The sequence below is a fragment of the Glandiceps talaboti genome, chromosome 11 (genome assembly GCF_964340395.1).
Source record: "Glandiceps talaboti chromosome 11, keGlaTala1.1, whole genome shotgun sequence".
NCBI classification, from domain to species: Eukaryota; Metazoa; Hemichordata; class Enteropneusta; family Spengelidae; genus Glandiceps; species Glandiceps talaboti.
The window spans coordinates 1,040,552-1,112,640 of record NC_135559.1 but is presented as its reverse complement, the minus strand read 5'-3'; the positions used below and the strand labels follow the sequence as shown (position 1 = coordinate 1,112,640).

The 72,089-nt window shown below is 35.9% G+C and overlaps 4 protein-coding genes and 1 long non-coding RNA gene across 5 annotated transcripts in view; 3 read left to right on the top strand and 2 right to left on the bottom strand.

Moving 5' to 3' along the window:
• The window catches only part of LOC144442628 (nuclear receptor subfamily 2 group F member 1-B-like), a 9,768-nt gene extending 2,659 nt beyond the window's left edge, over positions 1-7,109 (top strand). The window contains exons 2-6 of the mRNA XM_078132007.1: positions 565-798; positions 4,082-4,498; positions 5,416-5,741; positions 6,322-6,454; positions 6,877-7,109. Coding sequence (XP_077988133.1) covers positions 565-798; positions 4,082-4,498; positions 5,416-5,741; positions 6,322-6,454; positions 6,877-7,109 — 1,343 coding nt within the window. The remainder of the gene's footprint in view (positions 1-564; positions 799-4,081; positions 4,499-5,415; positions 5,742-6,321; positions 6,455-6,876) is intronic.
• A 15,579-nt stretch (positions 7,110-22,688) lies between these two features.
• Positions 22,689-36,312, top strand: LOC144441903 (elongation factor G, mitochondrial-like). Its single transcript, XM_078131157.1, has 19 exons — positions 22,689-22,827; positions 23,586-23,657; positions 24,423-24,536; positions 25,150-25,282; positions 26,083-26,248; positions 26,392-26,547; positions 26,944-27,017; positions 27,623-27,699; positions 28,065-28,225; positions 28,565-28,640; positions 28,878-29,015; positions 29,691-29,792; positions 30,348-30,404; positions 30,759-30,848; positions 31,030-31,160; positions 32,059-32,128; positions 32,429-32,666; positions 33,321-33,481; positions 34,960-36,312. The coding sequence occupies exons 1-19, from the start codon at positions 22,759-22,761 to the stop codon at positions 35,143-35,145; spliced, it is 2,271 nt and encodes a 756-aa protein (XP_077987283.1). The 5' UTR covers positions 22,689-22,758; the 3' UTR covers positions 35,146-36,312.
• A 570-nt stretch (positions 36,313-36,882) lies between these two features.
• Positions 36,883-48,888, bottom strand: LOC144442535 (uncharacterized). The gene is made up of 7 exons (XM_078131906.1): positions 48,842-48,888; positions 40,304-41,250; positions 39,422-39,540; positions 38,242-38,298; positions 37,652-37,755; positions 37,417-37,501; positions 36,883-37,242 (listed from the first exon to the last, which is right to left on the bottom strand). The coding sequence occupies exons 2-7, from the start codon at positions 41,225-41,227 to the stop codon at positions 37,167-37,169; spliced, it is 1,365 nt and encodes a 454-aa protein (XP_077988032.1). The 5' UTR covers positions 41,228-41,250; positions 48,842-48,888; the 3' UTR covers positions 36,883-37,166.
• Positions 48,889-49,343: 455 nt separating this feature from the next.
• LOC144442303 (mitochondrial intermediate peptidase-like) lies at positions 49,344-61,664 on the top strand. The gene is made up of 17 exons (XM_078131615.1): positions 49,344-49,496; positions 50,235-50,408; positions 50,757-50,845; positions 51,326-51,476; positions 51,884-52,066; positions 52,632-52,837; positions 53,195-53,255; positions 53,700-53,752; positions 54,296-54,449; positions 55,066-55,229; positions 55,970-56,009; positions 56,526-56,568; positions 56,904-57,049; positions 57,224-57,352; positions 58,336-58,401; positions 59,343-59,538; positions 59,847-61,664. The coding sequence occupies exons 1-17, from the start codon at positions 49,350-49,352 to the stop codon at positions 59,915-59,917; spliced, it is 2,073 nt and encodes a 690-aa protein (XP_077987741.1). The 5' UTR covers positions 49,344-49,349; the 3' UTR covers positions 59,918-61,664.
• Positions 61,665-69,434: 7,770 nt separating this feature from the next.
• LOC144441937 (uncharacterized) lies at positions 69,435-70,709 on the bottom strand. The gene is made up of 4 exons (XR_013481592.1): positions 70,619-70,709; positions 70,404-70,487; positions 70,093-70,176; positions 69,435-69,667 (listed from the first exon to the last, which is right to left on the bottom strand). It is a non-coding gene; the product is annotated as an uncharacterized LOC144441937 (long non-coding RNA).
• Between the last annotated feature and the right edge of the window lie 1,380 nt (positions 70,710-72,089).

Genomic DNA, 72,089 nt, shown 5'->3' with positions numbered 1-72,089 from the left:
GAGGTATCGGAATGTAGAATGAAGCAAAGGATATACATTGATTTGATATCAGGATATGTTTGTCGACTTTACTAATTATGCAGAGTCAGACGTTTATTTATACGATAAATAATACATGTAATAGATCTGTTATTTTATACGTTTAGGAATTATTAGAATACTTTGGTCGCTACATACACTTTACGACATCAGTTCAAAGACAGACACACACGTCATATCTGTTGTTATATTATTTAATCTCAGATCAAATTATGTTAGCTTTTAAACACATTTATCAAAAAGAGAAAAGATTTTGACATAGGAAAACAGACCGAAATTTAGAATTCAAAGTGGCTAGTCCAAAGAGAGGTGTACTCGCGAATACAACCTCAACAGGCATAGGAACAAATAGTATATAGTTTTTTATGTTTTACAAAAAAAAATACAATTTCTATTTACGATGTTTTACAAAAAAATACAATTTCTGTTTACGATCGAAAGAGAAAACAAAACTCGCTGAATAAGTGATATTCTGGAAAGATTGGAATAATTCTCATCGAAAATACATTTTTTCTATCATTGAAGGTCGAACATTGCCAAACCCAGTTGCCTGCCAAGTGTGCGGTGATAAAAGTTACGGTAAACACTATGGGGTCTACTGCTGCGACGGTTGCAGTTGTTTCTTTAAGCGAAGCATTCGTCGTAACATGGTATACACGTGTATTGGGAAAGGAAACTGTACAATAGACAAGGCTAGAAGAAACTGGTGTCCATTCTGTCGACTTAATAAGTGTTTTGCCGTCAATATGAACAGAAATGGTGAGTATGTCCACAGTACAAAAAAACCTTTACTATATGGTTTAAAATGTTGAAATACTTGCACGTTTTCACACCACTGACACCGATACTACCAAACCAGAGTGACGATAGAGTAGGCAGCATGATGGTTATTTTTACGTCTTAAACGAGGATTTTGTTACGAATTACATAAAACAAAATCCAGACTCTGATATTGTGCAAGCATATAAAATAAAATTTAAATGATATATTTTATCTCACTGTGAACACAAATGAACACCACTGTCACCTATCATGATCAGTGCCTGTATTTTTATTTGTGGAATTAGTAACCAAAAAACATTTGGTGACCGCCTGACTGAAACTCTATAGTCAATCTGATTTCAGTGTAGTCGACCAAATGTTTCGTCAAAATCGCGAATGTTATAAGGCGCAACTATTCGATGCAAGGTTTAACAGGCGTTTCATTTGTCAAGGGAAGCGACAAAAAAAGGACGCGATTTTTCGCCGATAGTTCATTTTTTTCATCGCCAGTATAGGTTGGGAAATACGGTTACCGGCACCAACACACAGTAACTTTTTATTTCATTTTGGATACGTAGAAATAATTTCTTATTCGAGGCATTGATTTCAGAATATCCTTACTGAAAAGAAAGATGCAGGCAATCCCGTGTGTATGTGCAACATACTAGTATATACGGCTCAACTTAGGGAACCATATGCTTGCCAAAGTATATATCAAATAAGTTAACAACGGGTAAATTATCTAAATTCGTTTTAAATGAGAATTCACTCAGATAATTTGTAATGTTTACTGATCAAGGAATACCATACGTTAGCTGACAGTTCAGTGTAGATTCTTCACACTACATTTGATAGGAAACATAATTCAAAACTTGTCAATGTTGCCAATCTGTAGCCTTATATAAGACAGAAAACTAAATCAACGAGATGTGAATGAAAACGATGTCTCGTCAACAAGCGGCGGAGCTAGCACACAAACGAAAAAATATAATGGTTTGAAGGGGGTAAGTAAAATAAAAAGTGATTCATTGGTCCGCACGCAATAAACACAAGTGTCATGTCTATGTATTTACACATAGAAGCTAGACTTAAAACAGAAATTTAAAGTCGTCTGACTTGACAGTAATCTTACAAACACTGCTTCATTTTATCGTCTGGCAGGACACAAATTTTAAACATTGCTACATTTTATCGTCTGGCAGGACACAAATCTTAAACATTGCTACATTTTATCGTCTGGCGGGACACAAATTATAAGTTTAGTTTTACATTTTAATCCTTTAAGTATGCAGATCACCTTGTAGGTCATGTAAAGAAAATGTAGCACTATTGGGAAAATGAAACAAAGAACATAATCATTTTGGGAAGAATTTTGTCAGGCCAGACAATAAAGTAGACCAGTGCCAGTAAGAGTTTTGTGAAAACAGGTGTCAGTAAAAAAAAATTGCCATGCCAAACAATGTAATGTAACAGTAATAAGTTTTGGAGACAGGGGATAAAATGTAGTAACGTTAGTGAGGTTTGTGATGAGCCAGACGGCTTCTGTTGCTAAAACCTCGGATTGGTCTGTAGTCACGCTATGAATTACTTGCTAATACTATTAGATACATATAACAGTGGGGAAAACTAAATTGAACAAATCAAGATAAATTCATGGAAAATGTTTAAATGTTAATTCGACACAAGATTACTGATGTCATCGAAAATCAATTACTCATAGTTTCGATTACAAAAATCAAATTCCAAAATTTAAAAGAAAAAAATCATTTTGTATGAAGCTGAATGTATTTTGTCTGGTAACAAAAAAAATATAATTCACCGCCAAACTTTAACAGTTCTCAAATTTCAGAAATTCTTATCGTTTGCACGTAAAGCAAGACAGAAAGACCGGAAGGTGTTCCAACATTGCTCGAAGTCACATTTCTCATATGTCCGTGTCTGAGAACACCTGCTCACACATTTAATGGAAAAGGGGTAAAAATCGATTACAGAGGCGACTGTACACTTCACTACTTATCACTCGTTGTATCAATAACTGCAGCTTCGGTGCAAGGCCCTTACGGCGAGAGGAAGATGGGCAATATGAGACGATTGTGATCTCGTGACATCAATTGTGTAGATCTTATCCACAACAAAATGTACCTCAAATTTTGGGCTTGTTTGTCAGCTTGGGTGGCATTATAGTGACATCACGTCTTGGCAATATATTTATATTATCGCAAACTACTGCCCTCTTTACGGCAGGGTTATTAACTAACGTACGCCTCAAGAAGAAGGACGTATTAATTGAATTTGCATTTTTCATTGCATATTCTCTATCTTGGGAAAATATTTATTACATGTAAAACGACAGTCAATCTCTTCTGTTAGAACTCTAACAAGCCGCAATGGTTTCAAAATAATCGTGAAATGGTATATTTAATAGATTTATTCTTTTGTATTCATTTTGTATATTTGTATCATATGTTTCTTTGAAAGTGTAGCTTATTTTTGTTATCTGGTGAAATAAATGTCATTCATTCATTCATTCATTCATTCATTCATTCATTCATTCATTCATTCATTCATTCATTCAGATGTGATGATTTTACAAAACAGTGTCATGTACAATTTTTTTTGTATTACAGCATAATTTTCTACATTCGTCTAAAAGTTACGCTTTGTATACTGAAATGTGCTTTATAGCAAATTGTACAAGTAATATAAGTTATAGGAAAGCTACTATACAACACACCGTACCGTATCACATGGGATGCCTATCAACTTAACTACACTACACCTTTGGGCTGTGTGACCGCTGTATATATCATCGCTTTGTGATAAATTGAATATAAAGTTTATCCACAACTGACACACTTATTTATGAAAGGAGAGTGCAATATTTTGAAAACATGAACAATATATAAATGATCTATGGGACAAAATATAGAAAAATTTAAAACAAAATTTAAAATGTAAAACCTCTATCCTACCAGGTACCCAATTATACAGCTGGGTTGACTGAGGCACAATCATGAATGAAATCGTACCCAAGGACTTTAGAATTCAGAAAAAAACGGCAGCGGCGGGGCTCGAATCTGCGATCTGCAGATTCCAAGCCGGCCACTCTAACCATTCAACCATCATGACTTCAATAACTATGTTAGATTTCATATTAAGCAAATCAAGACAGTGGTACCCTTATCCGAGTGATTATTATCAATATACATATTTCCATTCCTTACAGTGGTACCCTTATCCGCGTGATTATTATCAACATACATATTTCCATTCCTTACAGCTGTGCAAGAAGAACGTGGACCGAGAAAGAGTAAAGATCTGGCAAATGAAAAGAACAAGACAAAGCCAGATTCTACAAGTAGTAACCATGCCAACAGCAGTGATCACCATAGTAACAGTGACAAAACAAGAAGTTGCTCTCCCAAACCCCGGTCTCCGGACACAACGGCGGGTCCCTTGAGTCCCAAACCAAACCACAGTCCATTTCAACCATGGAAAAAGACTAATATCCGAATGAAGACTAAAACTGAGAAAGATTGCAATGAATTTCGAAGCGCTTTCGAGAGTTTTCGACCATCTCGTTACCAACCATATTCTGTACCAAATCCTTCAATTTTATCAAATCTGCCCTCAACGACAGCAACCATACTTCTCGGCCAACAGCTGCCAACAAGACTAATGACGACGTCATCATTAGGTAAAATTATTAACTTTAAGTCTGGACATAAATTTTATGATAAGACACGCATAAAAATACTATTAGTTTAACAATGAGAACTCGTATTTCATCACTAGTTACAGTTCAGTAGCAAAAAAGTGTGAAAAATTAGTTTCACATAGAAAAGATGTTTGTGGTGAATTTTTAATTTATTTTGTAGAAAAACATTCCGCAATCAATTAAGCGTTTACAACAATATCACTTGCTAAGAATTCACTTCATGTAAACTATTTTCCCCAATTCACTTGAGTAGTACTAGTACTGTATCATGTGTTGTCTCCTTTGTTCGTGGCTACTATCTACGTACAAGCAGATATCAAGTATATATGGGTCTCCATCGTGTTACAATAGCTTAGTCATGTCGCTGTTGATGTAAATTACAAATTCATCTCAACTCACGCTACTCAGTCATCAAGGAATGGCGAAATGATTAAGCTACAGTTCGTTTCAAATTACCGTTCGCCGGATCTGTTTGATACAACCATGCAGAAACCAACAAGAAAATGGATATACTACTCTTTAATAGTTGAATGAATACAGTTTCTTGCTACATTTTGTCTGAATGAAATGTACCAAAGTGCCACCATGGAGACAGCTAATGCAGACCTCAAACTATTGGCGCCTGCGTCTAGTTGCAGTAAGTGTCAATGGTTATTTCATAATAAAGATACTATGTAGCAAGAAATTGCGACTTTGCCAGTATACAGCTTCTTATTGGTTCCTGCACAGTTGTATCAAACAGAGACGGTGAACGATAACTTGAAACGGACCGTGTCTGATCCTACAGAGCCCATAGTTCGTACACAGTTGTTCAAAGCCGACATGACTTATCCTTTCATTTCCTATAAAACAATTTTTATCTTTCTACATTTGTCTTCCTGTGAATTTTATTTCAGGATCTACTACTATTTCATCGGATCACAAGGTATCGAAAAGCAGCGGAGCTCCTCCCGTTTTAATACGACCTATAGCTCTCAGTAGAGAAGGATACCTGGAAATGTTACATGAAATCGCAGCACAGATCTTATTCACCACAATAAAACGTGCAAGAAGTGTGCAATCATTCCAGAGTCTCATCTTTCAGGATCAGATCCTACTTCTTGAGGAATGTTGGAGTGAGTTGTTTCTTCTCCACGCAGCCTACTGGCCAGCTGATTTATCGTCACTCATACTTCAATTCCAAGGTGCGGCGTCGTCTGTATCGGGATTTGATAATTTGAAGGTAAATTGTAACATTAGTTGCTCAGAATAATCTTTGCTATCATTCAGCTAAAAGTTTATGGCTAACAGCTTTATTGTAAATTGTAACAGAATCGCTCAAGACAAGTTTGCAACCATATTAATTAAAAGTCTATGACCAACAATTGCTAGACGCATTTAGTTGGCATCAGCTATATATAAAAGGTTTATTGCCAACTTGTGATTTTTACGATAACATCTTCACTATCCTACCTAATGTCAAACCATGTCTTCTATGACATCACAGTTGTATTCTCGCATTTGTTAGAACAGTTGATTGCATAGGGGAGATTTCCGCAATATTTTTGTATACGTATGATAAATCACGTCATCGGTCATTTATATCAATTAATTGCAAGTGGTGGTCAAATATGCTTTAGTAAGTAGAATGCTGCAAGTACCTTTTAGATAATGTAGCAAAGATTTCGTCCCAAAACATACAAACTCATATTGTGTCTCTTTTAGCTATTCATTTCAAACAATAACTTACTTACTTAATACAATTTGTGAAACTAGTTTGATTGTCTAAACATATGACAATGCTTGATTTGAATTGTTTACAGGCGAGGGCTACGTCACAAGTTGAAATGTCAACTGTTCTGACGTCACTACAAGAAACGATAAAGAAATGCAAAGCGTTGGGACTCGACTCAAATGAATTTGCTCTACTGGAGGCTCTAGTCCTTTTCAGAACAGGTAGGAATTTGATCTTGGTGGAATAAATCTTATTTGAAATTGATTGCATGTCACATAACATAATTTTATTAGGTAAAAACCATTGAAAAATGACATATTTCTATTAAAATTCGTTTTTTACTCCATACATTGAACAAGTGGCTAATGTGGATTATATAGATAAAAGTTTGATTAACAATTACACTGTATTTTTCTTGAACAAACCACGCGAAATGACAAAGTCAGTCAATATTTGCAAAATATGAAAACTGTGTAAAAAGCTTGTTATTGTACATACAGGGAGTTATTTGAAAATAAACTGTTTTAATACAATTATTCACTACGTCACATCCAGTCTACGCATGCGTCTGTTACTTCTCCATATATACATGACGTATAAAAAGATCCATAAATTAATAAACTAATTGTCAATTTCTTCGCAGATTTTAAGGAAGGACTTAGTAACACACAACAAGTGGAATTTCTCCAAGACCAGGCACAATTAATTCTCGCACAATACGAGAACAGCAAGAACCCACAAAACCCCGCGAGATTCGGAAAACTTCTTTTAACTCTGGCCTCCCTTCGAACCTACAAGGCTGATGTTGTGGAGGAACTCTTTTTTCGGAAGACTATTGGAAAGGTACCAATCGAGGCAATCTTCAGTAGTGTTTGAATCTGGTCAATCACCAACGAGACAAAAAAGTGATGCAAGCGCCGCGATTTTGACGACAGAAAACTCTTGCGACTAGTTGTGAAATAAACATTTTGACTAGTGTTGTAACTTGAACCGTCTAGACACGAGAAATAGCAGAAAGTGTTCGAGAATCCCATTTTGTATCACGGACAAATAGAATTGTATATCAAATAACAGGAACATTTTATTTGTGAGTTGATAATACGGACAAGGTTACGTTAATCTGTTCTCAAGACATTATTTTGTTTTCTTGGGATCATCGCATAATATCATCTCTGTAATCTTATTGTTGAAAACTAAACAGGACCTTGAGTTGTTTCTATATTTAGTCTTCGTGATCATTTGAATGACGGTCTATCTGTGTATATCTAACCAATATTGAATAACGAAAGGCGATATAAGGCTTTTTCATTCACCTTTTTTAGTCTTGTCCTGTTTTCTAGATCTAGTCTGTCGTCGTTACCATGGTTATGCTCTTCAGCTCATCAAAGCTAAGTTATGTATATACAATGTAAATGTTCATTTGTAGCCAGTAAAACAGAATTTAGACATATCATATATAATGATTATTTTTTCACATTTTAAGTTCCCCTTGAAAGCACTGACATTTTTTTCATAACCAAATAATCGCTTACAACGGTGTCGATTGATTAGTGATATGTCTCAAAATGACCGTAAGCTGAGCTTATACTTTAAAGTAGAAAATATCAGATTGAACTAATATATATAGTAGCTTAAACATATCCATATGAATGTGCGTTGTGATATGGTGTGATATAATGTTATATCCATTTGATAAACGTAAACATATCCTTAACAGTAAATGTATAAATATATGAACCACTAATAAAACATTTAAGCTACAGAACGTTTTGAAAATATCCACACTTTGAGCAATCTGTCATAATAGACAGTAATTTGGTTTTATGTGGAATGAACGTTATTGTATGTATTTGTGATGGAAGTCTTGTATATGTAGCGCCACCAACGTCCATATCATACCAAGTGGGAAGCGAAGCCGGTACGGATATGGCAGTGGTGTGGGATGAGGCACAGACAACACCCTCGACTATGGGTGGGGTGGAGTGGAGTTGGGAGAGAAGTGTTCCACTATCGATTTGATAACAGCAACATTTTTAATTTCTCATCTAATACCCCCACCCAATATTATGCAATAATCATTTGACGAATTGATGAATTTGCCAAGCATATTTATGATTACTCATTACGCTAATATATACATACAGGTACATTTATATACATAAAAACAACCACTATGCACAAAAAATTGATTTTGATCGATCATTAAGATCAACTACTCCAAAGAAATCATAGAATCTTTCATTGACATTGGACGTTTACATTCTTTCCAAGAACGCGAAGAAAAGTCAACAGTAACGACATCATTTTCATCGAAAGAAACCGTTTTTGAGGAGGTACCCTCTTTGTCACTTTTTAAAGAACAGTGCCAAGTTGCTGGTGCTTCGAGGTTGTAAGCAATTGGCTTTGTTTGGTGTCGCTGGTATGAAACAACGAACCGTATTTTACAATACTGTGGCGAGCATTTAACTGTGTAATTGTTGCTGTTAACGTCAAACAAATTTTCACAGGGTAAAATAACTTTGCGATGAGTGTCTTTTTCGAATTTCAACACGTTGAGTAAGGCTGTAGATGACGTTAACCCGACGCCATCTTTTGATATTTGGACTTCAAGTACGCAATTTTTGCCAGGTTCTGTACACGGGGTAGAAATCGAGTTAACGGCCATTAGTAGTATTACTGAGTAGACAAAGGCTAAAGAGGCGAATATCCAAAAGACGGCGAAGAAAATACCCTTTACGCATGTGTACCAAGTAAATGATTTAGGAGAATTTCGACAAATGTAACACGAAGTGATTGTCCATACTAGAAGTTTGCAAACTTTCAGAAATACAAAAATCGTAAATGTGAGTAGTATTGCGTTGTATAAATGGTTATTCCAAGACGCCACACATGGAATAACATCTCGTGTATGCACGACAATAACCGGCAAGTCTAAGAAAGCCATGGTAACGAAGTCAATCACAATCAGAACACCAATAATAAATTGTGTTGTACAATTTTTCAGGCTGGCATTTTGGCGCAATTTCTCCTGTTTGTGAACGTTGGTGGCGATCTTTAAAGCGGACTTGACATGTCGGTTTTTTGTAGTAAAGCCGTGTTGAAACAGATCCATTGCAAGTCGTTGTTGTTCCTCTTCATTCAAATCACATCGCAATATGATATCATATGCTGTTTCCTCGATTTGTTCTCTCTGTATTCGTGGAGTGATTCGCTGTCTACTTGGATCAGCAGGACACCTTAACCGTTTAAGGAATTCCCGTATAACAGCAAATATTGCAATAATGTATAATATTTGGGTAACTGTGCAACATGCCAGTATTTGTTGATCTGTTCCACGGTCTTTCGAGATGAACAATGCGAAATCATTTCTCACCGCTATGAAATGATAAATCAACCATCCTAATATAACATCTAATGGTGTTGTTATAGCAACAAAAAGAAACAAACAGATGTGAAGACGATTTGAGCTCATCAAGCCAGAGCATTCAGGGGTAGTCAGACTCTCTGAGGGTTCAAAGCTTTCTTCTATGGGGCTAAATATCGCAATGCTGGTTTCTCTTGATTTTGTAGGTAGACATTTCCATTTCTTTCTCTTGCGATCGTAACTGTCGCGAGATCTTGGCATGTTCTGTACATCAGTGCAAAGTGTTTCTCTCTCTATTACACGCTTTGTACTTTCTGCCCATCGTTCAGTACGTTTATTCATGATTTGTCCGCCGTTTTCGTTGTCCTTCTCAATGGGTACTAACCCACTCGTGGACTCGGTCTCAAAATCTAACTTATGATTCGCTTTCGAAGTCGAAGGGAAATTATACGACTGTTTTGGCCCAATCAGATCTCTCCTAACAGCTGTTTTTGGTCTAGTTCTGGTGTTTGCATCACCGTGATGGCTTTCGTTATCTTCATCGAAATCATTTTGTGTTGATCTATTCTTTGTAGGAACGGAAAGTGGAACCTTTTTGGCTTTGTCATATTTCGACATTTCGTTTTCATCAACACCTTCATGACTGTAAGCTGATCGTCCTAAACCTTGACCTCCATCTTTTATAGAATTTCTTTCGGAATGCAGAGTGGTCGAACTGTCCTTCCGTCCAGTTTGAGTATCTCTCTGTTTGGAATACTGACGTTGAGTACTCTTGTCTTTGATGACGCCATCTTCACCATCCTCTTCTTCATCAGGGAAACTACATGTACTTGGGTTCAACTGAATACCGGATGAAGTGACGTTACACTTTTCAGAAGATGAACAATCGTCTGCTGTATTTATATGATTATCTAACACAATGACGTCATCTTTATGGTAATTTCTAGTTGGTGAAACGCTCGTTTCGGTTTTCTTTCTACTGGTGTCGAGTTCATTTAATATTGGACTGAATGGATGAGTTCCAGACTCCTGGCATTGTCTCACTTGTTCTAAAGCGAGATCGTCTAGATTACCCAGTAAATCATTGCCTGCACTCTGACCGTCCAATGTTGTTACACCAAGTGTTCTTGACCTTCGAGGCATTGGCTGATGCATACTAGGATCAACAACACCTCGTGTGAAATCTAAATCATTATCTTCACTTTCACTTTCATCAGTCAATTTTTCGATTTCAATCGCACTATCCGAGGTGGATGTTGGTCGAAGTCGACGATTACGACGACCAGATTTTTTCCTCTTGGATATTTTCTTCTTCCGTGTTTCAGTCTCAGCTGTAGCGGCACTGCCAAGCGCTGACAGATAAAGTGATGGTATCGGCGTCATGTATATCGATTCTACCAGTTTCATTTTGTCACTGGCTTTCTTCTGTTGACGTTTTCCTAACATCATCATTACTAATTGTTGAGGTACACTGAAGGTTTGAAAGAAGTCAGCAAACTCTCCTAGTCTGTACTGCGTTGTAGTAAAAGTGCTAATACTTTAAGTTGTAATATACTAGAACGCAGACAACATGCATCAACCGCTCCCTCTAACTGTATCACCAGTATCACTAAGTACACAACACAATAGTACCTGCATAGATATTTACACTATAAAAACAGTTGCTACCGCATAAATTACACATCACCTGTGCTTAATTGTCTAAAAAGTGGATTCTCCTTGTCGTCATGGATACGAAATATCATTATATCATAATAACTAAACAAAGGACAGGGTGTATAAAAGTAATGACTAATTTACTGCTGTTGCCATGGAAATGACCGAAAACAAAAGTGACGGTGATCTGAGTTTAACTAAACAGACATATTTTAACTTGGTCAATTCGACAGTTTGCCACTGTCTCACTCACACACACACACACACACACACACACACACACACACACACACACACACACACACACACACACACACAAACACACAGAGAACGTTCATAAATTCTCCTGTGCTGAATAAGTAGTGATCCTCAACATACATAATATTATTCACTATTATATACATAGACACTCTGAGGGACATTTATGATGTAGAATTCAGACACAAGTTGATAATGTAGATTTAAGACACTGATAATGTATAATTCAGACACTGATAATGTGATAATGTGGAATTCAAACACTGATAATATAATTCAATGACTTTTATTTCACCATACTCTAATAGAATTGTTCTAAACTATGTATAAATTTACAGAATAGCACTTCGTATTGTATCGTATCTTCATATCTGTCTGTCTGTCTGTCTGTCTGTCTGTCTGTCTGTCTGTCTGTCTGTCTGTCTCCGCGTCTTTCAAAAATAGACAACGAAACTCAATTCACCTCTGTAAAAAGTGTAGAATCTCTTTTTGGTTCATCACAGTCTCCCCATGCATTATTTGCAAATCCAACAGTCATTATACTTGAAGCATTATATGTGACAACGGTCTCCATTACCGAGTCCTGTCCCATCATTAATGTCTTTGCAGTACAGTTCCAGGTGTCAGCTTGTTCAAAATTGTACAAAATTGATGGTGATAGATGATTGCGATAAACAAAGACAAAATTTACCCAGCAATTTTCAGGCTGACAGGTAAATCGAAGATTGTCGTCAGCTATTAAACCATCGCAATGTACCCTCACAAAATGAACATTCTCATCTCTTAAATTCCGTAAGTTGAATACACTTACTGGTGCATTTACTCTCATTTCTCCAATATTTTCAAATTTCATATTGCCATCCTCATATTCTTTGACAGAGAATGATGGTGAAGCAAACACTTTAAGCATACACTTATCGGGATTATTTTCACAATAACTGTCCTCAGATTGAACAAAAATGTCATTTAAAACTAATGTTGAAAAAACTGCCGATGCTAAAACTAGGACTAGATAGATGATAAAGACAAAACCGACTATAGCGGTACGTCGTTTGCTGAGTATTGTTCTCCCAACGTAGAAGACAGCAATGAAGGTATACAACACCAGTAGGATTGTCTTTGTATAACAACAGAAACCAGATATAAACAAAACAATAATTTGTCGGTTGCTCCATCCAAAAGTACAAGGGTTAATATGTTGGTAATAAATAACTCCTAAAGGTAAGTCTTGGAAAATAACGCTCAAAAAACTTAAAATAAACAACAACATAATAACATGTTTCCGTGCCTTTGACTCTAAGTCAGCCCTTTGTTGTATTTTGTTCTTCTCGTATTTTCGCCTGGCAATTTTAATGGCTGCCACGAGAACTTTACTCGTTGTTTTAAAGCCCCTCTTTTTAAGCTCTGATTTATAACGAACAAATTGACGTGTGCTGAAATTATATCTGGAGAGTAAACATAATGCTATTGCCAGTATTTCTTTTTCTTCCTGTTGTTTTTGTGTGTCATTTTCCCTCTGGTTAGTTTTCCAAATAAAAACAACAATATATTGGTATTCTTGAATACACAAAATTGTTAAAAGCACATACACTGTTGTTGCTAGGATACAAAACACTAATAACTCTATATCAGCTGTTTTATTCCGTGAAAGGTAAATACCATAATTTCGCGACACAGCTATGAAATAATAACACAGCCACTCGGCAATAATTCCCAAGATGGCGACGATAACAACGTAAAAGATGATAAAGCCTTGTAAATATTTTAACTTGCCGGATACAATTTTAGAATCCCTGGTTACCTTCTCCTGGTCATCCATACATGAACCAACAGCTGTTGTGTCGCTCAGTGGTTTTACACGGTTGTTTCTAATTGATTTGTCTCTGTTTTTTCCAGAGTAATGTTCCTTTTTCTGTTCCTTGTTATCAGTGTTCAAATCACTCCCACTTTCACTGTCTGGTTGAATTGTAAACTGTCGTTTCTCTCTCATTCTTTCTGTACAATTTGCCTCATTATTAACATTCTGTGTAACTCTGCTACTACCAATACGATTTGCCATTCCTCTTATCTGCACAACAACTGTAGGTCTTTCTTCCTGGTCTATTTCCAGGTTTTCCTTTGTTTTCCCTGTTGAGTCCTGTTTTAAATTCACTGATTCTCGATGGCCATTTCTTTCAAATGCCTGGCTTTCGATATCCCGGCGTTGCTGTTTTCCATCAATGTCTGTGTTGACATGCCCGACTGGAGATCTTTTGTGATCACTTCCATTACCCACATCCTCCTCCTCCTCCTCCTCCTCCTCCTCCTCCTCCTCATCATCATCATCATCATCATCATCATCATCATCATCATCATCATCAGTGCTACTCCCCTCTTTGTTGATCAGTTCGGGTAACAAATCAACAGAATCTACTTCATTAGATGTTTTCAATTTGAAGTTGGATCTCATAGTTTGATACTGTCTATGATTAGACCCGTCTTTGGTCACCACAACCAGTGAATTAACACCATTACCATCGTTATCCGCACCGAGTCTCGTTGTTTCATTGTTCACAAAGTATTCATCTGTTGTTTGTACCTCGGTGCTAGTGTAAGCCGCTGATTTTTCCCGATGTTCTAACCGAGCTGATCTAAGTATTTTGTTTCCTTTGCCCCGTTTTCCTCTCTCTTGTCTCTCCACTTTTTCCTGGCGTGTCTTTGTTTTCTTTTTCCACTTTCGACGTCTCGAATAATTCGAGTTTCTCGTAGTTCTTCTCTTTGATGATGTCATTCCCTCCTTTCTTTTCCGTAGATTTGGGACGAACGACGTTAGAAATCGGAATCGCTTGATAGCATGCTGATCGAATATCTTCCTACTACTCTTACTGTCAGCGTAACCGTTAAACTTGTATGTCGGTGTGGATGCTGTTTTGGTTAGGCTTACTTCAGTCATGTTTCTGCGAGATGTTGTCAGAGATCAGATATTCTTACCCACCGTATCTGGTGAATTCATTTCATAAAAAAAACATGTCACGATAAGTAAGCGATGGTCCAGGAATGATCACGTGTCGTATCTTCTCATTTAGCAACCCCATGTCAGGTGATCGAACAACTATGCACATTAGAGCAATATGTGCCAATTTTAATACCTTTAGTTTTGTAATAATATAATTTTAAGAGCATATTCTCTGTCACACATTGGTAAAATGGCAGGTTACACCTGAAACTCATGGACATGGTACTCTACTCTACTCTACTCTACTCTACTCTACTCTACTCTACTCTACTCTACTCTACTCTACTCTACTCTACTCTACTCTACTCTACTCTACTCTACTCTACTCTACTCTACTCTACTCTACTCTACTCTACTCTACTCTACTCTACTCTACTCTACTCTACTCTACTCTACTCTACTCTACTCTACTCTACTCTACTCTACTCTACTCTACTCTACTCTACTCTACTCTACTCTACTCTACTCTACTCTACTCTACTCTACTCTACTCTACTCTACTCTACTCTACTCTACTCTACTCTACTCTACTCTACTCTACTCTACTCTACTCTACTCTACTCTACTCTACTCTACTCTACTCTACTCTACTCTACTCTACTCTACTCTACTCTACTCTACTCTACTCTACTCTACTCTACTCTACTCTACTCTACTCTACTCTACTCTACTCTACTCTACTCTACTCTACTCTACTCTACTCTACTCTACTCTACTCTACTCTACTCTACTCTACTCTACTCTACTCTACTCTACTCTACTCTACTCTACTCTACTCTACTCTACTCTACTCTACTCTACTCTACTCTACTCTACTCTACTCTACTCTACTCTACTCTACTCTACTCTACTCTACTCTACTCTACTCTACTCTACTCTACTCTACTCTACTCTACTCTACTCTACTCTACTCTACTCTACTCTACTCTACTCTACTCTACTCTACTCTACTCTACTCTACTCTACTCTACTCTACTCTACTCTACTCTACTCTACTCTACTCTACTCTACTCTACTCTACTCTACTCTACTCTACTCTACTCTACTCTACTCTACTCTACTCTACTCTACTCTACTCTACTCTACTCTACTCTACTCTACTCTACTCTACTCTACTCTACTCTACTCTACTCTACTCTACTCTACTCTACTCTACTCTACTCTACTCTACTCTACTCTACTCTACTCTACTCTACTCTACTCTACTCTACTCTACTCTACTCTACTCTACTCTACTCTACTCTACTCTACTCGGGGGGTGTTGTTGATCGTCTCATTAGTTATTATGCAATTTTGACAAGATGCATTAGAATTTAACACACAGACTCAAAGTTTGCTACGAATGAAATTAACTCTTCTAGGAATAGAACCAGAAACCTTAATCTTTGAGGTATATAACTTTAACCACTACTCTATTCTACTTAGCTTGTGATTACCAATGTTTTTTTTACCATATATCTCTTTCGAATAAAGATCTCAGTAAAAAAATTGATCCGTTGTCGGATTCGATCTTGAGCACACAGTACAAGGTTAGACTTACAAGTTGTCAACTTTAACCACTACTCCACCTGTATCTTGTGATCACATTTGACAAAGCTTATAATATATTTTAATATCAGTAATAAAAGTAAGCAAAAGGGATAGAGGGTTAGATTTTGAAAACTTTCACTACGGTTTGACATTTGCTAATTTGAATATGAACCAATCGTTATAAAAACGTTTCACATTGTATGTGTTCGCCGTAACTAGACCACATGAACGGGCAATGTTACTGAAAACATTGTGCATTAAGAACAAAACATAAAGAGAATACCTTTATTTGCAAACATTATGAATATTGTTTACTATCGAAATATGACGGGCGTAATGTATATAGCGCCCCGTTACGATAGAAAAGAGAGAGGATGTGAACGTTTTCACAAAATGTACGCATGCGCCGTCGTGGTTCTAACTTTAGGACGTTGTAATTTGTAAATATCAAGGAAAGTTTTGTGTAAGTGTACTTATCGTGGCAGCATCGAGGGACTTGGTACGCTTGTTCAACACCTCAGTTTGTGTGTCGTGATCGTGCCTATTATATGACTCTTCTAAAGTTTTTTCCCAAGGTTGTTGTCAATCGGTGACCCGAGGTCAATCAATTGCTAATTTGTATATAGTTGATGAACTTTTGGAACATGGGATATATTTCTCTGAATGGGAGCATGTTCAGTTTATTGTTGGTTGATATGTGTTGTGTCATTGATCAGTACAGAACAAGGGGCAGCAAGACTACATCTTTCACCAATTCCTACCCCAGTTGATGACATTTTCCTCTAGGACATCCTGAATACTGTAACAATTATATACTTCCATCTTGGCTTCTAAGGCATAGATAATTCAGTAGAAGCATGCAAAACTTATTTGAAAGCAATGATGCTCACATCTTTGTTAAATAATTGACACAGGGAGCACAATTTTAAGTGGAAAAACAATAAGTTACTTGTAAGAAAAATAAATGTTTGATTTTATAATAATGCACTGCCTCTACCCACACAGTGTTAAATTCAATGAATTAATTCTTTCGATGGTAAATGAAAAATTACAGTTAATGTTGTGACTATTAAGCCTTATATGTACCAACTTGATGGGGATAGGTAAATAATGCAATAAAGCACATCAATTCATACAAACTGTATATACCTATGATAATTGTATTTGATACTTATTAGAAAATGTAACGAACATCACAATGATAATAGCAGTCTCTGTATCTTGTAATTATACATCCTTTACAATTATGATCCATCATAGGGTGACAGACATTATTAACTGACTCAGATTAATATCATCTTGACTGCACTGATCTATCAGCCCAATGCTGTTGTTCACATGATAAACAGCCAATGTACTACAGGTTATATATTTTTCAACGTGTAATTTAAATCAAATAAAAATTGTAAAAGCAGAGACATCCCAACTTCCATCAAAAGCTTGTGGAGTGGAATCTTCCCCTGTCGTCTCAACGGTATTAATTCAGATTTATCTGACGCTGAATTTGACGCTCAATATGACGCTAGCTGAATCTGAATCTGAATCTGACGCCAACTTTATACTCGTTGCGATAATTTAAACGGATACATGTAATGGTTTGTTTGAAAATTACCTTGGACTCGACGCTAACTAAAATATCCACAATTGTTATAAATTTCTTGAAAATATTTGTAATCAAATATCAAGATGTGTATGAGTTATTTTCAAATAAAAACTGAAATACGAGTACTCGATAGGCTATATTGATAAGTTGTTTGGTTGTACAATTGTTTCAGAATACATATATTATTCACACTTCTGTATTTTCCAGCGTAGTATTGATCTGAATTATCTTCCAAATTACGAAAAAAAGGACAGACAAACGAAGAGGTCCATAATGTATTCCTTATGATTGTTTCAAAGAAATCAAAATTAATTTGCTTCAGCATTTGCTAATGCCATCGAAGCAAATTTGGTGATCAGCTGGCATAGTCCGTTTGGAGATTTTTTGCCTCTTGATCTTTAAATTTTGTGAAGGAAAATGTTGTCAACTTAAAAAAAAAATAGTTTTCCCAGTTACAAGTAGTCTTCTGAGGGCTATGGGTTCAGAGTTCACCCGATAGTTCACAATCACTCATCGATCACTCAGGTCGCTATTTCACACAAAAGAACAATTGTGTTCAACAAAATTTATTCAAATAAACAGTACAAAATGTCCAGGGAGTGAGCAAGTCTACCCTATATATTCTGCGATGACGTAACTTGATGTTCCACCAACAGAAGACTTGACGTAACCCTCGATATCTTTCAAAGCTCCAAATCGAGGAATAACCATTTCATAACCCGCTTGTTTAAGCCATGTGAAAAACCGAATTAAATCAATGCCAAGTTCTTTCTGTGAACGCCGTTTCGTAAGAAGAAAATGAATATATTTAGGAGGGTTCCTGCCATTTATAAGTCCTGAAGCACCATATATGATTGACGGAGCATAGCCCTCTGTGTCAATATGTAATAACCATATTTTCTTGTCTGGGATGACGTCATCAAGTCGCTTGATTATAGCTGTGTACATTTGGGCATTACAATCCATATTGGACATTCCTATGGAATAAAAATCATTCATAAACTCACATGGGTACAAACGACATGGACCGTGGTGTTATTTTCTGTTGTCACGGATTGATATTGTAATTAGATTATGTAATAGGTGCATACTTTCACATTAAAGGGGCACGAGCTGCAACTGAGTTTATACGTTGTTTTGGCGTAGATAGTATTTGCTTCCTAAGGTAATACAATGTCCTACTTACTAAAGCACACTTAATCATCATTTTTTTATTGACCGAACTCAAACCTCGTATTAAGGTATAACGTAATGTAGACGACCAGATGACGTCATTTATTAGACGTGCAAAATATCAGTGAAATCCCTACTATGCAACAAACTGTTCTACACATGCCAGAAGACAATTGTAATGTCATAGAAGACATGTATTGACATTAACATTCTACTAGAATAGTTTAAGGCAATAATTGTAGTGTCATGTAAGGCATGTATTGACATTTATTATTGACAATTGTAATGTGATAGAAGACGTGTATTGACAGTTTAATCAAGGTTTTTAAGTAGGTATTTCCACTTGTGATGAAATCATACGTACCCAATTCAAATCTTGCAAATGCTTGGTTTGTTTTCCCCACTGACATACAGTAGTTCGCAGTGTAATTACCAAGTGCTAAATTAAAAGCCTGGATTGATTCTTTTCCGATATTGTTCAAATGAATGCTTTCTTCCAGTAAGGCGTAGTTGTGAGGAAGTGGTTCAAATGCCATCGTTTTGTATCCAGACATAGCCACAGATAGAGATAAGAAGCCTGGGTAATAACAAAAGAAAATGATGCAGGCGGTTTTCTCGCTAAAATATAGCCACGAAACGGCTGTGATGTCATCTTTCTTAAACAACAGTTGAAACGGTGGTAACCATCATTGCTAAAGATTAAATTTACATTTATTTCAAAATATTTTAATTTCCCATTTCTGAATCATTGTAATGCAAATATTTTCGTTTCTAGTGGATTTTGTTATTTATTGAAGTCATAAATATCAAACAAGATTTTAATAATAAATCATAAAAAGTCGTCACCTGTTGCTTTATTTTAACGAAAATAGTTTGTTATTAGAAGTTAAACATTCTATGATAACTGTGATTCGCCGACTCAATAAACAAGTCAAATAAGTCCTTATACGAAAATAATGTATACACTTCATAATAACTAGCAAACTTCACAAACTAATTTGTTGACTGTCCAAAGTTTAATGTAAAACAAAAATAAATTATGAATTTCCCTTTGCTCTGAGAGATAACCTACTACTAACCTATGTGAGCACCCACGTCAACAAAATATTCGTCCTCTGGATCCGGACAATCTTTCATTATCGTTAATAATTTACTGACCATCTGTCCCCGACAATGACCAACTGAGAGGATTTCTTTGCTTATTGACTGATCTGTGTCCGGCGGATGAAGCGAAATATAAAAACTTGGAACTCTGAAGACAGAAAAAAGAAAGTGTAAGAAAATCATAGAATGAATGAATGAATGAATGAATGAATGAATGAATGAATGAATGAATGAATGAATGAATGAATGAATGAATGAATGAATGAATGAATGAATGAATGAATGAATGAATGAAATTACATATACACATGTACTTAACTTCACGGATAGAATGAGAAATACGATAAGAAATTAAAGTTATATTTGATGGATTCTGAAGAAGAAAAAGGATGTAACACATTTAAGATCAATTAAGGTTCGTCTACTTGACTTTTAATGATATTAATCGGAGCACTGTGATCGGAGCCATTGCATGAAGAGTGCTAGGTTCAATATTGAAAAGTCCCCATCGCAATTTTCGTGTATTTTTCACGTACTAATAAGAGATCAAACCGTGACAGAAGTAGTATTAGGAGTTGAATTCGCGGACCTGACTTTTAAACTTGAACTTGATCAAGATCATTGCAATTAGAGGGCTAGTTCAGCCTTACAAAATCCCCATCACAGTGTTCAGGATATAGATTACACCATCACAGAACATGAATAGAGTTCGCAAATTTGGAAACCAAGTCTGCCCTGGGATCGGAAAACCGATAAGAAATGTGCTACTGAGACGGAGAAAACAGAGAACATAGTGTTTGCAAGGGAAATCCTAAACTAAATTCTCTTCTGCTTACGAATACATAAATTCCTATAAAATGTTTTTGTTTTTATTTTTGGTAAAAAAAGATATTGACACTATTCAGTGTGATCGAGGACGAGGTAATTGTGTTAACAATGCCTTGGAATTCTATAGATCGATATTGACAACACTAGCCCTGAATGGAGGTTCACACAGTGTCACAGCTAACGACACTTGACATTCCTTCATTTCTGAATTCTCCCAAATTTTATAGATGAAACATTATACCTTATCCTTTAAAAACTCAAGAATTATACTCTATTTCACGGTACAGTTGAGATCTTATATTTTCTTTAACTCACCTATTAATACCCCTTGTTTTGGTGATTATCAGCGACCGGTTGCTTGTCAGTTTGGCACGTTCTTCTAGAAACTTGGAAAGTGGCGTAAGGTCGCTTTCATATCTTGGGACTTCTTTTGAACACACTGGACACGTCACTTGTGGACAATTATCGATAGTTCTCACTGCATCATCACTAACTTGTTTTAGTTGACTACTTACTGCTGTTGTCCTGGTCTTGTTGTTATTGTACAGTGACACGGAATAGCTCATAAATTGCAACAACAACATACTAGTAAGGAGTAATATCCAAAACTTCAACCAACTCGACTGAAATCTGAGTAAAGACCGACATGGTCTTGTAGTCAGCGACATTTGTACATCCACAGTAATATTATCACATTCTAAAACAGAAGATTTCAAAGAAACATTGAGAGTGGTGGAGTTTTATCCACAAACTAACTAAAAGTAATCAATATTCATGACGTAATACTCACGGATTATGCAAATTACCTATACCTAATTATAAATTGATAATTCCGACCTGCAAGACATTTCATTCGAATTTAAACGTAGTATTTGTCATTTCATACTAAAAATCACCCTGGTTCTCTATACCTCTATGCTAAATTTAAAATTTCTTGAAATCCAATTAGAATTTCATTTTTTAAAATTTAATGTAAGAAGCTTGAAGGAACAGGAACTCATATCGAGAATATTCTATATATATGACATCAGACATATTAGACCACAGTCCCTTTATCATAATTCTATTGCGTCGCAGATGTGGAACGGATTGTTCAGCGAAGTGAATTCAGACATGTTAGACCAAATGTACAGTCTTATCATAATTTCTATTGTTTCGCTGATATAGTGTGAATTACACATTTTAACTATAAAGACATCAAAATGTAGAAGGTTTCCTTCGCGATTTTTAAACTTTACCGTTCTTCCGGGTTGAGACCCCCCCCCCCCACCTCTCCCACTAAAAAGTGAAGAAGGCCGTTACGTACGTATACGTCGTAAGAGTAAAAGTAAACCAATATGTAGGGTCTGTTTTATACAATTGGCAATGGACAATATACAGAATTGCAAATCAAAAATTGACCAAAGTAGGATACTAAATTATAATACCTTGTTTTAACGAGTCTTTTTTAGGCCATAAAATAATCATAATTTACTTTCTGATTTAATTGCATTTTTGTTTAGTTTTATTCTTCAAATTATGTATATATTAAGGAATTCTCTCGATAAAGGGAAACTGATAACATTTTATGGAAAATTAGTAGTTATAACCGTGCTCCGGACTCCGGGTGAACGTACGTACATGCAGATTTGTGGGCCTGCCTATGATAATGATTATTTTATGTTATGCGTAATCTATACCTAGTTAAAGGGCCTCAATGAACTGCATTTAATAATTTACGACGATATCGTTATTCTGGATTTTAATATTTTGGGCAACTATTCAGCAATATTATTATTATTGTTCTCCTTCTCTTATTGAAATAAAGAGAACCCAAATCGATTTAGAGTCTAAAAATATCCAAAAATTGCCAACTGTTACGTATCGTACTCAAAGAATCGTAAAACGGTATAATTACTATTATTCACGCATGCTCATGACAGATCTGTTCTCTTACGAAACCAACGTGGTGTACGTGTATACGAAATTGTAGCACTCATGAATGATCTATGAACACCGGTGATTTTTTACAACTATGAGTTTACATAGAATGTCGATGTCCATGTATGGACGGAAGAAAGTTATCGACTTAATTCAAGGAAATGTAAGTTACGATTTTTATCGCGTGTCCACGTCTATCGGCTACATCAACCATGTACTACAGTACTACGCACATCCATGGATATCCATAATCCATGGCCATGATATTAGACATTAGGCATTATCTTACAATGTACACGGTACCGGTGGTGAAAACTGCACTAACACAGTGTACACTGAAGTGTAGTACAGTAACAACACCTGCGCCTGTCAATCGGTCTTAGTACGTGTACACGTTAATTAATATCATGGCAACAAATCAAGTGTCACAATAGCTGTAAAGAAATAACGTTTTCTCATATTTTGTGCCGTCGGTAGAGGGTAATCAGAGATGTCCTTGACCGTGATAGATATGTTTTCCCTAGTCCTGCTTGCATACGAAGTAATAATGTGTTGAGCACGTTCATCTCAGACTGTGAATGGAAAGAGTCACTACTGTAATAGTACTAGTACTAGTAGTAGGTTGCAATCTGTGTGGGGAACAACTCCGTTACTGTTAGTTACAAGATGTAAAACCTAAAACCTTAAAGGCAAGTTAATGTTTCTGGTGTCACTGGGAACCTCTCGGGCTCAGGCTCACAATTGTACTTATTTACCTTTGTCACATGTGTCAGTGTGTGTCTATATCTCGATTGTGAATAATTCCTTCAGTTCAAAAGAGGCCAGTGATTTTAACAACAATAATATATATATATATATATATATATATATATATATATATATATATATAACTTACAAGAGACTTATTTTTGCATTTATCAGCTGTGGTTCTGTTCATCACAACGATGTTGTAGTTCATCTGGCTATCAGAAATCAAAGCTTGGACAAGTTCATGTAAGTACAATAATTTGTTAGCCTGTTTCCATAGCGATTTGTGATTTTACTCCACTCTTTACCTGTTAAGTATACACATATTTTGTATCAAGATATATGGCCTTCACAATCATTTAGTTTCCATAGCGATTTGTGATTTTACTCCACTCTTTACCTGTTCAGTGATACAAATATTTTGTATCAAGATATATGGCCTTCACAATCATTTAGGAAACTTCTATTCTGAATACAAAGTAGAAAATTGACACACTTTCTTCAACTCTATTCATCATTTCATCAAAATCAGCAATCGATCTCTTAATGCCAATGTAGGAAAATATGACATTCCACCATTCTACAGTGATCTTATCACAGAACCTGAAGGTGAACTGTTAGATGTTAATAATAACTGACAAGTACTTTCACACCTTAATTTACATATATTCAATCACAGACAAGTTACTTGTCTGTGATTGAAGCTAACCTTTTCACACCTCTAGTTACTCAACACTGCCAGCAAATTTGGATCATTCTGTCAAGTCCTATTAGGCACTGACGGACAAGTGATTTGTTCAAAACATGTCTGTTTCTCAATCAAAAGTGGAAAAAGAGAACTTGTGTGTGAAAGACATATTTGTTTTACATTCTTTTACACGTAGGGCAAACTACATGTACAAGTTTTATCAGCGTGATACTTGGCTGACATTTAAAATAGATAAAATCCACTACTTGTAAGTATCCAGTAATGTCTCAATAATTAATATATGTTTTTTTTTGTAATTACAGAAAAATGTTGAGATAATCCGTAATATTGGAATCTCTGCTCACATTGATTCTGGAAAAACAACTCTAACAGAAAGAGTACTGTACTATACAGGAAGGATTGGTAAAATGCATGAGGTATGTCATTTATAGTTTAGGTAAACAAATGTATGTCATCTTCAGTCTTTTCTCCCCTCCACTGTCTATGGTATAATTTATGATATGTAGTATAGAAATGTATGTATAGTCTTCCAGACCCCCCCCCCCCCCTCCCCATATCTCACCCCCTCTGTTATAAGGATTCCCAAACCTTGACAAAAACGCCAAGATTTGTACATTTCTTGAATCATTTCTGTAATCTTGCTTAGGGCAACCCTTTCTATTTTTATGTCTTATAAAAACAAAAACAAATTGTGATAAAAGTAAGAGTATATATACATATTGGTGATACTTTCAGTTCATAAGTCTACTATTAACATAGAAATGAGAATTAAAGTCACAATGACTTAGAAATGACAAAGTCAGAATGACTTAGAAATGACGAAAAAAATTCTTTAAAAAACAACATAGAAATAAGCAAGGACACCCTAATGTTCATATCGATATTGTAAAACAAATATGATGTCTTTACTAGTCTTTGTCATGGGTATGCAAGCTCCCATTTCCGAAAAATTATATATTTGTTATTAGAAATTAAATATTCTTTACTAGCCTTTGTTGTTGATGATTACGTTCATTTTGACACCATTAGGTACGAGGTAAAGACAAAGTGGGAGCTACAATGGATTCTATGGAGTTAGAAAGAGAACGTGGAATAACTATCCAATCAGCAGCAACCTACACAGAGTGGAAAGGTCATAATATAAATATTATAGATACTCCAGGTGAGACCCTAGTGAATATACATGTACCATTACTGGTAAATCTAAGTAGTGTGTTGCCACAAGTACTCTACAGCTACCCCTTGCATAGACCTAGAGTGGCACAATCATTATCTCCTCAACTCAGATCTCTAGGGAACAAATCCTTGCTGTGGCGAAGCACACGAGAGTAAAGCCTTCACATGACAATCTGTATCTCATCAGTTTCACATTTATATAGGTTGGCTTGATTTGATTTGATTTGATTTGATTTGGCAAAAAATATTTAGGAAACCACAGAACAAAAAATGGAAATAACACTACAGCTTTCACAAACAAACAAATACAGCACGGAATACCTTTGCTGAGGATAACATAAAAAAGTGTTAACAACTTATTTCCATTGTGGTCCTCCCACACCAAACATTACATAGCATAAAAAACAACGAAAAAACAGTACATAGCAGACAGAGCAGACATATAGTGGATCAAATCTTGTTCATAGTTTTCAGTAGACTGTAAGGTTTGTCATTTCATGTTGGCATGCCCTATGCATATATTAGATGAAGCTGTATCATAATAATTATAGGATGTTAACTATATCGCTTTTATCCTTATCAGGTCATGTAGATTTCACCATAGAGGTGGAGAGGGCGCTATACATATAGATGGAGCTGTGTTGGTATTACATATACTAACTATATCACCTTTATCCTTATCAGGTCATGTAGATTTCACCATAGAGGTGGAGAGGGCGCTATACATGTAGATGGAGCTGTGTTGGTATTACATATACTAACTATATCACCATTATCTTATATCAGGTCATGTAGATTTCACCATAGAGGTGGAGAGGGCACTACGAGTACTAGATGGAGCAGTCTTAGTGCTATGTGGTGTTGGTGGTGTACAAAGTCAGACACTAACTGTCAATCGACAGATGAAGAGATACAATGTTCCTTGTCTTGCATTTGTTAATAAATTAGACAGGTAAGTGTTATCTAGTATACTGGTATAATATATGCTGAATGATGTAGTTAATACATCACTTGTACAGAGTTTTATCCCAAATTAGAGTCTCACTCGAACCAAATTAGAACTTTCAAACTTATCAACTGTGTTTGACATTTCAGAATGGGTGCCAACCCGTACAGAGTTTTATCCCAAATGAGAGCCAAGTTAAACCATAATGCCGCATTCCTTCATTTACCCATTGGACTTGAAAGTAACATGAAAGGCATTGTTGATCTCATCACAAGTAGAGCTATTTATTTTGATGGTGAATTTGGGTAAGTTTTCACTTCCTGTATTTAAGATTGCACTTCCTGTATTTGTATTTATTTATACATAAAAGTATAAAGACATGATGTAAGTGGGTCACATAATAAATACTGTAAAAGAGGTACCACCAATGTCAGATGTCACCCTAAATTACTAATTCATAATCATTATTTATCTGTTTACATCAACTATGATATTTTTATATCTCCATGGATACCAAAATATATGGATACTACCCTTGGGTATTGACCCCCTAGGTTTATTAATTCAGGACCGATCCTTTGGTTTGTTTTGACTTTGTTTTGTTTATTGGAGTGTAGACCCTCAACTTGAGCATAGACCCCCTAAGACACCACATTAAATAATTGAAACTAATTTTGTGTATCTGTTGCCTTGACAACCAGAATCAATGTCAGAGAAGATGACATTCCACAAGCTATGAGAGCTGAAGCTACGGATAGGAGACAAGAATTAATAGGCAAGTATTTTATATTAAATTGATGATTCTGACAATATGATGAACTAAATTGCTTGATAAATCGATACAAAAAGAATGAATATTTTTGAATGATTAGGTGCTGAATTTGATAAATACGGTAGCAATGCAATCAGTTGACCACCTGTATTTTTCACTTTATCATCAGGTGGCAGCTTGTATTTGTCACATGACAGTCAGGTGACTGATGTGTATTTTTCACATGGCAGTTTGATGACTGCTTTAAATTTATATTTGTCACATGAAAGTCTGATGACTTTGTCACATGACAGTCAGGTGATTGCCTCATAGTTGTTACGCAAATCAGATGACTTTGTCACATGACAGTGAGGTGATTGCCTCCATAGTTGTCACATGCAAATCAGATGACTTTGTCACATGACAGTCAGTTGACTCCAGGGGACCTCAAGTGTTGAAGGAAGTGGATGGTTATCCATTTCTGTGTTCCAAATATTGATGCCTATTAGAAGAAACATATCTGCTCCACAAACTGATGTAGACTGTACGTCACCAGCAATTCTTATACTTACATGCTGTTCTATCTGTTGAGTTATGAAAGACACATTTTTTGTTGTTGTAAATTACAGAATCTGTAGCTAATGCCGATGATGAACTTGGAGAGATGTTTCTTGAAGAACTGACACCAACAGAAGAACAAATTAAGGTATATATAAAATATTACATAATTCAGATTGTCATCAACTTCAAGTCAACTTTTCACATGATTTCTGTAGAGTGTACCTTGTCATTTATTACAAAGTTTGTCTATATCTTCATCATACATGTAATGTATTCATCAAATAATTCTTTTCAGTCTGTAATTGAAGCCACGGTTTAAATTATCAATTTGCAACTTAAAAAAAAATCAAAGATGCCGGTCTTTAACAACAGATTTTATCAAATATCAAAATTGACCGTGATGACTTTCCAATGAAAAATGATGTGAAGTTCTAAATTATGTAAACAACAGAACAACTATATCTTTGCCGTGGTTACCAGTATTTTTCATTTGTTTATATCATCCCATAGGCAGCTATTAGAAGGTCCACTATCAAGAGAAGTTTTACTCCTGTGTTGCTAGGCACAGCGTTGAAAAATAAAGGTGTCCAACCACTACTAGATGCAGTGTTAGATTATCTACCAAACCCTACTGAAGTACAGAATTTTGCCCTAGAACCAGAAGATGACAAGTAAGTAGTCTAATTCAGTCTACAAAGCTCGCTATACACTTTCCAGGCTACCAACAGGGTCCCACTAGGAACAGTGCGATCAATAGCAGTAGAATGCACATTGAAGTCTTGAGATTTGAAACTACCAAAAGCAGGTTGGAAAAATTCCAGGAAACTTGATGCCTTGACATTTAGACTATTCAAATAAGAGATATATGAAAGACTTCAAACACTTAGGTATGTAAACCTTAGTATTACTATTAGAAATACTATACACATGTACAAATACAATAAAAACATTTCAGGAATTAATCAATATTAGTAAAACTCATTGTGTTATTTTTTTTTCTGTCATGATAGTGAAGAAAAGAAGATTTTGATGAGTTCAGAAAGATCAAATGAACAGCCATTTGTTGGCTTGGCATTTAAATTGGAGGTAAGTTTAAACAAAAAAGAGAATGTACTTTTTGCTTTAAAAAATAAATAATTTCTACCATGTACCTTGTTACTTTTTTTCCTACCAACTGAATTTATGTTTATGCATTACAAAAGAGATCTTTGACATTCACATTACACTGTGTCAAGCAGCACATAATGTATATTTGTGATATGCTATAGCCATGTTGGTTCTAAACTTTATTTATCTTTCCCCTTTTGATTTGTTTATTGACAGGCTGGACGATTTGGTCAGTTAACTTACGTACGTGTATATCAAGGTAATTTGAATAAAGGAGATTCCATGTACAATGCAAGAACTGGTAGAAGAGTACGTGTGCCCCGATTAGTTAGAATGCACTCTAATAATATGGAAGTAAGTAGTCCAAGCTGTAAACGCAACCTAGCATTTTAGCAAAAATAAGACATATTTGAGTAATGTTATAGGCTTCATCATCATCATCATCATCATCATCATCATCATCATCATCATCATCATCATCATCATCACCATCATCATTAGATAGATTGTATATTCACACGTGCGCGTGCATGCATACATACATACATGAATGCGTGCATGCGTGTGTGTGTAAGTGTGAGCATGTATTATTTTTTATCCAGCTGTAAAGTTTACAGTGTTTAAGTTCTTAGTCTTCCACTATGTTACCATGATGTCTTTGTATAAGATTTCTAGATTTATTAAAGTTATGAGAACAAGTGTTTTAAAGGGGATGACACTCTAGGATATAAAGCAGTTTTCATAAACGTTGGGTTCTGGAGAGAAATTTCATGATTTTACATCACACATACATGATTATGAAGAAACATGGAGTTGAAACTGAAATTCTCTTCATTCATTGTTTAGTGAAATAACTCTCCAAAGCCTAATATTTATGAAAATGCCATTATTTCCTGAAGTGGCATTCCCTTTGAATACATGTTGTATTTTTCAATCACTCAATAACTGGAAATTGGTGCATCACAGAAAGTGTAAATTGACATCAACCATCTGATCTGATACTGTACATTGTATATTTATAATTTTTAGGATGTAAATGAAGTGTATGCTGGTGACATCTGTGCATTGTTTGGTGTTGACTGCTATAGTGGGGATACTTTTGTTGCAAATCAGAAAATGTCACTTTCAATGGTAAGTATAATTTCTAATCAAATGTTAAAAGTTAGATGAGTTGCTTGTGGTAATGAGAAAACTTGAGATCAGGTCAGAGGAGTTACATGAATCAAGAATACTAGGAGACTCAGAAATGATTGGGAAATTTAGATAAGATATTGTGACCTATTCAGCAGTGGAAAAATACAACAAAACAAATCTAAGAATGGTAAGTAGGTAAAACTAAAATCCAAATGGGGTTCACAGTCATTTTACTGTATTTACCAAACAAAATTATGTTTGAGTGTATGGGAAACTATGCCAGTTTTGCATGTGTTTTCCCCAATGTTGGTACATGGATTCCCCCAACATTAACAAAACACTGGTAGGTTATGTATAACAGAAGTTACTTTCACCTTACAAAAACACTGGTAGAATATATCAGAAGTTACTTTCACCTTACAAAAACACTGGTAGGTTATGTATAACAGAAGTTACTTTCACTATATAGAGGTCACACTTTCACAAATTATTTCCACCTATTTGTTGGTCTAATTGTGTACACTTGTTCATCTTTCCATATTTTCTTTTTAGGAATCTATGTTTGTTCCTGATCCTGTTATTTCACTGTCAATGCGACCAGAGAAGAAGGTAAAGTAACATTATAGTACAGACACACAGACAGACAAACAGACACAGATACACAAACACACACACAGACATGCTCAGACACACACACGCACACATAGGTCAGGTTCAATGCATTCAAATAAAAATATAGGTATTTAATACCGGAGAAAAGTACTCGCTGACCATTTCCATAGCAACCTCATACCATTCATGTTATAGACTATTTCAAAAGCCACTTAGTCCTCGCTGACCATCTCAATGGCAAGGTCATACAAGTTTCAGCCCAGTGATTATGAGGTGGTGTTTCATTTCACATTGGTAAATTCTAGTTTTCAGCGACTCACTATTTTGATGTTTTATTGTTTTTTTATTCAGCAAGATTCTGATAACTTTGGTAAAGCTATTGGAAGATTTACAAAAGAAGACCCAACATTTAAAGTTTACTTTGACACGGAGAGTCGAGAGGTAAGGCAAGATAACTGTTATTAACCACATGAATTACTTGATTTCAGTTGTCATAGCGATACTGTCACAAATGTCAGACGTGTAATTCTCATTACCTGAAATATTGTTACACTTTTCAGACAATTGTGTCTGGAATGGGAGAGAATTAGTTATTATAGTTAACTTTTGTTACACTTTTCAGACAATTGTTTCTGGCATGGGAGAGTTACATCTTGAGATTTATGCACAAAGAATGAAGAATGAATACAACTGTGCTGTTGTGACAGGCAAACCTAAAGTAGCCTTTAGAGAGACTCTCTCCAGACCAACAGAGTATGTATTATCATTATTTGCCTTCTTTTTTGTATGTATGTATGTATGTATGTATGTATGTATGTATGTATGTATGTATGTATGTATGTATGTATGTATGTATGTATGTATGTATGTATGTATGTATGTATGTATGTATGTATGTATGTATGTATGTATGTATGTATGTATGTATGTATGTATGTATGTATGTATGTATGTATGTATGTATGTATGTATGTATGTATGTATGTATGTATGTATGTATGTATGTATGTATGTATGTATGTATGTATGTATGTATGTATGTATGTATGTACACCTGCATATTTTCACGACTAGAAAATTTTGCGATTTTACAGTCTTCATGTAGTTCACAAAGATTAATTTTCACTAATAACCATACTGGTACATTGCATTATGCAGAAATATATATTTTCGCTACTACTTATTTTTGCGTTTTTGTTTTGTAGCGGAATTAGCGAAAATAAATCTTACGCGAACATTTCCAGGTTTACAGTATGTATGTATGTATGTATGTATGTATGTATGTATGTATGTATGTATGTATGTATGTATGTATGTATGTATGTATGTATGTATGTATGTATGTATGTATGTATGTACGTGCGTGCGTGCGTGCGTGCGTGCGTGCGTGCGTGCGTGCGTGCGTGTGTGTATGTATGTATGTATGTATGTGTCTGTGTGTGTATATGTATGTTATATTATATTTGTTTACTGTTGTTGTGTAGCCCCAATATTTAGATATTGTTCCCCAATATTTTCTGTCATATAGCCAAGGAAAATAGAGTGACATATGGGATTTTGTCACTGTGAGAAACCCTAACGTTATGAAAAATGTAGCTAATTCCATTCAGATAGTTTACAAACGCGCAATCTCACTTTTGTAACTTTTCAGATTTGAATACTTTCACAAGAAACAGACAGGTGGTTCTGGACAATTTGCCAAAGTGATTGGAGTTTTTGAGGTGAGTTAGGTACCACTTGATCATGTTGTTTACCATGACAACTTGTTAGAATGACAACATTTCATATGGAAGTGTAGCAGTACTTTCATGTGTGAGAGTTGAGGGTGGGGGGGGGGGGGTTCAGTACAGAAGTTCACTGTGATGATCAACCTCTCCTCATTTGCATAACAAAAGGTTTTGAACATCTTCAAAAGATAGTGCCAACTTCTATTTTGTACAATTTCTAGTCACTTCCACTTGAGTCCTACACAAAATTTGAATTTAGAAGATGCTCTAACTTCTGTTTTAAAACATTTCTAGCCACTTCCACCAGAGTCCAACACAAAAATTGCATTTGAAGATTTGACAGTAGGAACAAATGTACCTAAGCAATATATACCAGCTGTTGAGAAGGGGTTCCTAGAGGCCTGTGAGAAAGGAGCTTTGATTGGACAAAAAGTGACTGGAATAAGCATGAAGCTATTGGACGGTGCACATCATGCCGTTGATTCAAGTGAATTTGCATTCAAATTAGCTGGAATGTATGCTCTGCAACAAAGTAAGTCAGTTGGATTTTGCTAAACTTAACCTTCACCTTGATTTTAGGAATTTGTTGATTTATGAAATGTTAGAAATTTAAAAAAAAACAATGTCAGATTTGGATTATATTGAAGTTAGAAGAAACAGTTGTCTGGTAGAGTGACGGAAAAAGGAAAAAGTTTGCCCTGAAAAAATGAATGATATCTGGCTTCACTGATATGATAATACCAATGTGAGAATGTGAGATTGAAACATGGTTATTATGTCAAAAGGTCTTTTTCAGATATTGTTTCAAGTCAAAATTAATCTTTGAGGACTAGCTGATGACTAAAATCACAAAATTTTCGGGTAGTGAAAATATCTCGGTTTACAGTACATGTGCTTGTTAGTCATTTGTTATCACTAACAATTATTTGTGGAGGTCAGACTTGACTAGCACTATGCTATTTTTCTGACTCCCATTACCTAATAACCAACCTTTGTCTACTTCATAGTACAAACTGTAATTTTCTTTTATATGGGTAATAAATTATATATCTGTATTTTAAATTTCTGAAATCAGAGGACTAGTACAACCCTTCTATTAACACATTTAGACCATCATGTATATACCTAAATGTATGATTATCCAATGACCTTTGACCTTTTTCTATTCCCATTATTTAAAACTCAGCAATGAGAACAGCTGACTGCAGTATTCTAGAACCTATTATGAATGTAGAGATAACTGCACCTGAAGAATTTCAAGGCATTGTACTTGCTAGTATTAATAAAAAGAATGCAGTCATTACTGGTACTGATGCTGCTGAGGGCTATTTTAGTTTATATTGTGAGGTAAGTTCACAACATTTGACATCATATTTATGGTCAGTTCACAACATTTGACATCATATTTATGGCCTTTGAAGTATCATTACATTATGTACCAGGCATTACTTCACTGGTGTGCATGCTTACTAGTGGTATTTGCACTGCAGTGCAATAATGAAAACATAATTGCATACCCGTTTGCAAATTATATGCAAATGAGGATATGATTGTTTGTTGTACACATAAGTGTGTTCTCACACAGTATCATTATTATGAAAATTTGCTGATTTGGATAAACATTAGTAATAATAACAGCACCTCATGCTGCATGAGTGTGGGTACCCAGGGATATTAGTACCTCATGCTGCATGAGTGTGGGTACCCAGGGATATTTGCACCTCACGCTGCACGAGTGTGGGTACCCAGGGATATTAGCACCTCATGCTGCATGAATGTGGGTACCCAGGGATATTTGCACCTCATGCTGCTCGAGTGTGGGTACCCAGGGATATTTGCACCTCATGCTGTATGAGTGTGGGTACCCAGGGATATTTGCACCTCATGCTGCATGAATGTGGGTACCCAGGGATATTTGCACCTCATGCTGTATGAGTGTGGGTACCCAGGGATATTAGCACCTCATGCTGCATGAGTGTGGGTACCCAGGGATATTAGCATCTCATGCTGCATGAGTGTGGGTACCCAGGGATATTAGCATCTCATGCTGCATGAGTGTGGGTACCCAGGGATATTAGCACCTCATGCTGCATCAGTGTGGGTACCCAGGGATATTTGCACCTCATGCTGCATGAGTGTGGGTACCCAGGGATATTAGCATCTCATGCTGCATGAGTGTGGGTACCCAGGGATATTTGCATCTCATGCTGCATGAGTGTGGGTACCCAGGGATATTAGCATCTCATGCTGCATGAGTGTGGGTACCCAGGGATATTAGCACCTCATGCTGCATCAGTGTGGGTACCCAGGGATATTTGCACCTCATGCTGCATGAGTGTGGGTACCCAGGGATATTAGCATCTCATGCTGCATGAGTGTGGGTACCCAGGGATATTTGCATCTCATGCTGCATGAGTGTGGGTACCCAGGGATATTTGCACTTGTGCTTGCAGTGTTTTCTGCTGTACTTTCATTTACTATGCTTGTGAAAGTATAGTTGGAGAACACTGTTAGCATTTGCATAAATACCCAGAGTATGCCACACCCCAAAACTTAGGTCTAGGGTTTGTGACACACTTATCAAGACAGAGTACAAATACCAAATTCAAGTGTTCTTGGATCTGACCACTGGCAAAATTTTACTTTCTTTAAGTCACATACAGAGATAACACTTTGATCATTCTAGGTTCCTTTGTAACATTTTTTAAAGTCACATCTCTCAGTTGTCTTGGAAACACAAACATTCATTCAACATTAGTCTTGATGGCTGTAATAAGTACTGGAGGAATTCATACTATCATACCTGTATGTTATTTCCATATTAGGTTCCATTGAATGACATGTTTGGGTATGCTACAGAACTCAGGTCACAGACACAGGGGAAAGGAGAATTTACTATGGAATACAGTCGATATCAAGCTGCAAAACCAGCACTACAGGAAGAACTTATACATCAATATCAACTAGAAACTGGTCAAATTAAAGAAAAGACATCGAAGAAAGCAAGATGATGTTGACAATAATTAGTAGAGAGAATTATTTTATTGTATATCATTATCAGAGATTTTAATAAGAGTTGCATGTAAATTTTTAGATGATACACAACCCACGTGATAGTAATACTCTTCAATAAACAGAATTTATGATCACAGAATCTCAATAAGATGCAGAACATTGTAAATCTGTAGACAGTGCACAGCCCATGAGATAGTAATACTCTTCAACACATATAGTTTATAATCACAGAATCTCAATAAGATGTAGAACATTGTAAATCTGTAGACAGTGCACAGCCCATGAGATAGTAATACTCTTCAATAAACAGAATTTATGATCACAGAATCTCAATAAGATGCAGAACTCTTTAACTAACAAACACAGTTTTTGATCACAGAATGTCAATAAGATGCAGGACATTGTAATTCTGTAGACAGTACACAGCCCATGTGATAGTAATACTCTTCAATACACATAGTTTATAATCACAGAATCTCAATAAGATGTAGAAAAGTGGGCACTGATGCATTAGGGAATTTATCATCCACACTGCATATGGACTATGAGATTATCTCCAGTACATGTAGTTACCATAATATGTCATCTTGGTTTACAGGACTGATATCCTCCTGTAGGCTCTAGTATAGGTAACTAATACTGGTACTAGATTACCATATTGAGACACATTAGCGCCCTCTATTGGTAGAGCTCAAATACTGTGTAAATATCCCAAAACAGCTTTGGGATCATAAACGTTGTACTCTTCCTTGTAAAAGGATCCAGTGCTTTATTTTGAATGAAGTATGTATTTGTATTTCAAAATGTTGTGACAGATTGACAATGGTAGTTAATTCACATTGATTGCATTTCCCATAATGCACTATTCAAGATGGTGGATTTACATATTCCCTCAGATCATGAGAACTGAATATTTACTTGTTTTGCATTATACATCAAGTGTAATTCTTTTAGAGTGGTCATCTGTAATCTGAAAACGATTGGTTTGAAACTATCAAATTAATGCTAAGCAATATTTGTGTGTTTTTGTTGAAAATTGTCAATGCATTTTGAACCAAACTGTTGGTTGACTATTTATGTACATTGCTCATATTGTACTATTTTTGTTTTGAACATAAAAAAATGTGTTTTTCTTATTTAACGAGTAACTTTTAATAAAACGTATGGGCCAATGCATTTCTTATAAAGCAACTGGTGTCCGTCTTTTTTTTTATATCAAAGTTCATCATATTTTTTGCAGCATTCTGAATAACAGATACAAAATACAGTATATGATATTCTTTTACTTGGTTCTTCATTACCAGATATTTGCAAATATTTATATGGATATATGTGGAGTTCGCAAGAATTGCTTTGATCATCTGGGAGAAGGAAGTACAAGGAGAAAGTGATTTTTTTATTTCATAAAGTTAAATCTACATCATGAAAGATAAATAAGTCTCAGATTCTGATCTATTAGTTTTTTCAGTGCCATTGAAAATGAACCTACAATACAGTTAAGGCATACAGCTAGGGCAAAGTTCAAGTAGGTCAGTTGAGGTCATCATGATGGTGTCCATGACGACCATTAACCAAAATAACTAGTCACTGAGTTCTAATACTGAATTGTAATTATTCAACATCTGATTAGTTATCCAGACTGGGAAATGATAATGGAGAACAACAACTAACTGGGAAGCTATGGTTCCCTCCCCTTCCCCCTCCCCCACCAGAAAAAGAAAAAAAAGTGCCATATTGTAATCACATGATAACTACCAGTAATTCTTAATAATTCTATCGTTGAGTTCAGATCAAAAACTCGGAAGATGGAAATGCCTGATAACGAGTTGTGATGTTTTGAACCCTGTCTGAATCACAAATTTGAAAGATGAACAAGTCATAGGTTCTGTTGTACTGAAATCTTGAAAGATGAAGTCCCATCACAAGTTCTGATATTGTCCTAAGTTCTGATGTCGTCCCAAGTTCTGAAGTATAACACTTCATTTTGGATCATCATGACAGATAATGTACAAGTCTTTTAACTTCCTGTGTGTCGTATTATATGTTGCTTTAAAGTTGGCATGTTCTTCTGAGGTTGTTTACACACGTGACATCTACAGAAAAAAACGGATAAAATTGAGAATATTTCACTTGCTAAGGGTATATTCATGGTTGCTAACACTACATAAAAACTAACATCATTATATTATATATTGGTGAACTTTTTTTAACACCATTGAACATAATAAGGTTTTGATAATCAATAAGATAACAAGCATAGTACATACCTCAAAGGAGTTTGTAACAGTTCTTTGTGTTGTCCAGCTGCTGGAGGGTTTACCTTACCTGTCTTCTCTAATTGTTGTATTATATCTACGAAGATAAGTTTGACACTTATCAATATATCTGTAGATTATGGCAGGATTATAGACTACATGGAACCAGAGAGACTAATTTAAAAGTAATTAGTCAAAGCCAAATATGATGATTGATCCCCATGGTAACGAAACATTTAAAACTTACCAGCTGATTCCACAAAATATTTGGTTGTAAAAGAGTTCCAATGTTTCTTTGTTTTCAAGCATGGTGAATTGAAATCCTGACTTATCACATGTAGATGTAAATGACTGCAAAATTAATAAAAATACAAAAGGTAATCTCTAGATATTTTATATGACGGTATAGCAAAATTAATAAAATAAATTATACAAAAAGTAATCTCCCAGTCTTCTTGTCCCATTTCATCAATGAAGGTCCCAAGTTTAATAAGTTATAATACTGACATCTGAGTACCAAATCTAACGTTAACAGTACAAAATTATCAGAATACTTGTCTAAAAATGACTGACTACTTTTGAGTGATACAAGAAACTTAACACCACTGCAACATTGATGTAATAGTTCAAGATGTTCATCTCAATATTGGATAGACATATATGGACAGACCTTTGTTATTTAGATAATGCATTACAATAATGACGATGGATTGAGTGAATTCAATGAGTTGGAAAGTGCAGGTAACATGATATAGCTTTGTTATCACCCAAATAAAGTGCATTTTCTTCTTCTCTGTGTTAATTTGACAAAGTGGCAAGTAAAGGGGGAGTACTCACCTCATACTAGGAACACAGTGGTATCCAAGCCTAAACTGTAACCCTGACGATTTATGTCTACAAGTCAACAAAATAGATTGTTAAATCATGTTATTATGTGAGTAAACTTTTTGAGGAATATTACTGATATTTTAGGAGTAGGGTGTATATAAAATTGAAATGAGCAATTTATGAGATAGGCATTGTGTGAATAAAAGAGAGTCTAAATTGACAAAATTATTTATGGGACGGTCAGATATCAAAACAATTTTAGAATTTTGAGTATTAATTGAATACAAGATAATTGAGTTGATCATCTTTCAACCATTCTCATAGAAAAAAAGTTCAGATTTTGATAAACATGAACAGTATTTGTAAACCTGTGTTGTCTACATCATGCATTGACATTTTTCTATCTATCTGCTGAGTTGATTTAGTTTAATTTTGTATACTTTCTTGTAATAGCTCTATTGTATGCAATTTATTTTTCTAAACTTGTAACACACCACAACTCTATGCTAGTGTATGTGGTGTAGAATAAAGTTTGAATGATTGATTGATTGATTGATTGATTGATTGATTGATTGAAGAACAACAACCTATAACTTATAGCACCAACTGATTTATATTTAGCCATGGTATGGTACATCATACATGCATACAGTATCTTAGTTCTTACTACATGAACTGTAGAAACTAAGCTTTCTGTTAACTAAAACTATTTTTGTTCAATGTGGTAGATTACACAAGTGGGTAGTAGCAGTGGCATCGTTGTATGGATATAATCACCTTGTAATCAAGATAGTGTAAACACTCAAAGCCCACAAATGGACACTGCAAGATCAGGAAGTCATCACAAACATCATCATACTGTGTGTTTAATTAAAATTAATTGTCTTCTTTATATGTCAATATAAAATAAATTTGAATGTGTATTTCCCATATTAATAGCTTTTTACTTAGCTGTATATCTGCACTATATAGGAAAAGTGGTATTTCAACATTGACTACGATTAAACCAACATCCATTTAATAGCTTATATAAATAGTTTTAGCTTGTCTCTAAGTTACGTATGTACTTACTGTTACCTTATGAATGTATCATTTGATAGGACTTTACTGGTTTTCCAATTTCCAATTTGGCAAATTTAAGATGAGATGTACATGACATTGTACAGACTTTATTGAATAATTCACTTACTTCTTAATCAATTCCTCTCCTTTCATATGTAGGTGTTTCAGGAGACCCAAATTGTTGGGTTTTAAACTTTTTAAACTTGGAATGCTTACTCTTGGTAGAACCAGGTAATGATGTTTTGCCTGAAATTAGAGTAATATCAAGAGTTATATCATAAAAGTACCAAGAATTCAAGTAAGATATTCTTGTATATTGTGAAAATGATAGTATGATGACATTTCTTTTAGGCCAATAGAAATTAATTGTTTGGTTCCGGTAACCCGACCTAACCCATTTTTTTACTGCCGACCCTAAACTATATTTTAGCTACATTGACAAATATATTGAAAATACAAAATTTAAAAGAACATGGCAGAATACAGTGTAGCACACAATGTCGTCCATACATCATACGGAAAGTGCAAACACATCGATGACAAATCTCTGTTGACCTCTACGTACATGTACATTGGAACAACCTGAACCAGATAAAGAAATATAATAAACTAAAATAAAAAATAAAAATTCCCTACCCCACCCTGTTTTGAAATTGGCCGTTATCGGAGCCACACAATTTTTTTTCTTTGGCCTTAGATACCAATAAATTTGAATAACAAATAAATAACCACCATTAGCTCTAGACTATCAGTATCACACTGTCAACTCAGATTTGTTTCTGAACAAGTTTTCATGTGTACTGTGTTTTTTTGCACACTGAATAAAATCCAAAATTGGATCTGATGAGTTTCAGACTCACTGTACCACTTTACGACTTAGACACTTTACTGGTCAGATTAGAATGAAAACTTAGTTAGTGACATGACAGAGTGAGGGGTCACTTTACCCATGACATAGTGAGGGGACTACTGTACCCATGACATACATGTAGTGAGACAATGTACTAACCTTGGGGTATTTATCCTTGATAATAATCATTTTGTCATCTTTATCAATCTGATAGGTTGGATCATGCATTGAATCCAATAATCCCATACTCCAGTGGCCTTTCCTAATTGGTGGTTTGCTTGGAACTCTTGTATGACTGCTAGATGCTGATTCATCCTCAGAATCACTGAAGTCCCTGCGTTTCTTTTCATCTTTTGTAGTTGTGTGTTGTTTCTCTTCATCCTCAGAATCACTGAAGTCCCTGCGTTTCTTTTCATCTTTTGTAGTTGTGTGTTGTTTCTCTTCATCCTCAGAATCACTGAAGTCCCTGCGTTTCTTTTCAACTTTTGTAGTTGTGTGTTGTTTCTCTTCATCCTCAGAATCACTGAAGTCCCTGCGTTTCTTTTCAACTTTTGTAGTTGTGTGTTGTTTCTCTTCATCCTCAGAATCACTGAAGTCCCTGCGTTTCTTTTCTACTTTTTCAGGGGTGTGTATTTCTTCATCCTCAGAATCACTGAAGTCCCTGCGTTTCTTTTCAACTTTTGTAGTTGTGTGTTGTGTCTCTTCGTCCTCAGAATCACTGAAGTCCCTGCGTTTCTTTTCTACTTTTTCAGGGGTGTGTTGTTTCTCTTCATCCTCAGAATCACTGAAGTCCCTGCGTTTCTTTTCTACTTTTTCAGGGGTGTGTATTTCTTCATCCTCAGAATCACTGAAGTCCCTGCGTTTCTTTTCAACTTTTGTAGTTGTGTGTTGTGTCTCTTCGTCCTCAGAATCACTGAAGTCCCTGCGTTTCTTTTCAACTTTTGTAGTTGTGTGTTGTGTCTCTTCATCCTCAGAATCACTGAAGTCCCTGCGTTTCTTCTCTACATTTCCATATGTGTTTGCCATCTCTTCATCCTCAGAATCACTAAAATCCTTGCGTTTCTTTCCTGTGATTTTAGGCATCTCCAATCAAAATGGTCATATAACTATTAACCAAGAGAAAAGGTAATGTATATTATGGGATAAGAAAAATATCTGGCATAATAAGCAAAATATTTCACAGGTCTACATTGTTCATTGAATTGGAAGAATCCCCCCTTCAGCACACAGACAGACAGACAGACAGACAGACACAGACAGACACAGTCACTTTTGATGTCAACAATGATGATTCATATCAAGTACTAATTATAACACATGGAAATTTCTGCCACTAGTCAAAGGAAATCCCACATTTATACTGGTCTTCTGAGCATAGTCTGACTGGGTTGTGCTAATGGGCCATTGTCATGAGTCAAACCAAATGGTCCCTTGCCAAGATTTGGAATGGGGGGCGGGAGTGGGGAAAAGTTTGGCAAAAATATCAGATTTTTAGACTAATTCACTTATAACATCACTTCTTTTTACTAAAGCATACATTTTTACCATAACATTTCATTCAAAGGTTAGATCATCTTGCTGAGAGCCATAACCTGTCTACACACCCATTCCTAGAATTATCACACTGAAATGGACAACTAGATTTAATAATTTCAGTCGTTTAAAAACAGCACAAAGCTAAGCAGATACACACACACAGACAAAGCTAAGCAGATACACAAAGCAGAGCAGAGCAGACACACACACACACAAACCTAATCACACAAATACAACACACAGCAGACACACAAACAAAACCTATTTTTAGTGGTCTGAGACAAAACAAAGCAGACACACAAACAAAACGTGGTCTGAGACAAAACAAAGCAGAGCAGAGCAGACACACACACACACACACACACACACACAAACCTAAGAACACAAATACAACACACAGCAGACACACAAACAAAACCTATTTTTAGTGGTCTGAGACAAAACAAAGCAGGCACACAAACACAGACAAAACAGCAGACACACAAACACAAAGCAGAGCAAAACAGTTATTCTTCAATAATAATACTTGGAGTTTTATTAAGAACAAAGACACTTTTTGTTTGTTTATATAATTATACAAAATAAATACAACATAAAGCAGAGAACCTAATTCATATTTTTCTAATAAGTTTTTGACTCAAGATTTCATCTATGATCTAAATTTGAACCAAAAGAAATCATTTTTTCTAGCCAGTTTACATCACAACCTGTCATTTTGCTTCATTGTCTCACTAACCACTTATAATGCTATCAACAGCAACCAAGTAATGTAGTTTGAAATTATACAAACTCAAACTGATCAGTTTGAAAAAATGCACTCAAAGTGATTGGTCACAATGGGGAGTGATAACGTATGTCAGCCTAATTGGCTATATTCAAATGAAGTCAATATGTAAATATGCCCTTGAAGAGATGAGCAAAAGAGAGATATAATATAGCAAATATTATGTAAATATCTTCAAATGGGCATGCTCATGTCATTGCGTAGACTGCAAGATACATCATGCTGTTCAGCCCTATCAGGCTTCTTAACCAGTACCGAGTGCTGACTGAGCATGACACAAATGTTGTATCTTCCAGACTAGCCATTGGGGGTGTGGTTAAATTAATCGATTGCTGTTGATAGCATTACAAGAGGTTAGCGCAACAGCCAAGCAAAATCATAAATCGCTATGTAACCCAGCCACAGACTGTCTTACAATATATATATTTAAATTTGTAACTGAAATTTTTATCATTTCTCCATTCCATTATTATTTTCCTTGAAACACCCAAATAGAAAACTTGGAATACTTAAAAACAAAGTATGCTGTCAATGCTAGTTCAAGCTGACAGAGTGAACACTGACAACAATACATCATAGTCTGGTTATCAGAAAAACAAAAGATTGTCTGGTTTGGCCACTAGGAGTGCTGTTCAGACACAGGTGACCATTCTAGTTCAGTACTGTAACTTCCTTAAAAAAAAAATACCAGCTGGTGTGTCATCGCAAACCAAAAAATTGCTGGCATTTGGAAATTTGAACCAGTCAAAAATTCTGATAACTGTATCAGATGTCATTTTAAAGGAAATTATTGAGTTGTTTTAGCCACAGTTTGTTGACTGCTTCATATACATCAGTCATGTCATTTTAAGCCCTCATTTTTCCTCCTCAGGAGCACCCTCAGCACCCTCTTTTGACATTTTGTTTTCTGGCTAAAAGTTGGGTAAGCAGCACATGACATACATGTATTACTATCAATGTCTCACACTCATAAACCTGTTTATACTAACAATGTTTTTGTCTAAAATTGATAGAGGTATATGGCATTGCGAACTGTGGCATCCAGCACTTGTGCTGTAGTCATCTCTAAAGCCTTGGCTACTCTTTCTGCAATGTCTCCTATGTAAGCTGGTGTGTTGGTCCACACATTGCCATGTACAGAGAGGTAGGGTGAATTAGTCTCAATCAACAGACGATTAAGTGGAACTGTCCGCAACGCTTTCAACTGTCCTGAATCAAAGTCTGTCACCTCACCAGTAAATCCAAAGTAACAGATTGGGAATGCCTGCAGCCACTCTTTCACTTGCTCTGAAAATCCAGTGAAATTGTGTAGATGTATTGGCTGTAAACGACTGCAGCGCTGCTTTACAATACGAAACAGTGCGCTTCTCGCATCAGAACCATAGTTGTCTCCATGGATACCACGGACATACAGAATCAGAGGCTTATGCACCGAGCACAACTGCAGGACATTTATTAACATGTTATCCTGTTCATGCCAAGAAGAGAAAGGCCCAGTTCTATCTAGTCCAACCTCTCCAAGTGCTGCTGTTTGTGGGGATAACACAAGACGTTTGAGTTGGTGAAATTTCTCTAAAGAAAATGTGTGTACCTTGCTTGGATGTACACCAACAGCTATTTTCCAATAGCTTTGGAATCTTGATAAATTAGTAGGATAACGATCTGGGTCAGAATATATCTCTACTCCTCCTATTTCCTTGACTCTTGTAGTTGGTCCAGGTGATGGAGTAAATGCAACTAAGTCATCAGATGTTGCCATAGAGTCTTCTCCCCACAATTCAGCTCGTGTTCGATGTAGGTAAAAGTGTGTGTCAATTGCATATGGCAGCACATCTTGCAATATTGTTGTTTGTGTAGGTCCACTTTCTATAGTAACTACATTTGTTTCATTTTTACCTGTAAATGATGACTTTTCGGTTGTTTTTTGTCTTCCAGATAAAACTGTACATGACTTCATTGTGGCTACATAACTTGCTGGCACTCTAATTTCTGAAACTAGTGGAGCCAAGTTTTCTGTTGGCAATGTTACATGATCAACTACACCATGCCTTTGTGAAGTATGATAAGGCTTCAAGTATTTCGGTACGTGATCTTTTATGAAAGTAGACAGTTGCTGTGGTTGGGGGTTATTAGGTGGTTCACCTGTGAAAGTAGACAGTTGCTGTGGTTGGGGGTTATTAGGTGGTTCATCTCTGAAAGTAGACTGTTGCTGTGGTTGGGGGTTATTCGATGGTTCATCTCTGAAAGTAGAGAGTTGCTGTGGTTGGGGGTCATTACGTGGTTCACCTCTGAAAGTAGACAGCTGTTGTGGTTGGGGGTTATTAGGTGGTTCACCTCTGAAAGTAGACAGTTGCCGTGGTTGGGGGTTATTAGGTGGTTCACCTCTGAAAGTAGACTGTTGCTGTGGTTGGGGGTTATTAGATGGTTCATCTCTGAAAGACATGTAGAGAGGATAAGAGGGTGGTAATAATGCATATGGATCTCCTTGCTGTATGAAACTATGTGGCACTGGTGGTACTTGTAGTAGTTGGTATGTTGAACGTTGGTGTTGTAGTAGTTGTTGCTGGTGTTGTTGCCCTGGTGATGGATAGAGTGCAATACTTGAATCAACAAGTTCTTGTTTCCTCTGAATCTCTGACTGCCATTTTTTGCAAATAATATCACTGGAAATGTTCCCATCTTGTTTTGGAACAAAATCTGCTATCTTTTCTGCAACTCCATCTTTCCCAAACTGAAAGGCTGGAGGTCTTGTCATTTCTTTAAGTGTGACACTATCACTAAACTGACCTGCCGATAATCTTGTTTCTCTGCCGTCATCCTCCAATTGAGAGGTTGAAGATCTCTTTGTTTTCTCACCATCATCAATTTTCTGTGGAGGTAGTATAGCATCAAATATACTATCTATGGTATCCACTAGTTTTGATAATTGATCAGTTGTGTTCTTTCCATTCTCCTGTGTAGATTCTTCATCACAAGGAACCACTTTGGGTCTTTTTTTCTGTGGGGTCAGTGTTGAGAACTTATGGTCTTGTGCAGGACAAGTGTTAGAATTACCAGAAGTGGACATGCCGTTTTCTCTGTGACAAGTATTAGTAGGTTTAGATAACTTATTTTCTCTGTGACCGATGTTGGTATATTTAGCTGATTTATTGTTTACTCCATGGTACGTGTGGGTAGGTTTAGCTAACTTGCTGTTTTGTCCTAGACTAGCATTGGTTGGTTTAGCTACTCGTAACTTGTCTTCTCTGTGACTAGCATTGGTTGGTTTAGATAACTTGTCTTCTCTGTGACTAGCATTGGTTGGTTTGGCTAACTTGTGACTAGCACTGGTTGGTTTAGATAACTTGTCTTCTCTGTGACTAGCATTGGTTGGTTTGGCTAACTTGTGACTAGCACTGGTTTGTTTAGATAACTTGTCTTCTCTGTGACTACCATTGGTTGGTTTAGCTAACTTGTCTTCTCTGTGACTACCATTGATTGGTTTAGCTAACTTGCCTTCTTCTCTGTGACTAGCATTGATTGATTTAGCTAACTTTTCTTCTCTGTGACTAGCATTGGTTGGTTTAGATAACTTGTCTTCTCTGTGACTACCATTGGTTGGTTTAGCTAACTTGCCTTCTTCTCTGTGACTAGCATTGATTGATTTAGCTAACTTTTCTTCTCTGTGACTAGCATTGGTTGGTTTAGATAACTTGTCTTCTCTGTGACTACCATTGGTTGGTTTAGATAACTTGTCTTCTCCGTGACTACCATTGGTTGGTTTAGCTAACTTGCCTTCTTCTCTGTGACTAGCATTGATTGATTTAGCTAACTTGTCTTCTCTGTGACTACCATTGGTTGGTTTAGCTAACTTGTGACTAGCACTGGTTGGTTTAGCTAACTTGCCTTCTCTGTGACTAGCATTGGTTGGTTTAGCTAACTTGTGACAAGCATTGATTGATTTAGCTAACTTGTCTTCTCTGTGTCTAGCATTGGTTGGTTTAGATAACTTGTCTTCTCTGTGACTACCATTGGTTGGTTTAGCTAACTTGCCTTCTTCTCTGTGACTAGCATTGATTGATTTAGCTAACTTGTCTTCTCTGTGACTACCATTGGTTGGTTTAGCTAACTTGTGACTAGCACTGATTGATTTAGCTAACTTGACTTCTCTGTGACTAGCATTGGTTGGTTTGGCTAACTTGTGACTAGCACTGGTTGGTTTAGATAACTTGTCTTCTCCGTGACTAGCATTGGTTGGTTTGGCTAACTTGTGACTAGCACTGGTTGGTTTAGCTAACTTGTCTTCTCTGTGACAAGCATTGGCTGATTTAGCTAACTTGCCTTCTTCTCTATGACTAGCATTGGTTGGTTTAGATAACTTGTCTTCTGTGTGACTAGCATTGGTTGGTTTGGCTAACTTGTCTTCTGTGTGACTAGCATTGGTTGGTTTGGCTAACTTGTCTTCTGTGTGACTAGCATTGGTTGGTTTGGCTAACTTGTGACTAGCATTGGTTGGTTTGGCTAACTTGTGACTAGCATTGGTTGGTTTGGCTAACTTGTTTTCCTTGTGGCAAGTGTCAGTTGGTCTTGTACTTGATATTTTTGGTGAGAAGTCAACAGCATCTACAAAGTTCTTTGTTATCTTCATACCAGGAATATTAGCCACAATGTCCAGGGATAAAGTGCCATAGATCTCCCTGTACAACATTATGGCATCTGCCATACTTTGGTCTACTTGTGGAAGGTACAGCAAATCCCTATAATGACATGCATTAATCTTTACCTTTGACATTGTCTGGTTTTCCAAAGTCTTATGTAACCTTGACGACAGAGAATTCCTGTTAATAACAGACAAGAAATGTATATTATACATCAGCTGTTGACAGAACAAGTTTAGTTTCAGTTATTACTAGCCTTTAATATCCACATTGCAGAAAATACTACTATTGTAATATTAACTGTTTACCACTTCACTGTACCATACCAATGCAGTGAACAGGCTAGTAGCCTTTAATTCCAGTTATGTATAATTTTAGTGTTTTTAAACAGGTACCCAAACTGACTTTATACTCTATGTGACGAGTGAAAATACTTACATTACTAAAATCATACCATTATAATTATTGTTCCCCAATATTTTCTTCGTAATTCATTCAACCAATGCAAGGAAAATACACGTGATCGAAGTTGCTAGACTTGTACTGACAAAACCCTTAGGTCACAAGTATTTTCTGGCTGAATGAAGAAAAATATTGGGGAATAATTTAATTATACCAGTGCCAGTAATAGCAAAGAAAAATTGGAGAAAATGATGGCAATTTGGAATGTTTTAAGTCACATATTTCGAACACAGCAGAACCAATGATGTAGACAAGTGTTGTTGTTATGTAGATTGACTAGGGTATAAATTCCTTTTATCAAACTTGGCTTGTACATGGTACAATGTCGATGCATATCTTCAATGTCCTGTTTTTCTCAACTTGTACTATTGTAGGTTTTTTTTTTTGTGTACAAATAAATACCCTCTAGAGTCTTGGCAGAATGAGGATTAAGATTCATGTTTTGGAGTTGTTGGCATAACAGTTCCAAAACCTGTTAGTATACGTTACGTAGAATAAAATCTATCATCAAATCATTCATGTATTATTTCTAGAATACTAGGTTTGAGTTCTGCAAACTGCAATTAATTATTAAAATGACTAATTAGAAAACAGTAAGTTTATAATATTTCAATTTACGCTTACAGCATAAATTTCGCTCCAAAATGTATAAACTCGTATCAGTCTGTGTCCTTTTAACATTAATTAAAAGTTAGTCTGGCTTACACACATTTTTATAAAAATTATGGAAAGACGAACTTTTCTATACCTTAAAACGACATCTTTATTTCACGCCGAAAATGTAATATTTGTTCATCATGCATGGGCCACAGCCAATTTATCAGTGACAGTGTAGGAAGAGGGGGTCTCATTTCTGAAGTTCATTGAATCAATACAATCATTATTCTACAGAAATACGGGGAACACTTACCCACTGTGTACAAACACTGAAAATGTGCTTTTATCCTCTGGAATGCGCTCAATTCAGAGCCTAGCTACCCCGGGGGTAACTGTATTGGGTGAAAGTTGATGGGCAGTAGCGCACGTGTGTTTCTCGAACGTGGTCCGGTCACAGCCGAATGTATCCGATACGGACTTCGTGACCAGTATGCACGTCATCATCCTATAGGCTATAAGTTACGTTGCATAATATACATGATATATGTCAAATAATATAATAATTGAATATTAATTCAATTGAATGTTGAACTGAAATAGCTTCTTGGTGAACAAGTGAATTAGTCAACCAACATCGTCATAACTATTTCAGTAATTGAATCTGATTCGTATTATTCTTACCGTCTTTTGAAATCCCTCTGCCAAGCGAGATATATGATGTGAACTTGTGAACTAAGGTGACCACCTTAACTTATTGACCTTTGACCTATCATATAAAAAAAATCCGTGGGTATTTCCTTGAATACAAACAGCGCCTTTGTAATAGACGTCGTCTGTTTAGTCAACATATTAAAATAGTTTATAGTTGGTCATTTTGGGTGACTATTCGAAAATGCCGACAAGAAAAATATCACGAGATGTAAACATTACGATCCCAGAAGACACCTGTGAAAGAAAATGGCCGCGCTCATGCACTGTAACTTGATTCGTAAGAATAACAGCGAAAGAACGGCAACATAACTCGAATTACACCAATTTGTGTCAGAGTTGGAAAAGTGGATCAGATGATTTAAATGAATCTCCGGCCTTTTTGTTCAAATTGTACCGAAAAACGAGTATTGAAAGCCTCTGCCAAATTTATACAATGCGTCGTGTGTTATTGAAATCAAACATGTTCTCTCTCAGAACGATGATCGCTTACAGAAGTAGGACTAACATTCGTGGGCACATTTTGTGTCCGCTTAATAACGGGAGAAAAGTGACAACATGGTCGCCGTTAGCGTCAGCATTTAATGCTAAATTGGACACTAAAGACGAGAGAAATGGCTCAAATACGGTGAGTTTAACTTCTACAAAACAATCTAGCCCAGCTTACAGTCGACCTTCAAACTGGAGTGGAGGTATAGTAGACAGTGTTACATAACATGTACAATAGTTTAGTGGAAAAAACAAGTCACTTTAGGCTCAAATGGACAAATAAAAAAGTCATTCCACGTTTCACTCTTATTCCTTAGGAATCTAAAATAAAATGACATACTAAATGTGGCGTGTAAAATTTGTAAACAAAACAAGTCTATGCAGAGATAGAATATATTTATTGACAAAAGTAAAATGAAAAAAAAAATAAAGTCCACTTAAACGGCCAGTAAAAAGTAGCAGGCAAAAGGACGACCGAAATGGAGAAGACTAGAATAAAAATAATTGTCTTAGACTATAAAAAGTGCAGTGTAAACTAAAGTACTGGAAAGGGGTGTTAAAGAGTTACATATACATGTATTAAACAGATCAGTAATGGGGTGGGGGGGGGGGGGTACTCTCACAAGGTTCAGGTGTATGGAGCCTCAAGTTCACATCTACCCATATACAATGAATATAATCCAAAAATCAGACCCATTGTTAGGGATTTCCAGTCACAATTATCCAGCCAGCCAATTGCCTTTATTCTGATGCTGTGAAGGTACATACATTTTGTATTTCTGAAGACATTTCCCATGCTATCAACCTCATGATTAGGGAATGTTCAGATGGCCATATTTATAATTTTATGATGGGACTCTGTTAAATTTTCTTTCAGGGATTATTTGGTGTACAACAATTAAATGAACCAAATGGTTTCAAAGTAGCTCAAGAAAATTGTCTCAGGGAGGTTGATGAGTTGGTTGCCATAGCGATAAACATGCCAACATCACCTAAAGTAGTAACAGTGTTTGACAAGTTGTCTGATGCACTATGCAGGGTGGCTGATTTGGTAAGTAGTCGATCAGTAGTTGTGATATTACCTTTGTGTTGGCGTTGTAAAGTTTGTTCAGTAGACTCTCTCACAGCCCTCGGAGCTTCACTTTACTAAAATGGTTGGTATAAAACTGCAGAAGAAATGTAATCTCAACCATGTATGTATTTCATCAATTCTGTTGTTTGCATATGCATATATGATAACTACGTATTTGATTGCTTCCAGAAATTGGCTTTTTTTGAAAAAAAAGTTCACCTCGTGAATATTAAGGTTAATGAATGTAAATTGTACTCACCCATAGAACATGTAAATGTATGTATGATAAATGGAGATAAAGATAGTTAACTAACAATTTCTTTGCAGGCTGACTTTATTCGAGTGGCACATCCTAAAAGTGAGTATATAGAAGCTGCAGAAGAAGCATGTTTTACAGTTGGTAATATGGTAGAAAAGTAAGTGGAACTAAATTTTAGCTGAGAAGAGATCCATTTGACGTAGATAAAATGCAATCTAGCTGTTCAATTCAAACTTATATTATTTTTATCTTTGCTTGAACCATGATCCAATTTTTTATCTTGATTACTACTCTCCATATTTGACACAGTGGTCATTTAAATTCCATTCTAATTCAAACAACATAAAGCAGTTTAAAACTTAAAAGAAAAAGAAAGACAGCAATATTTTTTAATTGTATAGTTGTCGCATCAGTGCAACAAGGTCCTATCTGTTGTATACTTGTGACAGAGTGTAGAATAGTCTATTCAAATCTGGACTAGTCAAGTCTAGTCAGGCTTGGTTCAGTCTGGTCTGGTTTGGTTTGGTTTTATTCCTGGTCTAAACAGACTATATTTATCAAAGTGATGTGATGTTTGTTTTATCAATATCCCAATTTTTAAATGTATTTTTGGATAATTGTACCACTTGTTTTCCAGATTAAATACAAACAAAGAACTTCACAACTCTCTCAGGGATCTATTGAATGATGACCATGTCTTACAAACAATGGACAGTGAATCTAGACGAGTGGCTGAACTCTTTATGTTTGACTTTGAACAAAGTGGTATTCACCTGAGTGCTGGAAAGGTGAGATTACACATGTAGATACCCTGTGTGACTCTGTGTGTGTGTGTGTGTGTGTGTGTGTGTGTGTGTGTGTGTGTGTGTGTGTGTGTGTGTGTGTGTGTGTATGTGTGATTTGTTGTTGATAGCTGAGTTGTTAAACCATTTGCTTCTCACAACTACAGAAGGAGTTTAAACCCAGCCTTGCTACACTACAGTAAGAGGATTGTCATTCAGTTTGAATCTACCAAACAATTATGCACTTTTTCCGTTGGTTTCCTCCTGCCGAAACATTAAACTGTTCTTACAGAACTTGTGGGACTTGTTGAATGTTCCCTTTCAAAGAGAGAAGATTGTTCGAAGTGTAGACATCTGTAGTAACTCAATCAATCAATCAATCAATCAATCAATCTCACATTTCATGTTTCAAGAGGAGAAAAGTGGTTAAGCTGAATGGTGATATACTAAAATATGGAAGTGAATTCATGCAAGGAACTCAAATGGCCAATGTTATCCGAAGAGAACTACTTCCAGAACATATACGAAATTCCTTTATTATGGAGGGTGATACAATTAAAGTTAATGGACTTTATACAGACTCCCCGAATGATATTGTAAGTTTATACAGACTCACTAAATGATATTGTGAGTTTCTATCATCACATATGATGTTGCCCCTTTGTTTGGAATGATGAAACATGAGTGCATAATCACATACATTACAGTACCATATGATAACATAGAGTAAAAACTTTCTGTGGACAGCACTCAACTTGAACTTGACCTCTGGGTCAATTGCCAACATCATGTCTATATATTGTAATGTACATATAGATGTAAGGCAGAGAGTATATAAAACTAAACGAGGAATTATATCATTGCCTTGTACCCATCATGTAGTGAGTACTAGAGTACATTTTAGGATGAAATAAGAAGGTAGAACTCAAAAGAAAATTAGCTACTTTAAGTGGCCATATGGATGAGAATTATTTTGAAACTTTACTATGTTTTTCTACTTGAAAAAAACAATGTGAAAATAACATATACCAAGTCCTTGTTTGTAACTCAATACATTTCAAAAGTGTAAAAAATTTGTTATTGTACGTACATATACAATAACAGACTTTTACATTTACCTCACATTACACTTGACATTAATCTCTCTATAAATGATTACAGGTAAGGGAAATAGCCTACAAGGTGTTCCTCTATCCTAACCACCATCAGGAGGGATTACTAGATAATTTGCTGACAGCCAGACATAAACTAGCTAACTTAGTAGGATATCCTACCTATGCAGATAGAGCCTTGAAGTCTTCTCTAGCCAGGAATCGAACATATGTTATGGAATTCCTTGAAATGACAGCAAGTCGCATCAATGACAGGTGAGTCATTCAATGAATTAACTGACCAAGAAGAGTCTTAAACCCCAGTGTTTCAGTCACATGGTCTTTGATTTTGAATGGGTGTACTCAGCTTTCTCATGTAAAATGGCTGAACATGTGTTTAATTTGAGAGTGGTGTTTGACAATATGAGCTTGAATGCTGATCCAAGTACCTGGAATGTATGCTAGGAAGCAATGGTGAGAAGCATGCCACTATAGACCCACCCTGCAATCATGGGATATACTGTAAGCATCCTGACTAGGCATTTGTAGCATGGTGTGTGTGTAATTAGGATGACTGCAGTGGTTTTATATCTTAGCTTTGATTTGACATGTTTTTAAATTATATATTTTTAGAGCCTTCGAAGAATTGTCCCAGTTAAAGGCAGTTAAGAGAAAGTATAACAGTACAACACCGGTAAGTAATACTAGTCTAAGATTACTTAATGATTACTCAAACGATTTACAAGTTAATATTTGCTGCTAGGTGTGGGCATCATCAATATTGTGGTAAAAAAACATTAATCACTGAGAATTCAATGAATTGTGTTATAATACACTGATTTTTTTCAGTCATGAGTGATTGACTTAGAATACATTGTACATGTATGTGATATGGTATGTCTTTTTATAAGATATCAAAGCGTGCTGTGATGTAGCAGCTTCTTCCCTCAAGTTTCAACCGTAGGAAATAGTTGCTGCATAACAGCCCTCAGCTGATCTATTGAAAAAAAACCTAAGCAATATTGTACTACATCCACCTTTTATTATAATTATTCCATAAATAACATTACCCAATCAGTGATGTGTCAAGTATCCATTACCTGAAAACATACATACTTGGTTATGTAATCACTTTCAGGAAATCAAGGCGTGGGATCTACCGTATTATGCTGGCCTGGCAAGACACCAAATGTGAGTTTTTATTATGTGTGTAGGGATGTATTGTGTGTGGGAGTATATATGTATGCATATGGGCCAGCTGTTTGTGTCTGTCTGTCTGTCTGTCTGTCTGTCTGTCTGTCTGTCTGTCTGTCTGTCTGTCTGTCAGTCTGTCTGTCTGCCTGTCTGTCTGCCTGTCTGTCTGTCTGTCTGTCTGCCTCTGTATGTGTATGTGCATAAACATGTAGTACAGTGTCTGTGTGTGTGTGTGAGTGTGTGTGTGTGTGTGTGTGTGTGTGTGTGTGTGTGTGTGTGTGTGTGTGCCATGAAAAGAGGAAAACAAAATTTTGCTTCATTAAATACATACATACTATTTGAAGATTCATATAAAAGTAAGTGTAGAAATATGTCCAGAAAAATACAATGAAATATATTACTGTGCTTTCATAAAAAGTCAATATTTTCCCTGTCTAGCCAGTAAGTACTTTGATTTGTCCCAGTAACAGTCCTCGTCTCAAATGTTTTTCAAATGAACTTTGCATTTAGTTTTGTGTTTCCATGATATCATTATTTCAGATGTGACTTAAATTCCACACACTATGCACCATATTTTTCACTGGGTACCTGTATGGACGGTCTTAGTCTCATATTTACAAGTTTATATGGAATTCAACTCTTAGATGAGGAAACTAAACCTGGAGAGATTTGGGCTCCAGATGTCAAAAAAGTGGTATGTACATGTATACTGATAAAGTGTGTTACTTAGGTTCAGATATTGAGATAAATTATGTAAAAGTCATTTCGATGTTAATATTTTCATATCAGATTTGCATGAATTATTTACAATGTTTGACTTTTTTTCCAATATGTTCAAGCATGTCTCACTTATGGCTTTGGAGATGGAAAATTCGCAAACAAAATGGCTGCTAGGCGGCCATATTGGATTATATCAACCATACCCATACAAATTGATGTGCATATGTATCCCTAGTATGTTGCCCCTGTACCAAGTTTGAAAAAAATCGGTCTAGGCATCTCCAAGAAACGGCTGCGGAAGGATGCACTTTCTGACAGACAGACAACAGACAGGCAGCCTACGATGCTATTTGCATTACTTAAAGACCCATAATTCAATCCCAGGTTTTTAAAGTGCTATCTTATCAGTGGGTAGAATAGGATTATTCCTTTCATTGTAGCTCAGTGTTTTCTAAAGTCCTGCTCAAAAGATGTTTGTCTTAATCCTAATTTGAACTTGGTCAATAAGATGGTGTAAGTTATAGCATTACCATCTTCATTACCATTGTTGTCATGTAAACAAGATACTGAGAAATATTATCTTCTTCCAGGCCGTTGTCCATGAAACTGAGGGAGTTCTGGGCTACATTTATTGTGATTTCTTTGAAAGATGTGGTAAATCACAGCAGGATTGTCATTTTACAATTCGTGGTGGTAGATGTCTTGATGATGGTTCATATCAATTACCAGTAGTTGTTCTCATGTGTAGCTTTCCGTAAGTATTTTCAGTTTTTATGATTTCGCATAACTACAATAATGAAATCATTACCTAAACCTTTTGACTGGAATCTTGAGTCTTGTTCACTCACTGCCACTAGAGGGCAGAATAACAGATTAGGACTGGATGTGATGAGTATTTTCAGTCATAACATTAGATTACTGTTCTGAAATTTGTTTTTAGGATTTCACATAACTACAATAATAAAATCATTACCTAAACCTTTTGACCGGAATATCTAGTCTTGTTCACTCACTGCCACTAGAGGGCAGAATAACAGAATAGGACTGGATGTGACAGGGTCACAACAAATGACTAGATGTCAGGTAGTTAGTACCACCCTCCATCTCTGATCAAGCAGGATTCTTGTTAATGTATATGAGATGCTTCCAGCACTTCCCTCTCAAAATAGATAGTCATATGAATCACAGTTGTAAAATACAATATTCAGTTTGTACCCCCCCCCCCCCCCCCCATATTGGAAAGTATGGTGTCAGAAGTATAATATCAATTCTATAATGCATACAATGTATTCATTTGCCACATATGTACAATATGTTGCTAGCATACATGATACCAATAGCATATATTGGGATGGACTTAAATGATGTTGTGTACATTTTGAACAAATTGTATTGCTGACGTAGTATTATAAACACTTACATGTACTTGTTACTATAACTTCATACAAACGTTGCTTAATATTTATCATCTACAAATTCTATTATTTGCCACAGACCTCCAACATCAACGACGCCATCACTTCTAACACATTCGGTAAGCCAACATTCATTTGCAATTGACACTGAATTTTGAGACTTGTCTTTACATTTTTCAAAGTGTTGTTTCAAAGATATCCTGCCCAAAGTGTTTGATTAGCTGACTTCAGCTCTAATGCCACAACATGAAAGGATTTATTCAGTGTGTGTGTCCCTGTGTCTGTCTCATCACAACCCTTTAATAATAAGCATATGTAGATGATTGTTTTATGACTTCAGAATATTTCTTTCAGTACTGGCCATTTTTGACAAAAAAATATATTATTTGTGTCACATCTCAAAAACTCTAAAAATGTAGGACAAAATTAACGTCTTGGTTGAACATGTCTCTCTGCCCTCAACAGTCTTCAAAGGTGTTGGTCGATGGATGAGGGTGCCCCAGCATAGAATACTTTACAGTCTTGATGGAAGTTTTTGTTAACAATATGCAAATGACCTTGTCTTTGACTTTCAAGGTCAAATGTTAAACCAGGCTATTTCTGAACTACACAATTCACCTTTCTCTTTGTTACAGATGATGGAAAACTTATTTCATGAAATGGGTCATGCTATGCATTGTAAGTAACTAGAAGTATATACAGATTGTAATCTGGTCCATAGAACACATACATGAGAATTTCTTTAGGTGAAAACAAGTAATGTATATACATGTATTGTTTTGTAGCCTAGGTAACAGACAAGATTGTAGTCATGCAACACATAGGGTACTTGCCGAGGTCACATAATTTTGCTTGATGTAGAATTAAAAGTCGGACTGTGTACCTTAGGGTTGCACAACTTCCACACTTATGTTAGAATGACTTATGTTAATAAACAAACAGCAGACATTGATAATTTAGATGCATATAAATTTAAATATTTCATCTCTGTTGTTTATTCTCTATGTTTACAGCCATGTTAGCAAGAACTACATATCAACATGTTACTGGAACACGATGTTCAACTGACTTTGCAGAAGTACCGTCAGTCCTAATGGAATATTTTGCAAGTGATTATCGGGTGCTACGTCAATTTGCTAAACATTACCAAACAGGAGAGGTATGTAGTTATGTGCAATAGCTCCTATATGTATATAAGTTGAAGTAATGAGTCATTTAAACAACAGTATTCAACAACAACTTTTTTTACTTTGGTCTATCTCAGTTTGCCGATAGTTTTTTATTTTCATCGTACTGTAGTGAGTAATTATAATCTTCTGTTCATTCTGTGTAGACACTGCCTGAAGAAATGATTACAAAGCTATGTGCTGCCAAGAAATTATTTTCAGCTTGTGAAATGCAACAACAAGTTTACTATTCAATATTGGATCAATTATACCATGGTGAACATCCCTTAAACAAGGTAAGCCAACACTTTGTCTAGTGTGTTATTGAATTGAATTGAATTGAATTGAATTGAATTGAATTAAAATTTATTTTCCACAAAAGAGTTAAAAGAGATAACCATACAAATAACAAGTAAACATTAACATCCAAAAAAAAAGAAATGATTTAAAATTGTGAGTGAAAGACTTGAAAATAGTTTTGATAAAACTAATTGAGCCTAGCCACTCGATTTTCCAGAGTGTCAATTACATATCAAACTGTGGTGACTTAAGTTGTTCACATTTAATAACACTACGTACAAAATCAGAAACTACTAAAGAGAAAACAACAACAACAACAACAACAACAACAACAACAACAACAGATATTTACATTAATAATAACGCTAATAAACACACAATGGTGATTGGACTGTTCCATGACAAGTGAGAATAATCAAACTGTTACTGTAACAGCAAAATGGTTATCAAATAACCAATTACCTTATTATTACCTTGATTGTGGAGTCATGATGGGTGAATGGTTAGCGTGACCGGCTTGGAATCTACAGGTTGCAGGTTCGATCCCCGGCGCTGCCTGCTGTTTGTTTCTGAGTGGCTTAAGTCCTTGGGCAAGATTTGAACCATGACTGTGCCTCAGTCAACCCAGCTGTATAATTGGGGACCTGGTAGGATGTAGGTTGCAATGTGAAGGCTTTAATCCTATGCGCTTAAACGGCTGCAATGGATTGTATGCTCCCCGGGGAGTTGAGGAAGACTAAAGGGCCGTTGTGCCGTTCTTATCCGAGCCAGGGGTAATAATTGTAAAACGCTTTGAGCACGGAGTGGGAAAGCGCTATATAAGAACCCAACATTATTATTATTATTATTGTATCCACATTAACAAGGCATTACTTTGATCTCACAAACAACAACACTAGTTTTAGTTTGTGTCTATTGTAATTGCCTATACCACATTTTCCATAGTTTTATTGTCAAATAAATTGCTTTTTTCTTGCAGACAACAACTGACCTCCTAGCAGACATTCAAAATAAATACAGTTGTTTACCATATATACCTGGAACAGTAAGTAGTATAGTCATAAAATAATGCAATTCATGTGAATCAGAAAATTATTTAGAATACCGATTTTCATCTTTTTTTTTTCAACAACAGCTAGTCACCATCATCAGGGTGTACTACCAGTGTTTTTTATTAAGGGCAGTATTAAGTAGGTAAAATCTACCTGAGTACCCCTGTCATTTTACTAGGGTTCTCTACCAGTGATTTTGTTAAGGGTGGTAAGTAGGTAAAATCTACCTGAGTTCCCCTGTCATTTTACCAGGGTTCCCTACCAGTGTTTTTGTTAAGGGTGGTATTAGTAGGTAAAATCTACCTGAGTTCCCCTGTCATTTTACCAGGGTTCCCTACCAGTGTTTTTGTTAAGGGTGGTATTAGTAGGTAAAATCTACCTGAGTTCCCCTGTCATTTTACCAGGGTTCCATCCCAGTGTTTTTTATTAAGGGCAGTATTATGTAGGTAAAATCTACCTGAGTTCCCCTGTCATTTTACCAGGGTTCCCTACCAGTGTTTTTGTTAAGGGTGGTAAATAGGTAAAATCTACCTGAGTTCCCCTGTCATTTTACCAGGGTTCTCTACCAGTGTTTTTGTTAAGGGCAGTATTATGTAGGTAAAATCTACCTGAGTTCCCCTGTCATTTTACCAGGGTTCCTCACCAAAATTGTCATATAATGTATTGGAAACTCTACCAGTTTTACCATATTCCAACTTTCTGTTACCAGGGTTCGCCAACCTTCGTAAAAACATTGACTACAATGTACTAAAATAGATATTATGTATAACAAAGATATTTATTGTACATGTAATACCGTTACCACTGACCCATTTCACTCCAGGGTGTATACTTTTAATGTCATTGTCAAATTACACATTACACCCTGGGTTGATTTTAGAATACATTTATAATAAAATTTAATTTGTCCAATTATACCTTCTTTTCAACTCAGGCGTGGCAATTGAGATTTGGTCATTTAGTTGGCTATGGTGCTAAGTATTACAGTTATCTTTTATCAAGAGCTGTTGCTTCATTGATATGGCAACAGTGTTTCTATAGCAACCCACTGGACAGAAGTGTTGGTGAAGATTACAGAAGAAAGATGTTAGCATTTGGTGGTGGAAAAGAACCAGCTGTATTAGTACAAAGTAAGTTGATCATTGTGAGAAACCAATAATTTGATTAAATGTCCCAAGTTTCAGTCTTAAAATGCTAATTTTCTCTTACAGATGCACTTGTGGTGGTGCCATCTTTTATACATTATACAAAGTGAGTGATGTTGTCATTTTTGTCTCATCCAATCTGCAGCCAAGTTGATTTATTTGTCAGATTCCAGAATTAAAACGTCGCGTTGGATGAGTCATGAGAAATGGGACACCCAAAATTGACGACTTTAAGACATTAATTTCAATCCAATGTCACTAAATATTTTCCCATCTTTTGTCTTTTTTATCAGATATGCTTGGCAAAGAACCAACAATGTCCCACCTTGTGGAAGCCCTGATAAAAGACGCCTTTTCTCTTTAATATACATATCAAAGAACACCACCAAACCACATTATAATCACAATTATAAAAAAAAAATGTGGACATCACATGAACATGATGACGAAATCATGAGAATATCTTATCAAATCACATGATCATGATAATAAAATCATGTGAACAGTTATCAAATCACATTCTGACAACCAAAAGAAAAATCAGGGTAGAGAAGAATTATATATGATGGCTATTTGAACTTTTATTAATTAACAAATATCAAAGAAGGAAAGAAGCAAAAAGCCACTTTTATTTACTGTAAGTTGTTTTACATACAAGTCATGTCAAACAAAATTAGAAATGGTGCAAGCTGAGTTTGTAAGCTTTTTGATGTAAAACCCAAGTCAAACTATGAGTTAAAAGTGGTACAAGCTGAGTTTGTAAGCTTTTTGATGTAAAACCTGAGTCAAACTATGAGTTAAAAGTGGTGCAAGCTGAGTTTGTAAGCTTTTTGATGTAAAACCCGAGTCAAACTATAAGTTAAAAGTGGTGCAAGCTGAGTTTGTAAGCTTTTTGATGTAAAACCCGAGTCAAACTATAAGTTAAAAGTGGTACAAGCTGAGTTTGTAAGATTTTTGATGTAAAACCCGAGTCAAACTATGATTTAAAAGTGGTACAAGCTGAGTTTGTAAGCTTTTTGATGTAAAACCCAAATCAAACTCTGAGTTAAAAGTGGTTACTGACTGGTGTTTGTCATTGAAAATCTGATATTGCCATGGAAACAAACAATCAGCAAAACAAACTGAAACTATTGTTGTTGCGTGTGGTAGATTACAATAAGGATGATGGCAGTGTCTTGGTTATGTAGACTTAATCATCCTGTAATCAAGATAATGAAACACTGGAAGTTCCATAAACCTGATTGACTAGTTCATACTAAGTCAGAAATGAGATGAATGTTGCATTACTTCAGAAGCGATGCCCTACTGTGAGTGTAATTACATGAATGTCCATTGAGAGCTAATTTTATAACAAGTTGCAATAAGTATGTTTAGATTGTTTCTGTGTTGGTTTGTTCATAGTTAATTTTAACATTTTCAAAGAAATTTAGAGGTTTAACAGGGTACATCATTTTGTTTGTTAGCATATAGATAAAGTTGTGAAATGAAGGAGAAAGAACTGTACTTTAGTACACTTTATGAGAAAGAACTATACTTTAGTACACTTTGTGAGAAAGAACTGTGCTTTAGTACACTTTGTGAGAAAGAACTGTACTTTAGTACACTTTGTGCACTACCAAAACGTTGTGTCCTTGCTCTGGAATCATATATATTTAGTTCCAAATTCAAAGCATAAATAATTTACCAAGTATATTCAAGTAAAAGAAGCCATCAAGTTCAAACGTCAATGCCTGTCATTTAACAGGAACAAGGGAATGGAACTATTGGTAGTATACAATGCAATCCTATGACCAAAGGCTTTGTCATTGACCCATAACAGTTGAAGATGCCTCAGGGATTTAGCCAAAATATACTAGGTAAATTATTTATGCTCTGAGTTTCGAACGAATATAAAACAACTTAGTGGTTTGTTATTCTGTAGACTGTGTTTGAAGTGAAAGTCAAAGGACTGCTTTTATGGACCAAGGACAAGTTAAAGCTAAAGGACCTTCAAGAAACCTGTATTAAAGCTCTAACTGACTGCTTATTTACAAATTTATTGTGTATTGGTGTTGATGAAATGTGTGGTTTGGAAAGAAAATTCAACAACACCCTGTCTGTTAACTCTTGGATTCACCCCATGAATACACCATACTCCAGTTATCCACCTTGCGGTCATTTTCAAAAGAAGTGTCACAAATCGAACTTGGACAGTTACCTGAGTAATAGACATGGGGTTTATCAAGCATAGCTTGTTCTTACCCATTAATTCAAATTCAAATTCAAATTCAAATTCAAGAGGGCGCCCCTGTTTAGGATGATTAAGGGCTAAATCACATTGACACAGACAACAATGTGTGACAGCTCCATGGGTACCTAAAAATTATGCCATTGAAAATAAAATAAATAACATGTTTTGATTGATTAAGAATGCAACCAACTTTGCTCATCACACACAGGGAAATGATAATTATTTCAAAGAGAACTATAGCACTGAACTATCGTGTCACTCACTTGGTTCTATAGTCTCGGTTACCCAGCCTCTTGCTGTTGAGGACATACCCCCCCCCCCCCCCCCGGACAGCAAGAGTCTGGGTAACCGAGACTATTAGTTCTTTTAGCTGCTTATGAACAGCACTCCTAGTGGTCAAACTATACAATCTTTCGTCTTTCTGATTACCGGAATATGGTGTATTCAATAGAGTTGTTCTATTTTGTTGTAAGGGTGAGGTTTTTTTTTTTTTTGTTTCTCATCTCCAATGGAATAGTCAGGCGGGTCGGGCGGGCGAAATAAAAAAAAAAGGGGGGGCAAGAAAAAAAATGTATTTTTTCAGTTCTATTCTCTGTCCTTTCTGTCCTGTTAGTCTCTATACAACTTCATTTCTCTTCTCTTTATTGAATTCCTTGTTACAAGTCTCTTTCCTTCATTTTAGCAAGGTTGACAAGTCTGTAGAACAACTTTGTAAGAAGATGATTAAATACTTATCATCCTGATGGGTGTAGCCATGAACTATTGTGTGATTTTATCAGGAGTACTAATACATTCGTCCTATTAATCAAAGTGGCATTGCCATCGCTAACAATGTTTTCAAGTTATCCAATTTGAACTTTAGTATGTAACTTTTTGAAACACTTACGTGATTGTCATCAGTGTGCTAGATGAATTTTCATTTATATAAACCATTACTTCTATGAAACATTTCCCTGATAATACAACTGATTTAAAGCTAAAAACTGGTCAAGAAATTAGGAATGCAGTATGACTTTTACCAATTTTAAGCATAATTTTAAAAATGATGGAAATATTCTGAGCTATTATTGCATTGCAGCAAAATGTACCGCGTGACAGTATTAATTTTGAGCCCTGTCCCTCATCAAACCTCAACGGCTTCTGCCATGATGAAAGACACATGCTGCTCTGACGTAACAAAGGGGTTGGGTGGGTGGGTGGGTGAGAGGGGGGGGGGGTTAGACGGCGGTGTTCTGCCAAGGTTTCCAACAAGTGGGGACACAGGCCCCTTGGTTCCAAAAAGTGGTGTCATTTGACAGGGAGTGGGGTCAATTATTATTGTCTATGAAATATTCATATAAATTATCTCAGACCACTATAGAGATACTGTGGTCTGAGATATTCCATTACGTATAGACCATTACCTAACAACATAAAAAAATTCCATTCATAATAACAGTTCCCAGTAAGCTATTTTTTGAAAATTGTGTACTACACATTACACCTTAGAAAAAGAAGGCAATTAAGATTATGTAATTTTAAGTTATATATATATATATATATATATATATATATATATATATATATATATATATATATATATATAACTCCGAGTTACACCCAAGAAAGAGTTCCAGTACTACCAAAACTATTACGCTCTGCCACTGCGGTATAGAGCACTGTCTTATAGCAGATTGATACTCACCGAGTTATATATATATATATATATATATATATATATATATATATATATATATATATATATATATATATATATATATATATATATATATATATATATATATGAATGATATATTGTTTAGAAAGATTGGACAGCCAGGTAGTCACAATTTTTTAATCTGAATATCAATGAATAGCAGTGCTAAAATGTATAATTCCCTTTTTTCAGACAAGGACAATGAACAACTTCAAAATAAGTCACAGTGAACATATGATTGAATAAAAACTTTGGGAAATCCTAAACTTGTAACCACTTGTTTCATTTTTGAAATTGTTAGTACACTGCTGTGTTTATCATTCCCTCTTCAAATTCATGACATTTTGAAGAAAAAAAATCCCTGACTTTAAAAAGTACCAAATGTGAACGAAAAACTTACAAATAATAGTCAAACAAACTTTAAAATAATTTATTTTTTATTAATTAACCGGACCGTTACTGGCTGTGTATCATGATTTGGTCCTGCTATATCAAATGACAGCATAGTTACGTACCGTAAAACTTGCAATGATACGGAAAGCTGACATTAGGTGTCCTTGAAACTCAGAACTTGAATCTTTAACTAAAACTATCAACAAAGTCAAAGTTGGGATGCTCTGTAAATATTACATTAATTTTTTTCTGATTTGCACAACAAGTTCGTTCTTCATGTCTGACCGGGCGCACATGCATCGGCCGTCTATAGTGGCCATGCCAGTGATTACGCATTGATTCAGTGCCCAACATTCACATGTGTCACTAGCACTGTCAACATCATGCAACACGATCCCCTAACACAGCTTTTTCGGAATCAAAATACACATGTACTCATTTAATTTAACCCATCAACAAATGAAAATCACAACCTGTCCCATAAATTTGGTTCACGAAGGCTTCTGAGGTGTGGCATGGCAGATAAATGTTCCGGTAGCAAGTTCAGTGTTTCGCACACGTCAGTGATTAGGTCAGAGGTCACGACAGTGACAGTAGACAAAACATGTGACGAGAGACGTCCATTTCGACTCATCTAATCCCTCTAATGTTTTAATTTGTAGATTAAGTTTATGAAAGTTGATCTTTTTGTGCCATTTTTTATGTTAACGATAGAACTGCGCGTTGTCACTGTATCTCATATGATGTCAACAAAACTTTCCCTTACGCAGTCAGTATACTTCTTGTGGGATTCACGTCGAGTCAGAGCCAGGCCTGGTCCATGGTCCTGCCGTGGACTTAGATAATTTTGATGTCTGCCGTAAAATGAATGCGCCAAAGCGACGCAAGGTGGGAAAATTATTGCTTCATTTGTAATTTTAGGGGGCCAATGTCGCAAGGTCGTGGCCTCGGCAGAACTGGCCTAAGACGCCATGGGGAACCTTACAATTTTGCTGTGCTCGGGGGTCGGTCGGAAATAAAAAAACTTTTTTTTTTTCTGATGTCGGAGCTGCAAATTAGGGTCGGTCGGGAGATGAGAAACAGAAAAATAAAAAGGGCCGCCCTAACCAAATAAAAAGGGAATTTGTATGGATGAACAGAGGTCAAAGTGTCTTTATATTCATTTTGATGAGTAACAATTTATTACTATATCTTTGAAAGCGTGCGCGTATGTGTGTCCATTAGTGTGCAGTTCACGGGTTTTCCTCATAGGTATTACCGCCTACTCTTCTGATTTTACCTGCTATTTTTAATATTAGCTACATCACTATTAGATCTGAGCTATCAATGTGCCTTATAGTTTTACATAATTATTATGATATGCTGGTTCACACTGTGTGCACACTAGTCATTGCAAGTTGTTTGCAAACAATTATTTAAAGGCCTATAAATTGCAGTACCACAGAGATGTTTACAAGTCTTATTTCTCAACAACTATTTTCTCTACAATTTACAAAATCCAGAGATCAATATATTCAATAACACCCACCATGCAATTGCAAAGAATTCGACGAACAGGTAAAGAAAATCAGCGATTTCCGTGAAGCTAAACCTGACGAACATGAACCTTTGAACCAACGAAATGAAAAACTACTCTACACAGACTAGACTCCTAGCTCCTGAGGGCGTACCTTCCATCAACCATATTCGGAGCGTGACGTAAGTTTCCTGTAAGTGACCGGCAAGCAAGTACTCATGTATGTGATGACTAGACGATCGATCAGTTTTCGTATATCACACTTTCTTACTTTGGACCGAAATAGTATAAGTTGTCAACTTATTGCTACTGGTAAGTATTTAAATGTTTGTTTCTATATATCTTTATAGTTATTGGGGTTTAAACTTCCTATCGAGTATATTCTGGTTATAAGCAAATAAAAAAAACTAATGTAATGGGTTGCAAAGGCACGGCCCTCAAACAAAATCTATAGTACACTGTATTAGAAGGTTTGAAGGAAAACAAACTCTCTCTTTCTTTGTCAAAAAATTGTTTTGTACTTCTCTGTATTCTCCTTTAGGGTAAGAGTTTAGTTTTACAACACTGCCTCTGTTTCATTTGTGCTTCATCATCAGCCGACGCGACAGCCTGACGCATCGATGACCGCCAAATTGTTGCTAATGTTGAACTATGTTGCAGTTTGGGCCGGCGCATTCATTTCTAGAAACACCACTTCTTCTGTCATCCTCTGGCTTCATTTTGTGCTTCAGCCGACAGCCTGGTGACTGAAAAATTGTTGCCAATGTCAGTTTGGGCCGGCCTGGAGCATACATTTTTACTTTTAGACACTTGGCAGTAAATTTTCATACACATGACGAGACACCCCTACAAAAGGGCCTACAATTTACAACACGTCACTGTAGTGGCGGGAACCAGGTACGCAAAAGGCCGCCACAATTATACCCAAAGCATTTCGGCCACAATTAATCTATTGTATCATGTGTCATTTGGACATTCATTTGCTGGTCTGTAATATTTTGGATGTAATGTGCTTGTTCTAATCAAATAATCAGCCATTCCTTTTTTTTCTGTCAGTTCTTTGACTGGATTCTATGGAATATTGCAGTACGGGCTGACTGTTCCCTGCCATATCAAGTCAGATGACAAATGTGTGAATAATAATAAAGTAATATTTAATTGGTGCCAGGTATGTTACATGTAAATGTATCACTCTTCCAGTAACCTTTATTTAAAGTTGACATTTTCCTTTTTGAATTTGGGTGGCCTGGGATGCAAAATAAGAAGGAAAAGCCATTTGGGGTGGGGGAGAGGTCACTCAAAAAAGGAAGGGGCATGCTAAAATATTGTGAGTAAATTTGCTATTTCTGCAACTCAAAATAACCTGAATTTGTAAAAGCTCCATTACTAGTAGTCTGTGTGAGATGTATCCCTTGTACCCTCTCATATCCCTGTACAGTTACTTCTATATTATTATACTTATTATCAACTCTCAATCAGAGGCGTGGCGTTCATGATCATTCTCTCATTCATTTTAAGCTTCTAAATACTGAAATAGTGTTTTTATAATACAAGCTCGAAGTGGCAAAATTTTATGGATGTTTAATACCATGATTTCTGACCATTCAAGTATCCAAGTGACCAGTTTTGTAATATTGTGAATAACAATTTGAATGAAGTAGCTATAACAGGCAAATGTCAATATGTGATAGATAAAAACTGCCCAGTTGTTGCATGATTTGCAAATACACAGTAGGAAGGAGTGACCCACTCTTGACGTCAATGACAGCTTGACTGAATGCCAAGTCTCGTTGCTACACTCATTGTGTTTCTGGAAAAGGGGGTGTGACAGGCAGGGTTATGAAATTTGTCTGAAAGGCAAGGGTTTACAAAGAATTTCTATGGTTCTTTGTCATATCTGCCAACTCCCCAACCCCCAGCCTTGAATAATGATTGTTGCTCATACTCAGTATGATTTATCTTCCATTTATTACATGGATAAGTTTGACAGTTTGACTTTTCTGTAAATAGCATGCATACTTATTGATTCATGCATGATGATGCAGTTTCCATTATTACAGTGAATGCTTGATTGCCTAATATTGCAATTATTATCATTATATCACAGAATTTTACCACTGTTGTTGAAAAGATTATATATGCCTTGAATATACAGAAGTGGGAAATGTTGACGATACATAAGGTATGTATTGTGACATTAGAAGTCTATAGGTTATGTTAACTTTGTCCTTGTGCCATTTAAATGATAAAATTCAAACATGTACACAATGTCATACTCCGCTCACTTAGATTCACCCGGTGTGTAAAGTTCAAATAGTCTTTCCTTCAATGTCATTTCTTTTAGTAAGTGATAAAAATGTTCACCACTTAATCTACAGGTTTATATACTAGTCGGAGTTGGATGGAGAAGATCCGATCAAAGTTAACAAAGGATGGTGAAATTGTAAGCCGATTTCTGTAAGCTTCAACCAGGATTTGAATTTGACAATCTCTTTGAAGCTCATTAGTGGTGATGTGTCAGGAAAACAAGCATTAAATTGGTAACTTGGTACAGCCTCCAGATGCCTACAAGTACATCTCTTATGAGTTAAAACAGTAACCGAGTAGAATGGCAACTTTGAACATGGCCAACATACCCATTTTCCCAAGCACCAAACTTGGGATAGGGCAAATGTTAGTCTTCTTCCAACCTCCCATGAAAATTTCCCTGCAATTCCTTTTTTTCATATTTTTCATGTAAGACATGCTCAACTTACTGTACTTCACTCAGAAAACAACACTCAATAGTCAGTAAGTATAGTACTTGTCTTACAGATGTCACATTTATTTCTTGTTTCTTACACATATACTGTACAATGCAATATTAGAATGTATACTTATTTTGTGCAAACAGAGACTTGAGAACATACACACAGCTTTATTTACACACATTGGTGATTCACACACTTATCAATAATTGTCTGACATTAACAATTTATTTTTGGAATTGGTAGATCAAAGATTGACATTTACATTTGTGCTAGTTTTCTTTTTTTGGAGGGGAGGGGGGGGGGCTGTTCACAGAAATAATGTGTGTGTGGTTGGTACACATTAGTTCTCTTTTTGGAAAATGTGGACCTCCTGAAAAGGGCCGTTTTGTTTGCACCATAAGGCTACTAACTTATATTTTGAATTGGTAGATCAAAGTTTGACATGGCATTTGCGCTAGATTTTTCCTCTTTTGTTTCTTTTTCTGCCCTTCTTTTTTTTCTTTTTTTTTTGGGGGGGGGGGGGGGGGGCTGTTCACATACGTAATAATATGTGTACAGTTGGTATACGGTAGTTCTCTTTTTGGAAAATGTGGTCCTGAAAAGGGCAGTTTGGTTTGCACCATAAGGCTTACTTGGCATATATGCTTTATACTTGATTGTATAATCAAATGCTGCACCATGGAGAATTCGTGTGAGATGTACATTGGCACTGTCATGGGCATAAAGTCTAAGATTATAAACCTGCATGTGCCCCACCATCTCATCTTGAATGGAAGAATGGATTCTGTTTTGGCTTGCTGTAATAAATATCTCCTTTTGATAGCTAAAAGTCCATACTTTTAGCCAGAAACACCACCAAATCTCTCTTTAAACTGCCCACATTGTCATTCTTCTCAACCAGAGAGCAACAACATTCTTGTCATATGGATTCTTGATGTCTCTTCACAGATTATAACATTCACTGATCTGTAACCGTTTCCCATCAGTGTTGTACGTCATACCTGCAGCAAGAACACCATGAATGAGTACTTTCATGTTGTGTTGTTTGAAGGATACACAGCAAAAAAAAATGATTCTCGCTAACAAAATGTCCAAGATTTATATGATTTCTGATTATTATTTGCTTTAAATGAAATATCCAAACCATATGACATGTATTTGGCAGTAATACATCAAGTCTTATACAAATATATGAATGTTGTGTGTTTTATACACTGAGACAATTACAAGTAATAATGATTACACTTTCGTGTACCTTAAGTAAGTATGTTATCCTGCATCTATAGTTTGGTGTTCATGTCCAGTTAAGGAGCTGCTCTTCTAGATCTGGATAAATAATTGGCACTGTCTCCTTAGGAGTATCATGCCAATGCTCTTCACCTGACATGACGCCTAGAGAGGACACTGATCTTAACAGGTTTTTAGTTGTATGGTAAACCTGGTCCTCTCTGGTGTAGATGTTATCATATAGGGAGGCAATGATGTCTTCCTTCTGGGGCACAGACACGTCGATGGTTTGCAAGACAGTCCTGAATTAAGTAAAAATAGAAGATTATCTTTATATGACTAAAAACCTCATAAACTAATGAGTAATATGCAAAGCTTTTATGGAGGTTAATAAGTTCTATTGACTTTTCTATATGAGTAACTTTAATTGACAACCAACAGCCTGTTCTTGATTCAAACTTAAAGCAATACCATGTGAAGTATTTGACAACACTTTGTCCAGATCCATTCTGTTGACAGATGAACAAAACAAAGAAACAGTTTGTCAGGAAAATATATGTGTAACTTTAATTGACAATTAATTACATTAATTAACCAACAGCCTGTTTTGACTTTAACTTCTAGTGAAGTACATATACTGCATGAGGAAACCTCAGAATAGTCTTAACCCCACACCCCCCATCTGCCTCCCCAACTAGCAAACTAAACTAAGCAACAAATGCCTTACCACAACTGCCTGGTACATTTTGTCCAAATATCATGCCTGTCCTTCAGTTGTTTCCTTGAGGTTACTTATTTGGTTATTTAGGTGCTAAAATATCAGATATACAATAAGTAGGATTTAAATAGTGACATATGTTGATAGTGTGTGCAGGTTAAGATCAGATTTAAAGAAAAAACATGTTGATATGATATGACCAACAGCCTGTTCTGACTTTAACTTCTAGTGAAGTACATATACTGTACAAGGAAACCTCGGAATAGTCTTAATCACTCCCTCCCCAACTCGCAAACTCAACTAAGCAACAAATGCCTTACCTCCACTGCCTGGTACATTTTGTCCAAAGATCGTGCCTGTCCTTCAGCTGTTTCCTTGATGTTATGGACTTGGTTCTCTAGGTGCTAAAATATCAGATATACAATAAGTAGGATTTAAATAGTGACATATGTTGATAGTGTGTGCAGGTTAAGATCAGATTTAAAGAAAAAACATGTTGATGAGATGATATGAACCTCAAACACAACAAGCATACCTTGACTTCTTCCTCCAATTTTTTCATTTTTCTTGTTTTTGCCAATATCTCTTCTGCCATAACCCTGGATGAGTGCTCCACCCAGAGCTTGGTGTTCAGTTCCTGTTAGAAAAAAGACAATTTTGTCTCTGAATTCTTGTACAGATTCTTCAACTCAACTCTCCACTGAATATACACTTCCTATTTCTTGGTTCTCGGCAACATGCTAGGCTCTTTTATGGTGACTTCACTTCTGTCTCTTTTCTACAATATCAACGGAAAGAATTGTTTCGGTGTGATCACAACCACCGAGTTATTTTCACAAAGCTTCTCGAAATAAGTAGAAAGAGGATTTTTTCTTCTTGCTCTGTTGTTTTTGTTTTATTTTTCGTTTATGTGATGTAACATTCCCTCTACATTCGCTGAATAAAAGTTTTCAGGAAACTATGATTTCATGTACATTCTTATAAACTACAGTATTTAATCTATCATGCTATTATTTTTATCATGTTATCCATTATTGCCATTATGCAGAATTTTAACTAATATTTCCTGTTCAAATATCTATTTTTTCGATAAAATAATCAAGAGATGGTCTCATTTCATGAGACAATCATATGACAACATTCATCAACATATAATTTGGACCAAATGATCTATTTCAACTAGTATACATAAAAACACATATAACTTACATTATCAGGCCCACCCTTCTTAACCTTGCCAGGAATGAGGTGTTTAACCCTGTACAGCCCAGCTCATTTGTATCTCAATGCACTGTGGGGCCCAGGACTTTCCACTGATGAACAAAGGGATTATGTAATAATTACTTTGTGGGTTATGATTGTATTAATTTTTCATAAAAATGATAAAAAATTGACTAGCAAGCGAAACTTATTTTAGAGAGTGAAAACTTTGCTTTCCAATAATGTCAATTCAACTTTCTCTGTTTAAAATTCACTAATAACAATTTTTTTGCTAAGTTTCTTCAGATGATGTTGAATTCAAATAAAAAGTAAATAAAAAAAACCAGTTTGTCTTTGTCCTTCCTTTATTAGTTAAATTGGCTAATGCCTATTTACACACAGAACAGTTTTTCAGTGCTGTAGTCTGTTGGGTTGACCCTATTTAGTTCTGAAGCTGTAAAGCATGGTACTTGGCAAAACAGTCCACTTTACACAGGGAACCCTCTCCCATCCCAGACTGTGTTTTCTTCTGGATTTCACTGCAGAGAGCACAGTTTTTCTTTTGCCAGATGGTGTCAAGATTCTCACACTCATGCTCTGGGAAGTTGTCAATGGATACAGATGGCGGAACAAGGTCAGGATCGGAGTAGCTGGTGATGGCCTGGGTTGTTTCCTAGCACTAAATCATGCAGTCAGCTGTGATGACAAAGCAAGGCAGAAGTCTAGTTGTCGGTATCTCTGCCTTAGAGCTGGTGAATTTGTGATCTTGTATAAGATCTAGGCATTACAAATAGCCCTGTTCATGA

Excerpts from the sequence above, each read along its gene's own strand:
- LOC144442535 (XM_078131906.1), bottom strand. The coding sequence starts at position 41,227 with ATGCCTAAAATCACAGGAAAGAAACGCAAGGATTTTAGTGATTCTGAG. Across the intron at positions 39,541-40,303 it reads TCAAGGATAAATACCCCAAG|GCAAAACATCATTACCTGGT; the intron begins GTTAGTACATTG and ends CTCTAATTTCAG. Across the intron at positions 37,243-37,416 it reads CTGTTACAAACTCCTTTGAG|ATGTCACGTGTGTAAACAAC; the intron begins GTATGTACTATG and ends TTTTTTCTGTAG.
- LOC144441903 (XM_078131157.1), top strand. The coding sequence starts at position 22,759 with ATGAGTTTACATAGAATGTCGATGTCCATGTATGGACGGAAGAAAGTT. Across the intron at positions 29,016-29,690 it reads TGCACTCTAATAATATGGAA|GATGTAAATGAAGTGTATGC; the intron begins GTAAGTAGTCCA and ends TATAATTTTTAG. Across the intron at positions 33,482-34,959 it reads ATTTTAGTTTATATTGTGAG|GTTCCATTGAATGACATGTT; the intron begins GTAAGTTCACAA and ends TTTCCATATTAG.
- LOC144442303 (XM_078131615.1), top strand. The coding sequence starts at position 49,350 with ATGATCGCTTACAGAAGTAGGACTAACATTCGTGGGCACATTTTGTGT. Across the intron at positions 50,846-51,325 it reads GTTGGTAATATGGTAGAAAA|ATTAAATACAAACAAAGAAC; the intron begins GTAAGTGGAACT and ends CTTGTTTTCCAG. Across the intron at positions 57,353-58,335 it reads GTGAACATCCCTTAAACAAG|ACAACAACTGACCTCCTAGC; the intron begins GTAAGCCAACAC and ends TTTTTCTTGCAG.